Raw genomic sequence first — 72,089 nt, 5'->3', positions numbered from 1 at the left:
ACTGATTCTTGTTTGTATTAATATTAGCTGTCCACATAATCCTGATTGTCCAATGGTCTCAACATTCCCCTTCTATCTTTTTTCTCTGCTTCTCGGACCATCTGCTCATGGAAATGGTTTATCCTATTTAGCTCAACTGCGTTAGATACAATTCTAACTTAGATACTGCCTCTTTCATGTCTCCTCTCAAAATTCTTTGACCAATGTGACCGATCTCAGCAATTTTGATCTACCCTAGAACCAAAATCCCTCATCCTTCCTCTGGTAAGTATTCTTTGCACCCATTTAGGACTTTCACATTCTTACTCAAGTTAATTTTCCAGAATTTGACACAATCCTCAAATGGTGCTTCGGTTGGCAAGTTATACATGTTCAACGTGATATCCATTTTTGTAATCTGGGCATCATTGAATGATTCCCAAATTCCTACGTTCAGCATCCCTAAAATCCCATAACCTTTACTAACTGCTGCCTCCTATTCCTGTCACTCTCAAAGATATACCCAGGCCTTTCAGATTCCTGAGTATCCTTTAAAATCATTTTTTAAGCCCTGCTGAAGTATCCAAAAGAGCTTTAGATAGCTTTAATTTTCCTCTTTATGGTGTGTCCCATTAACCATCCGTCTTCTGTATTTGATATGCATTAAATATTTTATTCAGCTGCCAATTTACTAGATTTTTGAACAACATAGAGCCCGGAAATCTATTCTCATATCCCCTTGAAGACTTTACTGAAACATCTGGAGCTAAATTGCAACAGTATCTCTTTGGCTTCCTCCGGATTAATTTTGCTGTGATTAACAGTGGTGAGGGGAAAAACTGCACAAACTAGTCAATTAAATACTTCCACGAGTCCAAACGCTGCCCAGATTCACCTCATAAAACTAACGATGTACTACCAACGGGTCCCTTACTACTAATCTTCCCTCCAACCAATTTATACTTCCAGTAATAATCAAAGGAACAGAACTTTATGAAAGCCTCACAATTGCCTGAGTGAGGCCACATGCAAACTGGCAGAACAGCACCTCATACTACCTAACGGCATGAAACATTGAATACTCCAATTAGCTATTTAACCCCCCTCTCTCTCTCTCTCCCCTACCCCATCCCATCCAAGTGTGAACATCTTTCTCCCACTATCTCCCACCATCTGAGTCACCCTGCTCCCTTCCCTTCCTCTGTGTATGATCATCGTGGCATCAGAAAAAGGGAGAGACTTCTGCCTTATGGTAAACTCTTCATGGTGCTCAGACAAGTCCTGTCCACCCCCTGCTCACCGCACCTAGAACAACTGGCATTCAAGTGCTGTCCCTTCTATCTCCCGAGGGAATTCATTTCCATCATCCTGACCACGGTCTAATCCCACCCCAGGCAGATGTTTCTCTAGCATTGGGGGAACTGCACGCTATGATCAACAAACCCCAGATGGCATACCTCGACGCCTTTCCTATCATAGCCAGGGATTTCAGCAAGGCTAGTTTGAAGAAGTCACTTCCTGGCCAGTTTGAAGAAGTCACTTCCAAACGACCACAAGCACGAGTTCTGCAGCACCAGTGCATATAACAATTAAACACTCTTTACTCCATATCCCATATTTCCCTTTTATCCTCCCTCTACCCCTCCTCCTGCCACCTATATCACTTCTGGTGGCTTTACATTTCACTTCTCCTCTTCTTTCCTTATGTGACAACCTTTTGACACTTTTTCACCTGTAATGTTTGGCACTTACCCCACCCATCTGCACTCACCTGTATCTATCTATCACTTGCCAGGCTTTGACTAATCCCTACTCTTTTCCAACTTTCTGCCCCCCCCCCCCCACAACTCAATCAGTTTGGAAGGGTCCCAACCCGAATCATCGTTTATCCATTCCTTCCACAGATAAGGCCTGACTCACTGAGTACCTTCAGCACTTTGTTTTTTTGTTTAAGAATCCAGCATTTGCAGTTACACTGCAAGTAGTTGTAAACTTAATTGATTCACAAATGTTAGTATAAAAATCAAGTTATGCTTTATTTTTAGATGGATCCTTAAAAGAGGAACAATGATGTGCTGACATCAACCCATGCTCTGATTAACTTTAAAATATCTACTGCAACGATATAGGGCCATGGTGAGAATGGTCTCATTGAAACTTTCAAAATTCATAGGGGCTAGAGTATGGATGCAGGGATGGTGTTTCTCTGGTTGGGATGTCAAGAACCAAAGTTCACAATCTTAGAATAAGGATTCAGCTATTTAGAACTGAGATAAGAATGCACTTCTTATGTTCTTCTTATGGTGAGAAGATGGTGGTGCTGTGGAATTTTTCTGCAAAGAGGACAGTGGAGGTTCAACTATAGGGTATATGCAAAGCAAAGTTGAGAGATCTTTGGTTATTAAAGAATCAAGGGGCATGGGCTCAGTACAAGAAAGTTGTTCCGAAGTAAAAGATATACCATCTACTTATTGAATGACTGAAAAAGCCAGGTTGTGTATTCCTACTTCTATTTACTTATGACAATTTGTTAAGGTCATAAGGTCATAAGGAATACGAGTAGAATTAGGTCATTCGGCCCATCAAGTCTACTCCGCCATTTAATTATGGCTCATCTATCTTTCCCTCCTAACCCCATTCTCCTGCCTTCTCGCCATAACCTCTGACACCTGCACTAATCAAAGTACAATACTAACCTGTACTAGCTCATCTGTGGCAGTACTTGATAAAAATCAGTAAACTTTTGATTAGTGGAGGGATATATTGTTCTTAAATTATGATGTTATATTAAAATTCAAAATGATTTAATATCACTTTCACTGTTGCCAGACCAAATCACACCTCAATAGCAAAACCTTAATTGAATCAAATAAAAATAACGCACATTAAAATTGAATTATGTAATTAATCTGGTAAACTGAATATACTATTGTAGGATTTATATAGGAGAAGGAATTCTATTTTTAGTTACAAATTGTTAAGTGCAGTTTATTTACAACTAGCTCATCTGCAGCAGTACTTGATAAAAATCAGTAAACATTTGATTGGTGGAGGGATATAAAGATGCTATTAATGTATAATTAAAATGACTAAGCTAATAAGAGTCACCAGTATTTCCAACATTCATAATCATTACATATTTTGGAAGCAGAATTTTAGGGGTTCTACCTAACCTTGATGTTTGAACAATTGCTCTTCAGCTTCTCTAGCTAAATATTTTTTGTTACATAAGCAGAAGTTGACTTTCACATCCAAAATCTGGATACAAGGATGTCAGACAAATTGAATGCTGCTTCTAAAATATGTCTCTTGCAGATATCTTCTGCCCTCTAGAGGTAACAAAAGAAGTCGACAGAATTTCCACAACTATGGAAACAAGCTATTGAGCATGTTTGTAATTCATCCACCTAGAAGGACACAAAAGTCTTCATATTGAGAAGTTTAATTGATCTTTAATTGAGTCAAATTCTTGCAACATCTTTATACAGTGTCAACATCCGTTCCAAATATTGATCATTCTATTTTTTGTGGAAAATTTCCATTTGGTCTACAAAACAAAAGTATCAATCCTCAAACAATGCTGTTTTTGACATTGTCCTCAGCAAGACTGTGCGCATAATCAATGATGAGTCTCTCCCTAGTCACTCCCTCTTCACCCCTCTCCCATCGTGTAAGTACAGAAGTGTGAAAACGGATAGCTCCAGATTCAGAGACAGCTTCTTCCCAGCTGTTGGCAGGCAACTGAACCATCCTACCAACAACTAGAGTAAGGTCCTGAGCTACTATCTACCTCATTGAACACCCTCTGACTATCTTTAATTGGACTTTACTGGACTTTAACTTGCACTAAACATTATTCCCTTTATCATGCATCTAGACACTGTGGATGACTCGATTGTAATCATATATAGTCTTTCTGTTGACTGGTTAGCACACAACAAAAAGCTTTTCCTCTGTGCCTCATTACATGTGACAATGAACTAAACTAAACTAAACATCAGATCATCCCTTAGCCTTTGAGAGCCCAGTAAACACAACTGGGGATCTACAGGAAGGACTGACTCAAAAAGACAGCTAATATCATCAAAGACCCATACCACCCTGGTCAAGTTCTCAACTCACTGCTATTATTGGGAGAAAGGTAAAGGAGCCTGACAACCATGACCTCCAGGTTCATGAACAGCTTCTTCTCACCCACCATTAGGCCTTTGAACCATAATGCACAATACCAACCACAACCCTACCTCAACAATGATGTATTATGGATTCTGTACAGGTTGCACTACATACTTTGGTTTGCACTATTATGATTTGGGTACCGAGTATTAATGATAATTTATTGTATTATTGATTATTGTATATTTATTTGTTGTCTTATTGCATTAATGTGCCTGATAAACTAAGTAAGAATGTCACTTTTTCGTACCTGATGTATTTCACGTTTAAACATTCTTGACCTACTCTTTCATGCAAATCATGGAAATACCACAAATAACTGAGGTCTCAGCAGAATCTTGTGGAACACTACTAGTCACAGTCATCCAGTCAGAAAAGCACCCCTCTACCACTACTTTTTCTATGACAAAGCCAAAGTTGAATCCAATTATCCAACTTAACATGGATCCCATGTGATTCAATCTTCTCAACCAGCCTACCATTGAATTAACCTCCACAGTCACTGTGCAGCAGGTAAGAAACCATAAAAATATGTTTGTGTAAATGTTTGCAAATTCTCAGGCGGCTGTTTTCCATTCTGCAGCAATCTACCTTCCCAAACAGCTGTGCCTGGAAGCAGATTTTCTGGCTAATTGCTCAGAGACAAGATATCCACACATCATGGATGCCAGCTGGTGCCTCTCTAAACCTAAGCAGTGAGGTACAGAAGAAATCCAATGAATATCACATGACCACCAGTCCTGTCACTCAGCTGGCCTTCGGCACGTTTTAGGTCCAATTCAGATGCTTGGTGTATCTGCAAATGTTCTTCAAAAGTCAAGAGTGTTTTATTGTCACATCCTGAAACGGAACAATGAAACTCTTACTTGCAGCAGCATAACAGGTATGTAAACATAGTACTCAGTAGATAACCATGATAAACAACACAAAGAAGTTCAATAAATATGAAAAAACAATCTAGTGCAAAAACAAAAACAAAGCCCAAAGTCCCTAGTGCATTCAAGGCAGTTCGTACTTTGGAGTTCAGTTGGAGTTCTTAGTGTTCAATGGCCTAATGGATGTTAGGAAGAAGCTGTTCCTGAGCCTGGGCATTACAATTTTCAGGCTCCTATACCTTCTTCTAATGGCAGGAGTAAAAAGAGAGCGTGGCCAGGGTGGTGTGGGTCTCTGATAATGCTGACTGTCTTTTTTAAGCAGCATCTCCTACAGATCCCTTTGATGGTGGGGAGATCAGTACCTGTGATGGACTGGGCAGGGTTCACCACTCATTATTAGTAGTAATGAGAGGTTGAAGATGTTTGCAAAAACTCTAGCCAGTTGATCCGCGGTGTTTTGAGAACGCGACCATGTATACCATTAGGTCCGGACTCTTTCCGAGGGTTCATTCCCCTAAAAGATTTTTTGATGTCTGCCTCTGTGACTGAGATTGTAATACTATCAGGGCTGTGGGGGCCGGGTAGGCTCATCAGCATTCTCCCTATTGAAAGGTGCATAGAATGCATTGAGCTGTCTGGGAGTGATGCCTTGCTGTCGCTTGGGCTGACCCCTAGTTTTGCCTAGTAGGAAGTGATGGTGTGCAAGCCCTGCCACAATTGCTGAACATTGAGCGAATATCCCTTTTAGCCTTTTTGATGGGCTTATCGAGGATGTATCTGGACTTCTTATGTGAATCTGCTTCGTCAGACTTGAATGCCTGAGATCATAAGGTCATAAGTGATAGGAGTAGAAATAGGTCATTCAGCCCATCAAGCCTACTCTGACATTCAATCATGGCTGATCTATCTCTCCCTCCTAACCCCATTCTCCTGCCTACTCCCCATAACCTCTGACACCTGTACTAATCAAGAATCTATCTATCTCTGCCTTTAAAATATCCACTGATTTGGCCTCCACAGCCTTCTGTGGCAAAGAATTCTACAGATTCACCACCCTCTGACCAAAGAAGCACCAGGCAAACATCTCCACCTCTCCCTTTCCCTGATACCTCCTCAGTCCATGTGATGAACGGAGAAACCTTCGGGCTGGACGGCTGAGTCTGGGGATCTGGGGATGAGCCGTGTCTCTGTGAAACCGAACACACAGCATTCCCTCATCTCTTTTTGATAAAGCAGCCTTGCCCATAAGTCCTCAACTTTATTTTCTAGGGACTGTACATCGGCCAGTGGAATAGTATAGTGGGAGGGGGGTCATAGTACCCTGCACTTCAGTCTTACTTGTAAACCGTCCCATCAACATGTTTACGGACACAATGGAGGCCCCCCTGATGTTTCCTGGCACTGTATTGGGTGTCATCAATGTGATCCTTTACTGGTTCTGGGATTTCCCTGCTGTGGGGGATTCCCTCACTATGTGTAACCCTGTTGGGACATTGCAATAGTGCTAATCCATTTAAATGGATGAGCAGCTTGTCAGTCACTGCATTGATTTGTGCTGTTTCTATTTTCCAAATAAGTTCATAACTGCTATATTTCATTCTTTGCTTTTGAACTGCTTGCAAAATGTTGCCACAGAATGGCGCACCACCAACTGCTCCCCACAGTGGGCATCGCTTGCTTGACAGTGAAATTGGACCTGCAGGAATGATGATGCACAGGCTCCCCTCAGAACATGACGGATGACAGGGAGGTTACTTGGAGGGTGGGGGAATCTGCAAGAATCCCGGGTTCCATCCTGACCTCGGGTGCTGTCTGAGTGGAATTTGCATGTTCTCCCTGTGACCACCTTGGTTTCCTTCATCCCAAAGATGTGCGAGTTTGTCAGTTAATTGGCCTTTGTGAATAACATAGAATTAGTGTAAACAGGTGATTAGTTGTTGGCATGGACTCTGGGCCGAAGGGCTTATTTCTCTAAACCAGTACAATGAGCAAAGCAGAAAATCTCTTGAATTTCTATTGGTGTTTGGTAGGCAGCATATTGACCGGTTGTAACATGGCCTAATATTAAAAAAGGCAGACAATATTACCAAAGACCGACATCGCCCTGACCATGCTCTCAATTATCTCCTACTGGCGGTCAGAAGGCATAGGAGTCAGCAAACTGTGACCACCAGCTTTTAGAATAGTTTCTTCCCAACAACCATCAAGCTCTTGAACACTATGCAGCAAGAGTCAAGAGTGTTTTATTGTCATATCTCATAATAAACAAAAAAAAAGAAGTTCAGTATATAAAAAACAACCAATAGTGCAGTCAAAAACAATGCCCCCAAGATTATGGAGTTTGGAGCTAATTTAGTTTGTGGTGTTTAGTAGCCTGATAGTTCAACTATGAACTTCTATGGACTTTTTGGTTGGGCTTTGGGTTTTTTGCACTACCTTGTGATTATTAACCTATTGTTTTTTTGATTATATATTAACTATCTCTGTTGTGTTTACAGGCCTGTTATTCTGCTGCGTAATAATTTCATTGTTCCGTTGTTGATACAATATGTGTGACAATTGAAAACTTGATTGTCTTGACTCTACTCTCTTGAAATAGTGATTTCGGCACAGAATATTGGAACCTGAGGTCAAGGATAATAAATATATAATTTGTTTGAAGACCTTAGAGAAAGAAAGAAAGAAATTTGAAAAGTGAAATTAATTAACAAATATTTGAAGAATTGTCTTTCTGCGGTGTAGAATGATGATGATTTAAATTTTGAAAGACAGGACAATAAACACTTTAAATTTGATGGCAGGCATGAAATAAACAGGTGGTGACAGGGATTATTGAGGCGAGGGCAAAAGTGGATTTTATGGAACAAACTAGATTAAACATGATAAAGAAGATAAGAAAGAGAAACAAAATTGTGATAGGGGATTATAAATACGTTGAGGTTAAAAGGACATCGGGGGCCCTTTGACAGGCCAGAACTTTAGTTTGCATTAACATAAATCTCCCATTTGTTCTAATTAATCCCTTCATTTTTGATAAATTATAGAGCTATAATTCCCCTGTTATGCGAAGGAATTTGGTATAATTCCTTTCCTTTTAACAGGCTGCGTTCCACCTGAATGGAAAAGTGGAACACTTAATCGGAGGCAGTGTAATATGATAGTTTGGCATTTTGTTGTGTGCATAATAGTGGTTCATATTTCTTTGGTCACCTGGTATGTTCTTGAATTTAGACTTGACAACATAAGGATGCAATGTACAGAGGCTGGATTTTTCTCCGCAGATATGGAGCAAACAAAAGGTGATACTCTTCATTGCCATCTGGTGTTCAAATATGGAAGACACACTGTTAGGTACTGGATGCAAGATTAAATGAGAATTGTGTAGGAAGGAACAGCAGATGCTTGTTTAAACCGAAGATAGACATAAAAAGCTGGAGTAACTCAGCGGGCTAGGCAGCATCTCCAGAGAGGATTGCAAGAGGATTTGAGTTTAGGAGCAAGGAGGTCCTACTGCAGTGTACAGGGCCCTGGTGAGACCGCACCTGGAGTATTGTGTACAATTTTGGTCTCCTCATTTGAGGAAGGACATTATTGCTATTGAGGGAGTGCAGAGAAGGTTCACCAGGTTAATTCCCGGGATGGCGGGACTGACATATGATGAAAGAATGGGTCGACTGGGCTTATATTCACTGGAATTTAGAAGGATGAGAGGGGATCTTATAGAAACATATAAAATTCTTAAAGAATTGGACAGGTTAGATGCAGGAAAAATGTTCCTGATGTTGGGGGAGTCCAGAACCAGGGGTCATAGTTTAAGAATAAGGGGTAGGCCATTTAGGACTGAAATGAGGAAAAAGTTTTTCACCCAGAGTTGTGAATCTGTGGAATTCTCTGCCACAGAAGTCAATGGAGGCCAATTTGCTGAATGTTTTCAAGAGAGAGTTAGATTTAGCTCTTAGGGCTAAAGGAATTAAGGGAAATGGGGAAAAAGCAGGAACGGGGTACTGATTTTAGATGATCATCCATGATCATATTGAATGGCTGTGCTGGCTTGAAGGGCCAAATGGCCTACTCCTGCACCTATTTTTCTATGTTTCTATGTAAGGAATTGGTGACATTTCGGGTCAGGACCCATCTTCAGACTCAAATTGAGAATTTCCGGATTACTCAATCATTTATTGACTATTCCATTTCCAAACTTTTTCTAACTGAGTTAATATCTTCACTATGTAAGCAGTGTAAGTGCTTAAACTGATCACAAAATCTAGGTAGAGTGGAGGGGGGCAGGTGGTCATGGGGAGGGGAGCACAGATACGAGTGTTGATTGCTTTTTATGATGTCTATTGAACAAAGTGCAAGGAGAATTCCAGTTCACATGTTGGATCTTACAGAGGTACTATTGTTGGTGCCTTTAGTTGAGATGTTCCTAGTTAGTCATCCAGACTTGTAGGAAGGGTGACTGGCCTTATGTAGGTCACTGTCAGTGAAAAAAACATCGTGGCACTTCCCACACTTACACCGGTGCTAAGTCACAACATTAAACTTTGAGAGTTGTCAGAAGTGCTCATTAATCTGCCTCCTGATGCCATTATGTGGTGGGTTAAATGCCAGGCAGGAAGCAGTTTATAGAGTACTTTAGTCTATTCCAAGTTGAGCGAAAATCATAGGCGAAAATAAATTTGTGAAAATTAGGCTATTATGAACGTGCAGAAGGAAGATGCCAAAGCACACTAAAGATTAATGTTGGATGCCTTGCTGACTTGTTTTTGTATGGAGATGATGGAGATCAAAGAGCTGTCTATTCGATCTGCCTTGTTTGTTAATTTCAGTGGAGAGGTCTATAGTGAGAGCATTAACTGTTGGAAGGATGCAGATAGGGCAATAGCACAATAATTCTTAACCTTACTTGTGGATGACGAATGGCTTGAGGACTTACAGTGAACAGCATTGCCATCTGATTGTGAAAAAGCCTTATGCCCTTAATAAATTTTCAAAGGCACCTAAACATGGCCAGGAACTTCGATCAAATTTCACAATTGTTGGAGTCTCTGTCAAATCAATGGAGGCTTGCTAAAGATCTGAGCTTTGTTCCACATACTGTATCTGGATTTGGCAGACCACAACATAATGTAATTGTCCAAAATGATGGTCTGAAACTGCATTGAGATTCCAACAGCATGGGCAAACGAAGGTAATCAGTTCTTCGAGTTTCTCCTCTTGCATAGAGCAAGGCAATTTCTCAATAATTTCCACCCTCTGATTTATTTCCTTTCCTAAAGATTGTAAAATGGCGGCATTTCTCAAGCCCTCTGGACATGTGTGGATTGGGGAGATGTGTGGAGCATCTTACCCATTCATCATCAGAGATCCTGTGGTAGTCAGAACAAATGCTGCAAAGACGCGTTGAAATAGTGGCACAAGGAAATAGGCGTAAGCATTACAAGCTGGGATGAGCAAGCATCAATTTACCTCAATGGTGCCCATTCTAAATTGCACAATGGACAACTTCAAAGATAAGTGTTTTTTTGCAAGCTGAAAGGGGAAAGAATGCTGGCAGTAGATAGAAGAACTCCAAAGAAAATCTAGACAGACACAAAATGCTGGAGTAACTCAGCGGGACAGGCGGAATCTCTGGATAGAAGGACTGGGTGATATTTCAGGTTGAGACCCTTCTTCAGACTGAGTCAGGGGAGGGAGACACAGAATAATGAAGTGTAAGGCATGAAAATGAGACATCAAAGGGGGAGGAGATCAAGGAAAATGTAGAATAGTTCATGGTTAGCTGGAAGGTGACAATGAAGCATACAGAGATAAAATGTAATCAGGGGGACAGTCAGACTGGTCAGGAACTAAAAAGGAGGAGGGATGGAGAGCAAGGGAAAGCAAGGGTTACTTGATGTTAGAGAAGTCAATATTCATACCACTGGCGTGTAAGCTGCCGAAGCAAATTATGAGGTGCTGTTCCTCCAATTTGCGCTGGGCTCACTCTAACAGTGGAGGAGGCCCAGGACAGAAAGGTCAGTATGGGAATCGGAGGGGGAGTTGAAGTGTTTGGCAACTGGGAGATCAGGTAGGTTTAGGCGGATTGAACAGAGGTGTTCAATGAAATGATCACCGAGCCTGCACTTGGTCTCACCAATATATCGAAGCCCACACCTGGAACAGCGGATACAGTAGATGAGGTTGGAGGAGGTGCAAGTGAACCTCTGCCTCACCTGAAAAGACCGTCGGCATCCTTGGACGGAGTTAAGGGAGGAGGTATAGGGACAGGTGTTGCATCTTCTGCTGTTGCAAGGGAAAGTACCAGGGGAGGGGGTGGTTTGGGTGGGAAGCGACGATCATGGATCCGGGAGTTGCGGAGGGAACGGTCTCTGCGGAAAGCGGTGGAGATGGGAAGATGTGGCTAGTGGTGGGATCCCCGTTGGAGGTGGCGAAAATGTCGGAGGATTATGTGCTGCATGCGATAGGTGATGGGGTGGAAGGTGAGGACTAGGGTGACTCTGTCCCTGTTGCGACTGCGGGGAGGGGGAGCAAGAGTGGAGCTGCAGAATATCATGGAGACCCTTGTGAGGGTCTCATCTATGATGGAAGAGGGGAACCCCTGTTCCCTAAAGAATGAGGACATCCCAGATGTCCTGGTATGGAACACCTCATCTTGGGCATAGATGTGGTGTAGACAGAGGAATTGGGAGTAGGGGATAGAGTATTTGCAGAAGGTAGGGTTGGAAGAAGTGTAGTCTAGATAGCTGTGGGAATCAGAAGGTTTATGTCAGTCGATAGTCTATCTGTACTTTCTGTGAATGTGCTTGTGGTTCCAGGAATGGATCCCTGAATTATCTCAGAAACCAACAATAAATCTGTGGTAGACGTCATTCTCCAAATGACGGACAGCTGATGATGATTGAAAGAAGTGCATGGGAGCATGACGTCTACACTGTGCTAAATACGTTAAAATCTACCGTGGTCATCATTGGCTACCATTCTTCTACTATGTTTTTTATACCCATTAGCTTATTTCTGGAAAACAATTTTTAATTTAATTTCATCCCCAACCTCTCCTTCTCTACCCCACTTTTTCCCCTTTCTCTTTCCACTGTATCATATGCTTGTTCTTTCTTAATACTGCCTTACTCTTATACACAATCCCAACATGCAAAACACTGCTAGAAATCCAAAATAAAAATGGAAAATGCTGTGTTCAGCATCCTCCGACATTTCCATCACCTCCAACGTGATGCCAACACTAGTCACATCTGCCCATCCCCACCCCTTTCCATCTTCCGCAGATACCGCTCCCTGCACAACTCCTTGGTTCACTCATCCCTTCCCACTCAAACTACCCCTCTCCAGATACTTTCCCCTGCAACCACAGGAGTTGTAACTCTTGTCCATATACCTCCTCTCTCTATGGACCCAGCAGCCCTTCCAGGTGAGACAGAGGTTCATATGCATCACCTCTAACCTCAGCTCCTGCATCTGGTGTTCCTGATGTGGTCTCCTGTACATTGGCGAGACCAAGCATAGACTTGGCAACCATTTTGCCAAACACGTGCTGGTCTGCCAAGGCCTACTAAATCTTCCGGTTACTAACCATTTTAGCTTCCCCTCTTCCCATTCCCATATTGACCTTTCTGGCCTGGGTCTCCTCCATTCCCAGAGGCCACACATAAACTGGAGGAACAGCACCTCATATTCCACTTGGATAGCTTACAACCCAACGATATGAACATTGAATTCTCCAATTTTAGGTATCAAACCCTCCCGCTCTCTCTTCCCTGTGGCCCATCTGATCTCCTACCTATTTCTCCCCTCCCCTTCTAGCTACATTCCTTCCTCCAGCTTCACAATTTGTAAGTCGTCATTCCTTTTGTCTCACACCTCCTGTCCTTTCAACTCTGGTCTTTATCCAACCATCTGCCTATAAAAAGACCCTCCTCACCTTTATCAACCTATTCCCTGCCAGGCTTTGTCCTGCCCCTCCCTTCTTCCAGCTTTCTTTCCCTGCCCCTTCCAATCAGTCTGAAGAAGGGCCCTGACCCAAAATGTCACCGATCCATGTTCTCCAGAGATTCTGCCTGACCCTCTGAGTTACTCCGGAATTTTGTGTCTTATAAGTTTGAGAAGGTTTGTTTTAAATGAACGTACAACCATACTGTAATTTAAGACTTTAAGTTTTAAATTGGGTAACAAAGTGTCTATTGTAGATTGCAAGAACAATGAAATTATGGAACGTGCAGCAATGCTCAATGAAATTGTATTTACATTGAAACATCAGTGTTGAAACACATTATTAATCTCATCTACTTTAAATACATAAATAGATTCTCTTGATGTCCCTTCCCATCTCCAATCACACTGCAGCGTCTGAGATCCTGTTCTTACATCTGGTTTTCGGCCAGATCACTACTATAGGTGAGCTTGGACTGAAGAAAGTATACAATGTTCTCCTCAACATCATTAGTTGTCCCTCACTTGGAAGGCGATGTGTACCATAGATTTACTTTGAGTTTCTGAGATTGTTCAGGAGACCGATCCAGGAACTGGTTGATAAGATAAATGGTTCCCAGTAAATGAACACCATGGCATCAGTCTAATTGCATACCAATATCCAAAATAAACCTGTTGACAATGAATTGCTTGAGTTTTAGTATCATACTATCTATTAGGATTAAATTAAAATGCATGTTGCTGGGCGTAACTTCACTTTAGCCTAACAGAAGCATGCATAATTAAAATAAATAACACCTTCAAACTGCCATTTTCCTTCCAATGTATAGTACTTTATGCATGTTTGCTCTAAATTTTAACAGCCATTTGTTTGTTTACATGCAAGTTTTGACATAAACCATCATTTCTTATTTAATTCTTCTAATTTCACCAACTTTTCTGGTTTTGTAAACTTAATACTCAAGTTGAACATAGTTGCATTGAATTTCTGAATATTAGATGCATAAGAAACTGCAGATGCTGGAATCTTGAGCAAAACACAAAGTGGTGGAGGAATGCAGCGGGTCAGACAGCATCTATGATGGGAATGAACAGATGACTTTTCAGGAATTGGGACCCCTTCTTCAAACTTATGGAGTAGCGGAGAGAATGCAAAAGGGAGGTGATAGTGAGACAAAGCCTGGCAAGTCATGTATAGATACAGGTGAGGGATGGGTGATTTGCAGATCAGTGGTGTAAATGACAAATGCTGAAGGTGGAAAAGGAGACAGATGGGTATCAGATATGAAAAGAGGAGTGAAATGTAAAGCTGGAGGGATGTATATGGGGTGGAAGTGGACAGGAGGGAGTGGAAAGAAGGGGGATAAAAGGGAAATGTAGGATTCTGGAATAGATGAGCAAATGAAGGAAGGGAAAGGAGCAGGGCAACTGGAGCATTGGAAGAAGTTGGAAGGGTTTCTCTGGTCCTCACCTTTCACTCCACTAGCCTCCATATCCAACACATTATTCTTCGACACTTCAAAGTGCTCTCTTCTCCAATCACATTTGCACATCTTCACCCCTGAACTACTATCTACCTCATGGGTGACCCTCGGACTATCCTTGTTCAGACTTTGTTGGCTTTACCTTGCACTAAACGTTATTGCCTTATCATGTATCTATACACTGTAAATGTATAAGATTATTAAGGGGTTGGACACGTTAGAGGCAGGAAACATGTTCCCAATGTTGGGGGAGTCCAGAACAAGGGGCCACAGTTTAAGAATAAGGGGTAGGCCATTTAGAACTGAGATGAGGAAAAACTTTTTCAGTCAGAGAGTTGTGAATCTGTGGAATTCTCTGCCTCAGAAGGCAGTGGAGGCCAATTCTCTGAATGCATTCAAGAGAGAGCTGGATAGAGCTCTTAAGGATAGCGGAGTCAGGGGGTATGGGGAGAAGGCAGGAACGGGGTACTGATTGAGAATGATCAGCCATGATCACATTGAATGCTCGAAGGGCCGAATGGCCTCCTCCTGCACCTATTGTCTATTGTCTAAATGGTTCGATTGTAATCATGTAGTCTTTCTGCTGTGTAGATAGCACACAACAAAAGCCTTTCACTGTACCTCAGAACACGTGACAATAAACTAAACTTTCTAGTTTCTGTAAAGACCACTCCCTCCGCAACTCCTTGGTTCACTCAACCCTTCTCGCCCAACCCTCCTTCTCCCCAAACACTCTCTCCTGTATCAACAAGATATGCAACCCCTGTCCCTGCATCTCCTATCTCACATCCAACGCAAGAAGATCAGCAGCTCTTCCAGGTGAGGCAGAGGTTCACATACACCTCTAACAACCTCTTCTGGGCTCCTGATGTGGCTTCCTTTATTTAATGAGACCAATCATAGATTAGGCAACTATTTCACTGAACACTGCCAATTGATCTGCCAAGCCTTGCAAAAATAAATAAGTTATAGGTGGGATTATTAAAATGGAATAATAGGATGATGGGAGGCCATGTTTGTCCCTTTAAGTGATTATAATAGGTGCCATAATATTATCTAAAGATAAGCACATGCTCCTAATAGCCAAGCCTATATTTATTCATCAGCTCTACAAATTACCTCATCTGTTTGTCAAACGAAGTTGAACATAAATAAGCAATGTTTTACCATAGATAGACACAAAAAGCTGGAGTAACTCAGTGGGATAGGCAGTATCTCTGGAGAGAAGGAATGGGTGACATTTTGGGTCGAGACTCTTCTTCAAACTATGTTTTACCATAGTTCCTTCTTTATTCTTGTAAACACTTACTCAGCCGTTATCTGATTTTTCCATACTAAGTGCTACCAGTACATGCATTAAACATCTAGCTTGAGAAATTCTATTGCATGGTGCAATGTTTGTGTACTGTACAAAGCAGGTACAGCTTCTATAAAAAAGTTAGAAAAGTAAACAAGATCTTTAACACATGTTCTGTTGCCCATGATTTCCCTTTGTGTTCAATGTACATCTGATGCATTCATGCTTTCACGCAGCCGAAACCCTTTCCAGCACACATGAAGCATACCTCAAAGAAGATCTGCCTATGCTGGTTCCAGGTTTAATACCATGGGAGCCTGCTTTATCTCAATCGTGATCTTCACCCATCATGGCTCTGGCACACATCCCTGGGAGTGCAACCCCCATATCTCTCATGCTTTGCTCACTACTTTCATGTTCCAACCTCACCACTCAACCCCATCCCCTCAACTCCAAAATGGTGCCCAAACAAGTGCACCCTTCCCCATCATTCGGATTATTTCACCTGAATCCACATTTCGTCCCTGGTTACCTGCAGATCGAACCTGCAATCTGCCACGTCTTGTGCCTTGTGCAATTTCTTGAGAACAACATTCGTTGGCTCAGTGTGCTTCATTAATTTTATGTGCCGTTTCGGGCCCAAATAATTTCTAGGTTGCAATCTATAACAATCAATCATGAAGGTAAATGCTGAAGAAGTCTTCTATCTGAAACATTCATGCTGTTTCTCTGCCAATAGCTTGACTTGATAAAAAAAGAAACAATGCGTTGTACACACCCCAGTCAGCATCAATGGTGCTGAAGTGGAGATGATCGCAAGCTTCAGCTTTCCAAGATGTAAATATCACCAACAATTTGTCCTGGACCAATCACGTTGAAAAAACAGTCAGGAAAGCACACCGATGACTTTACTTCATCACTATCATTTGACTGGATATCAAGCAAACAATTTTTTTTCACTGTATCTCGATACATGTGAAAACAAATCAATATCAATATTTCCATATTAGATTTTTTTAAATGTTGTGCTTCAGACTGATTAGCACAAAAATCTGTCCAGTTTCTATGCAGCAGGGAATTATTTATGTTCAGTTTAAAATTCAGAATGATGGAAGCCAGTTCCAGTGAATTTCCCTTTACTTATTTAATATATTTTTACAAATTCAATTTACAATGCAACTTTGCACTTTTTAACCTCATGACCTTAGAATAAAACTGCCCTATAATTTGTTTTGTGATATGAAATTCTGTTTTCTATATTAATGGAGATAATAATGTAACAACAGATAGCCCCCGAGCAACATACTCTATCACATCAATCTGAGTACACTGCTTGCTTAAAATGCAAGTGCCGATCCAAGCTTTAACTGTAGATTTTCCCCAATCTTGGGTGCAGTTTATGACTTCTCTGGGATCCTCGTAGGAACCAGAATTTTGGGTATATTTGCTGATCGTACATTTCCTATGAGGAACTATGATGGAAGGGAGAGCAGAATCAGTGCTGTTATCTAATCCACATTCTCTTTGTGTGTGGCCTCCGGCTGATTGTGCAGTACCCATGAATTTACCCATTGTTTATTTCCTTTCATGACTGCGAACATGGAGGCTAGGCTTTTTCCAGCTGCTGTGAACTCACCACTGAAAAAAAAATACATTGATCTACTTTCACCAAATATATGTTCGTGTCTCCTGTTACACTGTGAAAAAAGTGATTTAGCCATACTTTACAAATAAATCACTCCTGTCATTAACACGAATGGGAATGAGCACTCGATTATAAATCCAGTTAGTTATTCGAATCTTGCACAGAAAAATTGTACAATTTCCCCCCACTATGTGAGGCCAAGGTTTCAAGGAAAAGTGACAGGTAAAGCCTAGCTATCTGACCAAAGACCCGACAGACCTGGATTATGCGTGTTTGGTTCTGATCAGATGTGAGAAAAAAAACTTCCTTAGGTTGCCTTTTAATTTTACATCCTTGTAGATGCCCATGATAATATTAGGGTACAGGGATTCTAAAATGTTATCATTAAAATTGTTGCTCCTGAAAGAAAAACTGAAGACTTATAATTCAGAAACGAGCTAACCATTTGTTCTACTAGTATGTGTAAATATAGATGATGCCATTGATGATATATATTATTGTACACGGGCTGTCGGTGAAAACACTTTCATAAACTACACCACTCACTTTATCAGAGCTCGTCTTGTCCACATAAGAACATTAAAAAAAATTAGGAGTCGGTCACCTGGCCTCTCAAAGCTCCTCTGCCATTTCATAAGGTTGTGGTTGATCTAATGTCGGAGGTAGCTCCATTTGCCTCCTTATTTTCCATAGACCTCTAGTCTCTGAGAGACTACGAATCTGTCAATCTTCGCGCTGACTACCTTGAGCCTCCCCCACTTCCCCGGGGCAGAGAAACATTCACAACAATCTGAGAGAAGATATTCCTCCTTATTTCTGTCTTAAATGGGTAATGTTTAAACCAAAACATCATCTTCCAATTTTAGTGATTGCAAGCACCCTCTGGGCAGCTCTCTTGTCAAACCATCTCAGAATCTTTTACATTTAATTTCTTACTCTTCTAAACCTCAAAGACTATTTGCCTAGCCTGCTCCATTTTTCTCCACATGGAAATCTTTTCATCCCAGTCAGCCTCTGTGAATTGCCTCCAATGCAAATATATACCTTCTTAAATAAGGAGTACAATACTGTGCAGTGCTCTGGGCATGGTCATAAGTGATACGAGCAGAATTCGGCCATTTGGCCCATCAAGTCTACTCCGCCAATCACGGCTGATCTACCTCTCACTCCTAACCCTATTCTCCTGCCTTCTCCCCCATAACCCTTGACACCCATACCAAGGTGTGCCCTAAAGATATCCATTGACTTGGCCTCCCCAGCCTTCTATGGCAAAGAATTCCACAGATTCACCACCCTCTGATTAAAGACTAAAACTTGGTCCCATCAAGGTTTTGTGCAGTTGTAGCAAAGACAACCCTGTTTTATACTTCATCCCTTGCAATAAAAAGGTCAACATTCCTAACTATTTGTTGTACGTGCATGCTAAATTCATTTAATGCACAAGGCTACCCAAATTGCTCTCTAGAGCATTTGCATTCACTTTTCATGTAAATATTATCCTTTTCTATTTTCCTATTGAAGTGAGGAACTTGCATTTCCTCACATTCTTGTCCACCTGCCAAATTTTTACCCAAACACTTGACCTATCCTATATTCCTCTATAGACTCTTTGCATTCACTTCACAATTTTCTTTTCCACCTTTGAATCATTGCAAATTTGATTACAATATATACTAATTTAAATTATTAATATGGTGGTAAATAGTTGATGCTCCACAATTGATTCTACTCGTAACAACTTGTAACAAGTTGAGTATAGGAGCAAAGAGGTCCTTCTACAGTTGTACCGGGCCCTGGTGAGACCGCACCTGGAGTACTGTGTGCAGTTTTGGTCTCCAAATTTGAGGAAGGATATTCTTGCTATGGAGGGCGTGCAGCGTAGGTTCACTAGGTTAATTCCCGGAATGGCGGGACTGTCGTATGTTGAAAGGCTGGAGCGACTGGGCTTGTATACACTGGAATTTAGAAGGATGAAGGGGGATCTTATTGAAACATATAAGATAATTAGGGGATTGGACACATTAGAGGCAGGAAACATGTTCCCAATGTTGGGGGAGTCCAGAACAAGGGGCCACAGTTTAAGAATAAGGGGTAGGCCATTTAGAACGGAGATGAGGAAGAACTTTTTCAGTCAGAGAGTGGTGAAGGTGTGGAATTCTCTGCCTCAGAAGGCAGTGGAGGCCAGTTCGTTGGATGCTTTCAAGAGAGAGCTGGATAGAGCTCTTAAGGATAGCGGAGTGAGGGGGTATGGGGAGAAGGCAGGAACGGGGTACTGATTGAGAGTGATCAGCCATGATCGCATTGAATGGCGGTGCTGGCTCGAAGGGCTGAATGGCCTACTCCTGCACCTATTGTCTATTGTCTATTGTCTAAAAACGAAAATTACATTTAACCTGACACTTTTTCTGTTAGTTAGCCTGTGTCTATCCATGCAAAAACATACCCCCAATGGCACATGTTCTTACCTTCTATGTGGCATCTTATTGAATGCCTTCTGGAAATCTAAATAAGCTACTTCTTCTTTATCAACCATGCTTGTTACATCCTCAATGAAGACATACATTTATCAAACAGAATTTCCCTTTTATAAAACCATTGTGAGTTTACTTGGCTGTCTTCTGATTTTCCAAATGTCCTGCCACTATTTCTTTAGGTAGCGGGGGTTCCCCTCTCCCATCATAGATGAGGGCCTCACTTGTGTCTCCTCAGTACCCCGCAGCTCAGCCCTTGCTCCCCCTCCCCCTTGTCGCAACAGAGACCGAGTCCCCCTAGCTCTCATCTTTCACCCCTTCAGCCGTCGCATACAACATATAATCCTCAAATTTTTTTGCCACCTTCAATGGGATCCCAACAGTAGTCACATCTTCCCATCTCCACCCCTTTCTGCCTTCCACAGAGACTGTTCCCTCCACAACTCCCTGGTTAACTCCTCCCTTCCCACCCAAACCACCCCCTTCCCATGTACCTTCCCCTGCAACTGTAGAAGATGCAACACCTGTCCCTATTCCTCCTCTGCTGACTCTGTCCAGGGACCATGAAAGTCCTTTCAGGTTAGGCAGAGGTTCACTTGCACCTCATCTACTGTATCCGTTGTTCAAGATGTGAACGCTTATACATCGGCGAGACCAAACGTAAACTGGACGATTGTTTCGCTGGGCACCTTCGCTCAGTCCGCCTGAACCTACTTGATCTCCCGGTTGCTAAACACTTTAATTCTCCATCCCATTCCCACACAGACCTTTCTGTCCTAGGTCTCCTCCATTGTCAAAGTGAGGCTAAACACAAATTGGAGGAACAGCATCTCATATTTCGCTTTGGGAGCTAACAGCCCATTGGTATGAATATCGATTTCTCTAACTTCAGGTTCCCTCTCTCTCTATCCCTCCCCCACGCAAGTCACACTAGCTTCTCATTTTTACCCAACAGACAGCTGACAATGGGCTGTTTCCTTTATCATCGTTACTTTTTTGCATATCTTTTATTCACTGTTCTTTATCTCTCTACATCATCTTCTATATCTCTTGTTTCCCTAATCCCTAACCAGTCTGACCTAAAACGTCACCCATTTCTTCTCTCCAGAGATGCTGTGTGTCCCGCTGAGTTACTTCAGCTTTTTGTGGCTATCTTCAGTTTAAACCAGCATCTGCAGTGCCTTCCAACACACTACTTCTTCAATGATGGATTCTAGAATTTACCCCAAAACAGATGGCAAAACATGTTGTGAGGGTGTCAAGCTAAATGGCCTGTAGTTCACAAACACTGATCAATAGATCACAAACACTTGATCCACCATTACTGCAGCCACCCTTTCATATCCGAGGATGCAGATAATCAGGTCCAGGAGACTTGTTTGCCTTTAGTCCCACTAGTTTGCCTATTACCGTTTCTGTAGTGAAGGAGTATAATGGAGAACTCATTTCCCATGGATGCTTTCAGTGCCTTCTAATGTGAAAATATTCAAAATACTTGTTCAATATCTGTTTTTTTATTCATTTCCATTGTTAATTCCCTGATTTAATTCTGAAAGGGATCAGCTCTCTCTTTTCCTGCATATACTTGCAAAAGCTCTTATTAATGTTTTTTTTGTATTCCTTACTAACTCACTATAATCTATTATCTTACCCTTTTTTTAGGTAATTCTTCACTGGTTTCTAAAGTTTTCCCTATCAGATAATATTCCACTAATGTGAAGTGCTAGGAAGAAGTGCAGAGGAAATTCACCAGGATGTTGCCTGGGATGCAGTTATGAGGAGAGGCTAGGTCTGGGTTTTTTTCTGGAGAGGAGGTTACGATGGGACTTAATTGAGATATGTAAAATTATGAGAGTCCTTACCAGAGGTGCATAAAACTAGTGGTAAGAGTGTAGAGGGGAAACATTGTCACCCTGACTGTGCTTAGCACTTGGAATGCACTGCTAGAGTGAGCAGTGGAAACAGTGATAGCATTTAAGGAGTGATGAGACAAGCACTTAAATTGCCTTAGCTTAGAAGACTATTGGCCAAATGCCAAAAAAGGGTTTAATGCGCACTGTTCTGTGCATGTAGACTAAGTGGCCTGTTTCCATGTGTATGAAGGAACTGCAGATGATGGTTTAAACCAAAGATAGACACAAAATGCTGAAGTAACTCAGCGGGTCAGGCAACATCTCTGGAGAGAAAGAAGGGGAACGTTTCGGGTCGAACCCTTCTCGACCTGAAACGTCACCCATTCCTTCTCTCCAGAGGGGCTACCTGTCCCAATGAGTTACTCCAGCATTTTATGGCTATAGCCTGTTTCCATGCTGCATAATTCTATGGCTCTAACTTCAGATATTAAAAAATATATGAATGTTGTAATGTGTGCTGTATGGCTGGAAGTGATAAGTATTTGACACTGGCAAATTCAACTTTGAAAAAGGAGGCAGTTAAAAGACGAAGTGCTCCTCAGGTGGGAGCTTATTTATCCCTCCTCCAGAATTACTGTTGAGTATTCATTCGCCACCAGCACTGCATCCTGCCTTACTCAATCTGTCTTGATGCACATCTATTGGAGACTTCTGGTTTTCTTCCCTCCACTCTCCCCCCCTTTTCTATGTAACTTTTTTTTAGTTTTAAGGAAGTCCATTGGCCTGAAACTTTCATCTTGGTTCCCCTTCCACAGATGGTGTTCGATCTGCTAAATATTGCCAACATTTATCAGTTCAGATTCCAATATTTATTTTGCTTTTGAGTATTTTCCATAGATTGATTTATGTGTTCGAAGGATTATGTGTACACCTAAAATACCCATTTTAACAACCCCCCCCCCCGCCTAAATGAAATCCTATTAAATCACACAATTTTATTTTTGCAGGATCACGAACTGACGAGAAAAACGGCTTAAATGACCCAGAAGCAGTTACATTATTACCTTTACCCTATGACCTATGGAGGACGTGGACGGGAACGGCAGCTGCAAAAGCGAGTGGGGTTGGTAACTGACTGACTGGCGGTGGCAGCAGCACTAGCAGCGCCCAGGGCTGCGAAGGGCAGGAGCTGCAGACAGCGGTGCCTGGAGCTCGCGCTCCGGGACCCGGGCCCGGGACGACAAGACTCTGCGCCGCGAGCCACGGTCATCAGCAGCAGCTGCAGCATCAGCAGCTACAGTAGCTACAGCAGCTACAGTAGCTACAGCAGCAGCCACTGCAAGCTCACCGGGTGCTTTGTCTGCACCACAGCACAGCGGCTGGTTGACGGCCATGGCTCCGATGGGCATTCGGCTGTCTCCGCTTGGCGTGGCCGTGTTCGCCTTGCTCACCGTCGGGGTGCTCTATCACTTCTACTCGGGTTTTCTGGCTGGCAAGATCGCGATCTTCAGAAAGATGCCCGGCTCGGACAGGGTCGACCTGAGAGAGCTGCTGGCGTTGTCGGTGGAAGCCGCCGTCCGAGGAGGGGAAGAAGTGAAGCGGGTGATGGAAGAGGGCGAGCTCCACGGCAAAACCAAAGGGAAGACTAAGGAAGGGGCCGATGAGATGCTCACCAGCGGAGACCTGCTGTCACATCAAAAGATGTATAATTTAATTAAAAACACATTTCCATCCATACAGGTGAGCTCGGGCCTCAGGGGCGCCAGCAAAGCAATGCAACGGTGGGTTTTTTTTGGGGGTGCGGTGAACCTTTCAATTGGATTTCACGTTGAAACCTTGATGTATCGAGTGATGCAGGAGTTTTCCAGATTAAGGTGTAAACATTATATTCTTTTTCCCCCCATGGCGGATATGAATAAGTATGATCGGGATAATTTAAAGCGTTTACATTGTTCTCAGAAATGCCAATCACGGTTGGGGTGCAATTTATAACTCCTATATTTCATATGACATTTCTAATGTAAGCAAGCGTCGCCCTAAACAAGTTGGATAGTGTTGAAAAGGGTGGCTTGTTCTTTCGGGTAGACTCTTAAAATTGCACAGATGGCTTTTGTGGAAATTTTTACTTGGTGTTTCCTAGTTTCATGTTTGGCTTATTCAGTACATCCCAGATCGCACATCATTGGTCTTGCATACTAATTAGGAATAGGAGTGGCTCACTCAGTCCCTCAAAGCTTCTCTGTCATTTAACATAATCAATGCTGATCTGTTTGTAAATTCAACATTTCCATCTGTTGGTGGTAACCTTTCAACCATCCCCACAGCCCCTTATCGATCAAATATCTGTCCAAGAGTTTAAAGATTCATAAACCTTGGAGAGAAACTGAACCATCCTACCAACAACTAGAGATCAGTCCTGAGCTACTATCTACCTCATTGGAGGCCCTTGGACTATCTTTCATTGGACTTTACTGTACTGTACATTATCTTGCACTAAGCATTATTCACTTTATCATGTATTTGTACACTGGTTGGCTTGATTGTAATCATTGTCACATCTCCGCCTCGGATGTGGAATAATGATGCAGACACAATCGGTATAAGTTACATAACTTAGTTTCTATGTTTATTGTCTCCTGACTGCAACCTCTGGCCTTGCAGTATTCAGCACACACCCCTTCCAACTCTCCAATCACCTGATACACAGGTCACATATTTGCATATCATCATCATGACTTATCTCATGACACTCGTGTATTGTCTTTCCGCATACAACAAAAGCATTTCACTGTACCTCAGTATACGTGGCAATCAACTAAACTGAACTAATCTAAACTAAACTAAAAAGAGCTTATCCTCGTATCCACTTTAAAGGGAGCAACGCCACAGTTTAATCAGTAGTTCCAGATTCTCCTGCACACAACCTCAAAGCATATAATCATGTTAAGGCTCCCTCAGGATCTTTTGTTTTTCTTTCAAATCTTTCCTTGTAGTGTACTTCTAAACTCCACCAGGTACAATCAGGCACTCACTTGTTACATCTTCCCACAGTAAACAGTAAAGACTGGTTTCCTCCCATTCCTTTCCTTGTGAGCTGATCAATTTTCTGATAACCAATATGTTATCAGCTTCCCCATAATCTTTTATTCTCCACAATGAACCTTTGAAGCAGCACCTTTTCAAAGCTTTCTGAAAATCACTGGTTCTCCAATATTTACAGCTCATGTTACTTCAAAGAACAATAAATTCACGGACTATGGTTTCCCTTTCTCAAACTATGCTGGCTTAGTCTGATTAACATGATTTTTTTTCCAAGCCTTACATCAGTGATAGGAAAATTGTTGAAGATTTTTAGGGGACAGTTTTTTTTTGGGATTTGGGAAAGCATGGAAATTAGGGATAGCCTGCATGGCTTTGTGTGGGAGAACTTCAGTCCATCAAATTTCTTTTTGACGTAGTGACAAGAATGCAGGTGGTCTGCATAGACTTGCATTTGATGAAGGTCATGCATTTGATGAAGGTCTTCTTAGTTGGCTGGATAAAGGATCCATGATGAGTTGGTAAAGTTGGATACAAAAGGAGCTTGGTCATAGAAGGCAGGGGAATGTTTTCTGACTGGAAGTCTGTGACCAATGGTGTAGACAAATAATTTTAAATGAAAATGTACCTGGTCTAATCAATAAGTTTGCAGATGACACAGAAATGAGTAGAGCTGTAGATAATGTTAACATTTTGGCAGAGAAATGGCAAATCTGCATAAGTTTGAGGTGACACATTTTTTTAGGTCAAATGTAAGAGGAAAGTTATGTGTAGGAAGGAACTGCAGATGCTGGTTTAAAACAAAGATAGACACAAAGCTGGAGTAACTCAACGGGACAGGCAGCATCCCTGGAGAGAAGGAATGGGTGACGTTTCGGGTTGAGACCCTTCTTCAGACTGGTTAGGGATAAGGGAAACGAGATATAGACGATGATGTAGAGAGATAAAGAGCAATGAATAAAAGATATGCAAAAAAAGTAACAAAGATAAAGGAAACAGGCCATTATTAGCTGTTTGTTGGGTGAAAACGAGAAGCTAGTGCGACTTGGGTGGGGAAGGGATAGAGAGAGAGAGAGAGAGGGAATGCTGGGGCTACCTGAAGTGAGAGAAATCAATATGCGTTTGGCCTCACTCTGACAATGGAGGAGATTTAGGACAGAAAGGTCTGTGTGGGAATGGGAAGGAGAATTAAAGTGTTTAGCAACCGGGAGATCAGGTAGGTTCCGATGGGTCGAGTGAAGGTGTTCGTTAATTAGTTTAGTTCATTGTCACATGTACCGAGGTACAGTGAAAAGCTTTTGTTGCGTGCTAACCAGTCAGTGCAAAGACAATACCTGATTACAATCAAGCCATTCACAGTGTAAAGATATGCGACAAAGGGAATAACGTTTAGTGCAAGATAAAGCCAGTAAAGTCTGATCAATGATCATCTGAGGAACTCCAAAGAGGTAGATAGTAGTTCAGGACTGCTCTCTACTTGTGATAGGATGGTTCAGTTGCCTGATAACAGCTGGGAAGAAACTGTTCCTGAATCTGCAGGTGTCCATAGTATACGATAAATGACAGGACCTTTAGGAGCATTGATATACAGAAGGATCTTGGGTTGCAAGTTCATAGTTTTCTGAAAGTGGCAACACAAGTGGAAAAGGTTGTAAAGAGGCCTCTGCGGTAACCGAGTTACTCCAGCATTTTGGGTCTATCTTCGGTGTAAAAAGCATCTGCAGTTCCTTCCTACATATTTTGTCTGGTCCACTGTGAAATCTCCACAAGGTATACCTACTAAGTTCTCCTCCTCTCTCTGATGGGAATTCTGCAACATCCTCTCTCATTGCTTCCCCTCTTTGATTCCTCCAGCTCTCTGTAGCTTTTTATACCTCTAGTTGCCCTGTCCCCTGACTCAGTCTGAAGAAGAGTCTTGACCTGAAACCTGAAACAAGTCTCACTTGTCCAACACCGCCTTCAATCATTGACCGCCGCTCCACCTTATTCATCCTTTTCTGTTTGTTTATTTATTTATCTTTGTTAGATCTAATATGTAAAGCGTCTTTGGGTTTCTAGAAAAGCGCTATATAAATGTAATGCATTATTATTATTATTAAACATCACCTAATCCTTTTCTCCAGAGATGCTGCCTGATCCGCTGAGTTACTCCAGCATTTTGTTTATCTTTGATGCAAATTATCTGCTTAATTCTTCTGCTAACTCCTTGTTTTCTGGTATCTTCAAACTCATTTTCAATTTTTTGCTTTCTTATTAATCTTTTAGTCATTCTTTACTGTTTTTTGTAATCTGTCTGCTATTCTAGTCTGCCACCTGTCATATAATTATGTGCTTTTTTTTTACCTTTGATGTTATCTTTAACTTTCTCTGGTTAACCATGGATTTTGAGACCCCCTTTGGAATTTTCCTTTTTCAAACAAACATATCTATTCTTTGTACCCTGAGAAAGATCTCCTTAAATGTTCGTCACAGCATCTTGACTGACTGATCCCTTGACCTACTTTGACAGTTCACCTTTGCTAATTCAGCTTTTCTGTACTCGTAGTCTCCCCAATTTATGTTTCAAATACAAGATGTAGTTTCATTCTTGTCCCTGTGCCTTTCATTTTATTGAAAATCTAAAAAAAAAATATGGATGCTGGAAAGTTGAAATAAAACAAAAAACGCTGGAAACATGTAGGTCAGCTGCATCTGTGGGAAGAGAAACTGAGATATGGTTTCGGGTCACAGATCCTTCGCCAGAACTGTTGTAACCAGGAGTATCCGATCTAAAACATTAGCTCTGTTTTTCTCATCACAGTTCCAATCTGACCTGAGTGTTTCCAGCATGCTCTGTTATTTTCTAAAGTCACCCTTATTATTTGGAGGAACAGCACCCCATATTTCGCTTGGGCAGCTTACACCCCAGCGGTATGAACATTGACTTCTCTAACATCCTTGCTTTCCCTCTCTCTCCACCCCTCCCCCTTCCCAGTTCTCGGACCAGTTTTACTGTCTCCAACTACATTTTATCTCTGTTTGCTTTGTTGTTACCTTCTCCCAGCTAACAATGATCTATTCTACATTTTCCTTGATCTCTATTCCTTTTGTCCTATTTTCACACCTTACACTTCCTTATCTATATATCCCTCTCCCCTGACATCAGTCTGAAGAAGGGTCTTGACCTGAAACATCACCTATTCCTTCTCTCCAAAGATGCTGCCTGTCCCGCTGAGTTACTCCAGCATTTTGTGTCTCTGTCCATAACACTGCCGGTAGGTGTGAACCTTCCAGTTCTTGTGGAGATGATACAATGGTTGTGTTGCACAACACAATGGAAGGTGTCCATGTTGACAGCAAGGATATGCTCAATCTCACTGTGCAACACCAATATTTGACTATACTGGATGAATTCAAAATGATTCCGTTGTTGAAAACTGGGTGTAGCAGTAGCATAATCGTATTCCATCACAATGTGTAACTCTCATTTTCCTTGTATCAAGCCAGAGTTCCAGTGAGTAGAAGAACAGGTGTTCTTCTACATTACAGCAGGTGTACATTAAAAATGAAGTGTCAACGGGAGTTAAAAAAACATGCACAGAACAATGTATGCTCTCCCAACCTTTTTCTAATGTTAAGTGGAATGAATCAAATTTGTTAAAGGCTGCCTTCTGGGATGGGGGAGGTTAAAATTGACTATCCACCTAACTATTTTGACCCTGATGGGCTGCAAATTCTTTGTTCATCATTTGTTTTCACATAATTGGTTCACCACCCTTGAGGCTGGGATGTTCACATAACCTCCTCCACATTTCATCAGTTGTTTAATGGTGCACTAATATTCGCAACATGACGTGGCATCAATGCGGAACTTTGACCTTATCTCCAGGCATTTCACAATGGCTCTGTACACTTGACGTTAGGAGCACTGGATGTAGCAAAGGCTATGGAACTTGTTTCTGAAAATCAATTGCCTCATCCCAGAATACCACTTCCTACGGCAGTGTGCTGGATTTAACCATTTTCAGAAACCTAATTTTCCAATACAAGGGAAGAACATGAGATATTTGATGATGATTACACAATGTTGAGAAGGTAGACACAAAAAGCTGGAGTAACTCAGCGGGACAGGCAGCATCTCTGGATGATGTAATGGGCGACGTTTTGGGTCGAGACCCTTCTTCAGAAGAAGGGTCTCGACTTGAAACGTCAACCATTGCTTCTCTCTAGAGATGCTGCCTGTTCCACTCAGTTACTCTGGCTTTTTGTGTCTACCTTTGGTTTAAACCAGCATCTGCAGTTGCTTCCCGCACATTACACAGTTTAACTCCATTCACTGTTCCTTGGGTAATAAAGTTGTCTGTCTAGTTGTCTGTCGTTTGGATGCGAATTGAGAGTAGCCAGCAATAATTGCGTCATAAATGTCACTGAACATCTCCAGTAAAGGGTTATCTCACTGCCTCCCTTTGATATTCAATGTGATGTCATTGTTAAATCCTCCACTATCAACATATTTTTGATAATTATTGACAGTGCTTTAATAAAATGGGTTTCAAATGCTATTGCTTTAAGAACAGATCAGCTTCATATCACACAAAAAACGATTTCTCCAAAGCCTTTCTGTTTTCCACAACTGTGACAGGTGTGTGATGGCTTTATCTCCACTTGCCCGGATAAGGTATCCAGCCATAATCCAGTCTGAAGAAGGGTCTCGACCCGAAACGTCACCCATTCCTTCTCTCCCGAGATGCTGCCTGACCTGCTGAGTTACTCCAGCACTTTGTGAATAAATCGATAAGGTATCCAGCCATCTGTATTCTGGTATTACTAAGCATCTAAGCATTTTGGGTCATTAGCTAAATTTAAAGCCCAGGCTATTATTATCAATACAGAGTAAACATGTGATCTTGTTAACTTTCTGGCAATTAACAAAAAAGCAACATTATAATAAACAGGAAAAAATTGAATAACAGCAATGATTGACTTTCCATTGTAATCACACACAGCAGTGAGTTCACACAGCACAGTCCCACAGAAAGCTTCATGTTAACGACTGGATCTTGTGTGTTTATTGACAAAGATACATATTGGTCAAAATATGGAGGATGTCATCCAAGCCTTGGAAATGTTACTCAAGATCTTTTATATCAAGCTGAGAAGGCATAGAGGGCATAGTTTTAACACCTCATCCAAGCGATGGCATCTCAACATTGCACATGTCTTCAGTCGAGTCACACAGCACGGACATGGGCCTTCGTTGTTGCTGACCCAGATGCCTATCTACGCTAGACCCTTTTGTCCGTGTTTGATCCATATACCTTTAAACCTTTTCTATCCATGAACCTGTCCAAATGTCCCTCAAAAGTTGTTATTGTGCCTGCCTCAACCTCGTTCTCTGGCAGCTCATGTGTTCCACATGTGTCCCGCCCTCTTTGTGAAAAAGCAGCCTCTCGGGTTCCTGTAAAATCTTTTCCCTCTCACTTGAAACATTTCTCCCCTCCAGTTCTTGATTTTCCCAACCCTGGGAAAAGGCTGCTTGCGTTCACCCTATCTATGCCCTTCATGATTTGACACAACTCTGTAAGATCACCCCTCAGTCTCCCAGGAGAAAAGTTCAATTTTAGAAATTGCCTCGCATCTAAATTTCCAATCCCTTTCATAATGCTTGTAAATGACTTTGGCAATTATGCCTACAATGTTGTGATAACTGTCATATGCCCTTGCATTATTGATTGGTGTAAGGTGTTGTGGCAAGATGTACATTTTTTTCCATTTATTTCAAACATTAATTTCACAGATATTTAAATTTAAAGCTCTACGATTAATTTACCATCAACATATTGTGCTATTCAAAATATGACATTTGGAGGAAAGAGAATGTACATGGAAGGAATGGACAATTTAAAGTGTTCTATTTGCAGCAAGGCAAATGTTTCAATTATGGTGCAAAAACCCCCCAAAAGCATGGTTAGATTAAACACTTGTTGAATATATCTGTGAGCTGCAATTAGATAAATACAAAAGGTTCACACCATCCTACTTGCCCCCTATTCCTTCTCCAGTCCCCACCTAAAGTCCAAATTAAAAGTCATAGGAAAATGAATTCATGGTGTGGTATTGTTTGGGAAGGCATATTTCTTGGTTATTCCAATGGTACAATTAAATATTCGTTTGTAAATTAGGCGACTACCTTCGACAGTGATAGCACGATGTATAGAAGGATCTTGGAGTTCAAGTCCATAGCTGTCGTGAAAGTGGCAATGCAATTACTAGTGGTAACGAAAGCATATGGTATGGTCAGGGGCATTGTCTACAGCAGTCAGGAAGTCATTTTGTGGCTTTATAAGACTTTGGTTAGGCCACATTTGCAGTATTTTGTGCAGTTCTGGTCATCCCTTTACAGGAAGGCTTTGGAAAGGGTTCAGAAGAGGTCTATCCATGCTGCCTGGATAGAGGACATCAGCTACAGGAAGAGGTTGGACAGACTTGGATTGTTTTCTCTGGAACATTGAAGTTGAGGGGAGACCTGATATGTTTATTGAATTATGAAAAACATAGATAGCGTAAACAGTCAGAACCTATTTACCAGGGTGGAAATGTCAAAGACCGAAAGGCATAGCTGAGAGGCGCAAAGCTTATAGGAGATGCGTGGATAAAGTTTTTTATACAGAAGTGATGGATGCCTGAACCCACTGCCAAGGGTGGTGGTTGAGGCATGTATGATAGTGTCATTTAAGAAGCTTTTAGATAGGTGCAGGGAATGGAGAGAGATGGATCACATGCAGGTAGAGGAGATTAGTTTAATTTGGCATCATGTTCTGCATGGACATAGTGGGCTGTGAGGCCTATTCCTGTGCTGTACTGTTCAGTGATGTAGAGGTTAGTGATAGAGGGGTATTTTTCTGACTGAAGTCTGTAATAAATGGTGTATCACAGAGATTGATGCTGGCACCTTTGTTGTTTGTAATGTATATAAAAGACTTGGATGTGAATATAATTGGTCTAATTAGTAAGTTTGAAAACTGCATGAAAATTGGAATTGTAGATAATAAAGAAGATTAAGGATACAACGGGACCAGGATCAGCTGAAATTTGTGCAGAGCAATAGCCGATGGAATTTAAGCCAGGCAAGTGTGAGGTAATGCACTTTGGGATGTCAAATTCTGGCAGGACATCAGTAAATGACAGGGATCTGGGGAACATTGGTATGCAGAGGGACTTTGGGGTGCAAGTCCATAGTTCCCTGAACATGCAGCACAAGTGGATACAGTAGTGAAGAAGGCACTTAGTGTGCTTATCTTCACAGGCTGAGGCATTGGTTATAAGAGTTGGGATGTTATGTTGCAGCCGTTGGACTGAATTTGGAGTGTTATGTACAGTTCTGGTCTATAACTGCAGGAGGGAAGTGGTAGCAATAAAGAGAGCGTAGGAAAACTCCTATGAGATGTTGCCTGGAACTATTTAAAAGGTTAGGTTGGCTAGGCTGGGTTTATTCTAACTGGAGCACAGGAGATTGGGGGGGGAATCTTACAGCAGTTTATAAAATTACGAGAGGAATAGATAGGAGTAGGTGGTAAAGAAAGGTAGGGAGGGAGGGGGTGAGGAACGGAGCAGATGAGAGAAGGAATGGTGTTTAGGGATGAGGGAAGGAAGGGGATTTAGGGACGAGGTAAGGAAAGAGGATGAAGTAAGGGAGGGGAGGGAGTGAGTAGGAAGGAAGTGGGGATGAGAGAAGTGATAAGCTGAGGAAAGGAAGAGGGCAGGCGAGGGAGAAGGTGAGGGTAGAGAAGGACATGAGAGGTGAGGGGAGAGGATGTGAGGGGAAGGAAGAAAGACATAAGGAGAAGGATGGGGAGCGGGGCCTTCAGGTGAGATGATGGACAGACCATCTTTCACCATGCCAGGTATCGGTTGTTTGGCTGTTCACCACCCGGCCAGCCCATTGTGGGCAAAACATAAACACTGTAGGAAGACTATAATTCAGGGGAACGGAATTGGGCCATTTAGCCCATCAAGTCTACTTTGCCATTCAACCATGGCTGATCTATTTTCTCTCTCAACCACATTCCATTGTCTTCTTTCTCCCTATAAGCTAATCAAGACCTATTAATCTCTGCCTCAAAAATACCCAATATCTTGACCGCTGTCTGTAGCAATGAATTCCACAGATTCACCACCCATTCCTCCTCATCTCCATTTTGAATGTATGACCTTTTATTCTGATGCTGTGACCTCTGGTTGTTGACTCTCCTATTACTGGAAACATTATTTCCACATCCACTCCATCTAGGGCCTAGATACCAATCATAAAAGCAATGCTTACTAGGCAAATTTCTTCATAAGAAACGAAATTCGTAAAGTGAAACACTTTGTAGTTATAGCAGAGACTGACACTTGAGAGCAGGTTGAAAAAACGAAGGCAACGAAAGCTGTGGGAGCACGGGCGCGGTGTTCGCCTGCGCACAACTGATGCGGCCCGCGTGAAGTCGCATTTTGCCCATTCCGGCCCGTGACCTAAAATGAGTTTGACACCCCTGGCTTGGAGTATATGCGATCCAAGTGTGATAAAAGACGAGTGATAGATGTCCATATTGAAAATGTGGAAGGAACTTGGAATATTTTTTGGACCTATTTTCTCTGTTTCTATGTAATAGTGTATCTTTACAGATAAACCTTTACCTCCCTTTTGGTGCTCTTGGTACCTGCATTATTTTTGTTTGCGTTGTCCTCGTCCTCTTTAATAAACAAATGAAAACGAATGCCAGTCCTGTTGCACTCCTGTATAAAGGCAGGAGAGATTATTAGCACATGTAAATATGTTTTTTTTTAATTGAGTCTCCGCAGAAATTACAATGACACTCAGGAGTAACCTTTCTTGTAACATTGATGTGCGCATCTCCACATTTTATTTTTGTTGGGTGCTTTTCCATTTTTTAAATTAAATTTGACATTTACACTTTTATATCTTTTTAGTTACCAGAAATGGAAAAGGGAGAAAGTTGCAGTAAAAATTCTTGTATTCTTCCCTTCATCATAGACATTCAGTTGCATTATACTTTTTTCCAGTATTTTGCAATTGAAAATAGACTTTCTTTTCCCTTCCCTTTACTTGACTGTTTCAATGGTATGACCCCATGAATCACATTTTTCTGACTCGATTTCCATATCAGGGGCACATAGAATCTTATTATCCCTGTACCTGGACCACACTTTCCTGGAATGAGTATGCCCTATTTCCCTTATTATTTTAATTGTACTAATCATCCACAGACTACAATTCATTCCATCACTCCATGATCTGTTGAGATTCACTATGAAACCTTTGAACATCACATTGCCTGCTCCCTCACCGCTTGCCTCATTCATGGCTGTGATTCTGGGCATCCTTCGGCCAATTATTCAATTTTTCATTACTCTTCCACCCACCCATTGCCCAAAATCTGTCCCCCCCCCCCCCCCCCCCCACCCCACCCCACCCCACCCCTCAACAGCAGTACAATTGCCCCATTGTCACCTGCAAAGCCAGTTCCTCCTATCAGGGCCTTGGGGCAGACAAGAACCATTAGCATCCTCCTGCAGTGTCCATCCAGTGTCCTCAAATGGTAGCAAGAGTATTTCTAGGTGTTATGAGTGTAGCTGATATCACAGTCCATTTATTCTGCTGGTTAATTTTCACTATTTACAAACCTTGGACCTATTTTCATGTCTTTGCATTCCTCTGACGTCGATGCAACCCATGTTTCTACAGATTGTTGCTTGTATTTGAATTTCTGAATATTATTAAATCCTTTTCAAATATTTTCCCTTCTTGCTCAAGTTTTTTCTATTTCCTCCCTGAAGCTGCTGCATCACGCTGATTGCAATTTGTGGCAATGCACCACAATTCAAGCAGCTGTTCTTCAAGCGATAATCTAGTTGGATTATTAAGAGACACGAGTTAGTTAGAACCTAATTATGATTCCATCTATATGCAGAATCATAAAAGTGTGTAGCACAGAAGGGAGTCACTTGGCTCTGATCATGACAGGCAGGTGCAACAACTGGGAATGGAGCATCGATCAGTAAACATGGCCTTCCTGTAGAATGCACCTGCTCTGTCTTATTTCTGTAAATTGTCTGCTTAGAAATTAGTCTGATTGCCAGGGAGTATTTCATAGTAAACTGGATTAGAAAATAATGGGTCAGCAACTGTTGCTGGGGGTGTCACAGAAGCGAATCGGAATATCGACTTTGAAGCTAGGAATGTGTAGACCAAGTCTGATGTCTCTATATAGGAGGGCGTTCTGAAGCACTGATATATAGGAGAGAGCTGTTTGCAAGTTAGGTGCTGTGCCGTTGGCTTAAAAACTCCCACTCAACCAGGCCTCGAGTTTTAAAAGACATTTGCTTCTCTTGCTTTACAATTGACTCATTCCTTCACTCTTGTAGCCCCATCCACCCACTGTTTCTGTATGATTATTAACTGCATGCATTTTGCTGCCTGATATCCTCACTCTTACTTCCTTTTAGCCTTTCCAATTATCCTGATCTTCTCCCTGCCACTCCCTCATTGTCATTAAAATGTTAACTATAATTTTACTTGCTGTTGTATTTGCTTTTAATCCCCCTCGCCATCCACAATACACATTTGATATTTGTCTACTTCTGGTGCGGCACAATTATTTTGCATTTAATTCCATTCTCAGTTTTTTCATTGATAACAAACCTGTTTATTTATCCAATGATTTTAAATCTGATCTTTCTGTTAATCTCACTGACCTTTGCCTTTATTTGTCCAGCACTTTTTAATCCATGGTTCTTCATTATCTGTTCTCGGTTCTACTAATCTCATCAGTTCCTTGTCCAACTCGGTTAAATGACATTTTTTTCCCTTGCTAAACTAGAAACGTTTATGGATCTTGTAACCTAATCTTTAAATATTTGTCAATTTGATCAATTGCATAACTTTATTCCAGTCCTTTCTCAAAAATTTCTCACGACTATTGATCCGTTGTTAGGTCATAGGGAATAGGAGAATTAGGCGTTTCGGCCCATCAAGTCTACTCCGCCATTCAATCATGGCTGATCTATCTCTCCTTCCCATTCTCCTGCCTTCTCCCCATAACCTTGGACACCTGTACAAATCAAGAATCGATCTATCTGCTTTAAAAATATCCACTTGTTCTTTTATATCCCTTTGATTAGCCAGCAAGTCATCTCCCTCCAAGTCCTATCTACCGGCCAGTAAAAAGAATTCCTATTTCTTTGGTTTTAAAATGTATTCCTATGGTGGGAAGGCTAGTGATTATTGCTCATCCCAATTTACCGTGAGAAACACGTAGTGGACCTGTTCTTGGCAGTTTGATACAACTGAGTGGCTTACTAATTTGCATTGTGGTGTTTTGAGAATCAGCCACATTGTTGTGGGAACCAATTTGCTTATGGACCAGAACACTTAAGGGGCACATGTTTGCCTATAGAGAATCAATTGGATTTTACAGCAATTCAACAGCCTCCTAATAAGTAGGGTGGCGCAGTGGCGCAACGGTAGAGTTCCTGTCTTTAGCGCTGGAGATCCGGGTTGGATCCTAACTACAGGTGCTGTCTGTAAGGAGTTTGTACGTTCTCTCCGTGACTGTGTGGGTTTTCTCCGGGTGTTCCAGTTTCCTCCCATGTTCAAAAGACATGCAGGTTTATAGGTTAATTGGCTTCTGTAAATTGCCCCTAGTGTGTAGTATCGAACTCGAGTCCGGGCGATTGTTGGTTGCCTGGGACTCAGTGAGTCGAAGGGCCTGTTCCCACACTATATCTCTAAACTAAAGCTAAACTTTTTAACCAACATTGTACTTTCAGCTGTATTCAAATTCTCCAGCTGCCATTAGGCAATCTGAACTAATTCCCTTGATTTATAAGTTTAGGCCTTCAGGATATTGACCCACTAACATTAATTTCTTGAAACAAATTCATTGATACAGGTATACAAACTTTTGAGAAATGTTCTTCAAATTCCAGAATTGTAACTGACATAAAGTCATAGAGTCATAGAGTGATACAGTGTGGAAACAGGCCCTTTGGCCCAACTTGCCCACACCGGCCAACAATGTCCCAGCTACACAAGTCCCACTTGCTTATGCTTGGTCCATATCTCTCCCAATCTGTCCTATCCATCCTATCCATGTGCCTATCTAACTGTTTCTTAAACGCTGGGATAGTCCCAGCCTCAACTATCTCCTCTGGCAGCCTGTTCCACACACCCACCACCCTTCGTGTGAAAATGTTACCCCTCAGATTCCTATTAAATCTTTTCCCCTTCACTTTGAACCTATTTCCTCTGGTCCTCGATTCCCCTACACTGGGCAAGAGACCCTGTGCATCTACCCGTTCTATTCCCCTCATGATTTTGTACACCTCTCTTTACAAATGTCCTGCATATGCCTACCCCACTCATGTCCCTTGCTACATTGAGGATTTCCGAATGTAAATTCACTGTTCAAACTTGACCAACATATTTGTTACTATTATTATATCACATCTCTCCCTATTAATCCATTGTTCCAGCTCTTCAGCTTTAATACTTAAGACAAGTGATTGAATTCAGAGTCCAAACTTTTGGAACTTAAACTAATTGTAGTTAATTGCTGTTCAGCACAGAAATGGCGGCATGGTGGCGCAGCGGTAGAGTTGCTGCCTTACTGCGCTTGCTGCGCTGGAGACTCGGGTTCGATCCCGATGGGTGCTGTCTGTACGGAGTTTGTACGTTCTCCCCGTGACCATATGGTTTTTTTCTGAGATCTTCGGTTTCCTCCCACACTCCAAAGATGTACAGGTATGTAGGTATGTAGGTAAATTGGCCAGGTAAATGTAAAATTTGTCCCTAATGTGTGTAAGGTAGTGTTAATATGCGGGGATCGCTGGTTGGTGTGGACCCGGTGGGCCGAAAGGCCTGTTTCCGCGCTGTATCTCTAAACTAAATTAAATCCTTTATTCAGAGATTGAAATTTACTGAACCAAGTATAAATGTTAAATATGTACCAATATGCATAACATTGAGCTTGCATATTGGTACGTATATAAAAATTATGAATTCCTTGCATTGGTGTTCCTCTATAAAAATGAAGACAACTTAAGTCTGCGCCAGCACGAGACCCTCATGAAACAAAGTCATTTTCAGGACTTTGTGTAATGACTGATGAGAAAAACAAATCCAAAACAAGCAGGCATTTATGTTGAAATCCTGCCTTGTTTAAAGTACAACTTTTCTTGTGTTCCTGGAGGAGTATCTCATGGTCCAAAATAGTTTACTTTCAGCAGTAAACAAGGGCAGTGTTTATAGAAGGCAAACTTGATAGATTCCTCTAACTACATTATCTTTGTGGAATGGGTCTTTGTTTTGCTGAGCAAAATAGGCAGATTCTGTACCAGGATACTTAATAATAAATTGTACAAGGCATGTGAAATTGACTGTGGGATTAACCTGATCGAAGTTCCCTTTGCACTAGGTGTACTCTGAAGAACACGATACCAGTGCTGTACCAGAAATTGCTCCATGGGATCATGTAATTCCAAAGGAAATCCTGGACAAAATGACCACAACTGAAGAAGTCTTCTCTGACAGCATTACAGTATGGATTGATCCCCTAGATGCCACCCAGGAATATACAGGTGTGACATCTATCATTGAGTTTTTTTATATTTGAAATCAGGAAGTGAAGTAAAATTATTAAATTGTAACTTTTGATTATAATTATTTATGGTCATTGTCTGTGAGAAAATCAATTCTTACCATGTGCAATTTAAATGATAATTTTGCGTTTAGACTGGTGCACTGTTTGTGACATTGATCAAAAGTCAAAGGATATGTTCTGGTACTTTGATATCGTGATATTGTATTTTTCTGTGTGCACGTGTGTTTGTCTCCACCTCTCCCTCTTTCCCCACATCTGTACAATTTTTCTTCCATTGTAGTTTTCTGCCTTTCTGTTTATTTTACACTATTCTATAGATGCCTTATGTTGTCCTTTTAAAGGTGGAAGATGTAGAGGTGCAGTTAGTGTGTAGTTTTGCCTTAGCTCCAGCAATTCAGGTTGGACCCTGACCTTGAGTACTACATGTGTAGAGTTTGCATATTTAACTTATGACTATGTGAGTTTTCCATGGGTGCCCTGACATGTTGGTAAATGCAAGTTAACCTTTTATATATGTGAATATAGAATCTGGAGGGAGTTGACAGAAAAGGTAAGGAAAATAGGTTAAGGTTTGTGAAGCAACTGGATTGCTCTGAGAGCCATCGTAGACTCGATGGGCCAAAATGGCCACCTATGTGGTCAAGAAAGAGGACATTTTGATTATAGGATATTGGGTTTGTTTGATGGCAATTTATGCTGGAAGATTGCATGTGGGTAGGAAAGAATACAGTATGGATATTTCGTTAAAAAAGTATGAAATGATGGTTGAAAGTAGAATCCATTAGAGGTAAGATTTGAGAATGCAGATGAAAATTAGTAAACAAGAAATAGTGAGGGATTGGAAGATGGAAGAAGAGTGAGTTTTTGGGGTATTGTGTCATTTCTGGGATAGAATCTAGTGAATCTGGTGACCAAAGACTGATATTGTTACAGACAACACTTCACATGCAAATGTAAACATAGAAAATAGGTGCAGGAGTAGGCCATTTGGCCCTTCGAGCCAGCACTGCCATTCAATATGATCATGGCTGATCATCCTATATCAGTACTCCATTTCTGCTTTCTCCCCATATCCCTTGATTCCATTAACCCTGAGAGCTATATCTTATTTTCTCTTGAAAACATCCAGTGAAATTGCCTCCACTGCCTTCTGTGTCAGAGAATTCCACAGATCCACAACTCTGGGTGAAAAAGATTTTCATCGTCTCAATCCTAAATGGCCTCCCCCTTATTCTTAAACTGTGACACTATTTTTGCATTATGGGGATGAATTTAAATTCCTGGTCTCGTATAGTGCCTTTCATGTAAATTAAAAGATGTACTGATTTAAAATAATCTGAATTTTGAGAACAATTTTATTAATAGTTCCTTTCAGCTTGTTTTATAATCAGAATGGGTAGTTTAAAAGTAGAGAAAAAAATCACATGAAAGTCATTGGAGAAAAGGCTTATTAAAAATGAAAGAAAGATTAAGGGAAAAGAAATCAGAATTGAGGCTATTTAACCAGTGTGATTTTGTACTCCATAACTGATTTCCTACACAGAATATAAAATATATTTTGCCTGTAAATTTGTCATTTTGCTGAACTAGATCAGTATTAGACTGCGACCTGCTGTGTATAATTTATCATCCCTAGCTTTTTATCATGTTTGTAATTCCTGCCATGTGTGCTTTTACTGCATTTCATCCCTCTTTGCTGGTAGTTTGTCAAGGGGCAGCTTATAAATGTGAAGTAAAAGCTCATTAGATTAAAAGTTATAGGCCAAGCAGAGGAGGAGGAGAAGGATTTTGGTTACTTATTGGCTGGTTCAGAACAGGACTAATTGAGCAGGACCGTAGTGGATGTGTGTAGGAGAATGGTAAAGTGGCCAGTTGTTAAAATGCTGTAGTCATCATAAAAGGGCATGAAGGGTTAAGGTGCCTTTACCTCAATGACATTAAACACTGTTGCTGATTTTGATCAGAGCTATTTTGGGAGGCCTCAATAACTCCAAAGCCTTTTGAGAAGAATATGAGATTAACAAGAGTGATCATTTGAAATGGAGGAGGGTTTTGAGGGGGATAATGATTTGAAGTAGAGGAGAATAAATTTGAGGAAAGCAGCTTTTTACAACATCTACTGATGGCATTGAGCAATTTAGTGGAAATGGAATTGAGGAAGGAGGAGCTGGAATTTTTGAATGCATTCAGTTAACAGACAGTAGGGGGAAAGGTGAAGAAAAACTTGACTTTGGAACAAGGACTGTGGAAGCACTAGACATTTGGTTTAAATGAGAAGAAGGGATGCCAGAGGTGGGACATTGGAACTGTTTGCAGTTGTTAGTGGAGAACACAAGATTGAAGGCCAGAACAGCTACAAGCAATAGCGGTTTAAGTCAAGTCAAGTCAAGTCAATTTTATTTGTATAGCACATTTAAAAACAACCCACGTTGACCAAAGTGCTGTACATCTGATTAGGTACTAAGGGAAAAAAAAAGAAACATACAGTTGCACGCAAACAGTTCACAGCGCCTCCTCAATGAGCCTCAAACGCTAGGGAGTAGAAATAGGTTTTGAGCCTGGACTTAAAGGAGTCGATGGAGGGGGCAGTTCTGATGGGGAGAGGGATGCTGTTCCACAGTCTAGGAGCTGCAACCGCAAAAGCGTGGTCACCCCTGAGCTTAAGCCTAGACCGCGGGATAGTGAGTAGTCCCAAGTCGGCCGACCTGAGGGACCTGGAGTTAGAGAGGGGGGTTAGAAGATTTTTGATGTAGGGGGGGGAATGTCCATTTAGGGCTTTATACGTGAATAGGAGGAGCTTGAAGTTGATTCTGTACCGTACAGGGAGCCAGTGGAGAGAGGCCAGAATCGGGGTGATGTGGTCCCTTTTACGGGTACCCGTCAGGAGTCTCGCTGCGGCGTTTTGGACCAGTTGCAGGCGGGACAGGGAAGATTGGCTGATCCCAGTGTATAGGGAGTTGCAGTAGTCTAGGCGGGAGGAAATGAAAGCGTGAATGATTTTTTCTGTGTCGTCGAATTGGAGGAAAGGTTTGATTTTAACTATGGTTCGAAGTTGGAAGAAGCTGGCTTTTACCACAGCGTTGACTTGCTTATCAAATTTTAATGCAGAGTCAAATATCATGCCGAGGTTTTTGACATGCGGTTTGACTAGGCAGGATAGACTTCCAAGACTGCCTGTTATCGATTTGATGGAGTCGGGGGGGCCGAATAGGATGACCTCAGACTTGCTCTCATTTAATTGGAGGAAGTTCTGTGCCATCCAACATTTTCTGTCCTCAAGGCAGTGTAAGAGGCTGTTTAAATTTGACTGGTTGTTGGGTTTCAGGGGGAGGTAAAGCTGAGTGTCATCGGCATAGCAGTGGAAAGAAATGCCGTGCCTTTGAATGATTTGGCCAAAGGGGAGCATGTATAGAGAGAAGAGAATGGGGCCTAGGATGGAGCCTTGTGGAACTCCGCAGGAGAGGCTAGCTGGAGCAGAGGAATAACTGCCTATGTTGATGGCGAAACTCCTATCTTTGAGGTACGAAGCGAACCAGCTCAGGGCAGTGCCATCAATGCCAACCGCGTACCGGAGACGGTCAATAAGGATGGTGTGGTCCACTGTATCAAACGCTGCGCTGAGGTCGAGAAGGAGCAGGATTGCACAGTCGCCGGTGTCGATGGCGAGAAGCAGGTCGTTGTGTACCTTCAACAAGGCAGACTCTGTGCTGTGGTGGGCTCTGAAACCTGACTGGAAACTTTCCAGGATGGTGTATTGGTGCAGGTAGGGCACTAATTGGTTTAGAATTGCCTTTTCAAGGACTTTTGACAGGAATGGCAGTTTGGAAATGGGTCTGTAGTTGCTAGGCAAGGTGGGGTCTAGGTTAGGTTTTTTCAGTAGGGGCTGGACCACCGCGTGCTTGAAACTGGTTGGAACAGTGCCAGTGGCCAGAGAACTGTTGATAATAGAGAGGATGCTGGGACCGGCTATTGCAATGACATCCTTCAGAAGGGCAGTGGGGGCAGGATCAAGGGGGCAGTTTGCAGGTTTCATAGCGGAGACAAGCTTTGCAAGGGAGGATAGAGTGACGGGTTGGAAGCAGTCCAATTTAGATGAACAGACTAGTGAGACAGCTAGGTCACGGGTGGGAGGGGAAATGTTCATTCTAATGTTCTCAACTTTGGTGGTGAAAAATTTAGCGAATTCTTCGCACTTAGCAGGGGACCCAACTAAGCTGGTACTGGGGGCGGGACATATGACAGAGGTAATTGTTCTAAATAGGACCTTGGAGTTATGAGTTTTTGGAAATAAGGTCGGAGAAGTATTGTGCTCTAGCAGACTTTACTGCTTCCTGGTATTTGAGAAGATTGTTTCTCAGAATTTCGAAGGAAATATGAAGCTTGTCACATTTCCACCTCCTTTCTGATTTTCTGCACTCCCTTCTTAGGGCTTTGGTGGTGTCATTGAGCCACGGCCGACCTTTGGGCTTAGGCTTTTTCATTTTAAGGGGAGCGATAGAATCCAGGATGGAAGAGCAAGTGATATTAAATAAAGAGGCGAGATCTTCAGTGCTGAGATGGGGGGGAGAGGCCTCAATAGTGCAGATGTTGTGGGCAGCTGTGAGAGCCTCGGAGAATTTACTGGCAGTCAATGAATTTATGTCGCGGGAGTAGCGGAGGGAGATGAGATTTTGTGGGAGATAAAGGCAGAGATGCGTCAAAAATGATAGCGCTATGGTCCGATAGACAGGCTTCAGTAGTTTCAATGTTGTTGATTGGGAATCCGGACGATAACAATAGGTCGAGAGTATGGCCTAACTTGTGAGTGGGTCCCGTGGTGTGAAGAGTCAGATTGAAGGACTCAACCAGGTGCATAAATTCACTCACAAGAGGCTTAGTGGGACAGCAAACATGAATATTAAAGTCACCAAGAATCATGATCCGGTCAGTGGTATCACAGTAAGTGGTTTAGTCAGATCTGACTCCAGCCTCTGTTCTGCAGAACATCTAATTAAGTTCCTGAAACAAAATATCTGTCCTCCCCTTTGAATGGTTTTCACAGTTGAACACAATATCACAGCCTAACCCCACCTGAATCTGCTAATGAAATATGATTTTCAGTCTGCTGATACCTGAATAAGTCAATTGTTTCCATTCTCTCAAAACGCTACCGTGTAAGAACAATAGTCAATAGTCAAACTATTTGTCACATACACATAAATGTGCAGTGAAATGAAAAATTACCCGCAGTTCAACAATAAGACCAATAAAAATAAGCAATAAAAATGCAATAACACATACAATCATAAACCAACACCAAACAAAAGAAACATCCATCACAGTGAGTCTCCTCCAGTCACCTCCTCTGTGTGATGGAAGGCCAGAATATCTTTTCTCTTCCCCTGCCGTCTTCTCCCGCGGTCAGGCTGTTGGAGTTGCCACATCGGGGCGGTCGGGGCTCCCGACATTGAAGCGCCGCGCCGGACGGTGAAAGGTCCACGGCGGGCCGACCCAAGCCCCGCGATCCGGGGCGGGCGAAGACGCTGCCGCTGCCGGAGCTCCCGATGTCGGCCCCCATCCAGGGGCCTGTGGGCTTCCGACGTCCAGGTGGCCCGCGCCGAAGCCTCCGGAGACGAGTCGCAGCCGCTCCCGCCGGATCCGAAGGCAGCCAGCGCCGCAGGTGGTGAGTCCGGTCCGCGGGCTCTGCGAACCAGAGCCCAGGTGGTCCCAGCTGGAGCCCGCCAGCTCCAGGTGCATGGCCGATGGTAGGCTGCAGCGGGAACGGAGACACGACACAGAAAACAAAGGTCGGGTCTCTGTTCGGGAGAGACACTTTTACAGTCTCCCCCCCCCCCCCCCCACATAACACACAACTGCAAACACTACATCGTATTTAAACTACAATTAAGACAAAAACAACAAAAAACACAAAAGACAAACGGACTGCAGGCAAGCCGCAGCTGCGAGGGCAGCGCTGGCTCCTCCTAACTAACAGGTCGGCCATTTGTCACTTCATTTGGGTATGTCCAGGGTTGCCTTAAAAAGAAATCTGTAATTAAAACAAGTAATTGCGTACCATTGCAGAACAAAATGGGAATACAACATTTTAATGTTCCAGCAAATGCATATGAATAAATTACCTATTGTTTTCACCTTTATGTAGAAAAGCTGTTGCAATACGTTACCACAATGGTGTGTGTAGCCGTGAATGGGAAACCAATTATTGGTGTAATACATATGCCATTTGCTGATTTTACAGGTATGGAAAGCAATTGCATTTCAAAATTCAGTTTAATAAAGTTTGTACCTTGTTATTTACCATCCTTCTTACCAGCTTTCTTAATGTATATATATTTTTTCTAATATTTCCATTTTTGTTTACAGTTCACAGTAATATAAAATGTTTGTAATTAATTTGGTAAAGCAATCTAGGAATATAACCTTTATCTGAATTAGATTGTCTCTATTTTTTCCTTATGCTCAATTTACTATGGATTGTTTTTTAATTTTTAATTTTAATCCCTTCATATTTGTAGAGTTCCCCCTTGCCTTAAACCTATGCCCTCTGGTTCTTGATTCCCCTACTCTGGGCAAGAGGCTCCTGTGTAACTACCTGGTCTATTCCTCCCATGATTTTGCATACAATGCAATTGTGACCATTTAAAAAAAGTATTTTAAATATTTAAAATGCATTCTGCACAAACTGGATCTACTTGTTTGTCTAAATGATAATTCTCTCTCTGGCAGCATGGGCAATGGTACATGGAGGATCAAACGTGAGCGTGCGCAAATCGTACAATGAGAATAATCCCAAAGTTATAATTTCCCGATCACATACAGGCACTGGTAAAGCATTTGCTCAGAAAGCATTTGGCAATGACACTGAAATTAGAGAAGCTGGAGGGGCAGGTAAGATTGGATGAAAAATACAGCATTTTAAGATGTTTTTATTTTTCACATTTTACTGAGTTCAGAAAAGTGGTCTGAAATTTAAGCTAATTCATCTTGTGGAAACTCAATGAGACCGGTAGAAGGTGATTTTGCATGATCAGATAAAGTAGTGTTGAAATCAACAAACTGAACAAACTCGGTGGAAGTGGTAAGTTCAGTATTGTCACTGTGCAGTCTGTCCATTAGCAGTGATCATCAGGAGTCTTTAACAGTCAAATGGTCGAACTGATGCCTCACATCGGCTGACATTGGAAAAGATGAATTTCAAACTGCAGAGGGTGCTGCTTCTCTGAGGGCAGTGTTCCTGAAGAACTGCTGTTTTAGGATTGGTTCCAATTCTAGAGCAAAGCTGATGGCAGGGATCTAGAACATAGAAACATAGAAAACAGGTTCTTTTGGCCCTTCGAGCCAGCGCCGCCATTCATTGTGATCATGGCTGATCATCCACAATCAGTAACCTGTGCCTACCTTCTCCCCATATCCCTTGATTCCGCTAGCCCCTGGGGCTCTATCCAACTCACTTTTAAATTCATCCAGTGAATTGGCCTCTACTGCCCTCTGTGACAGAGAATTCCACAAATTCACAACTCTCTGGGTGAATTTTTTTTTTTTCTCATCTCAGTTTTAAATGGCCTCCCCTTTATTCTTAGACAGTGGCCCCTGGTTCTGGACTCCCCCAACATTGGGAACATTTTTCCTGCATCTAGATGTGTCCAGTCCTTTTATAATTTTTATATGTTTCTATGAGGTCCCCTCTCATGCTTCTAAATTCCAGTGAATACAAGCCCAGTCTTTCCAATCTTTCCTCATATGACAGTCCCGCCATCCTGAGGATTAACCTCGTGATCCTACGCTGCACTGCCTCAATAGCAAGGATGTCCTTCCTCAAATTACGAGACCAAAACTGCACACAATACTCCAGATGTGGTCTCACCAGGGCCCTGTACAACTGCAGAAGGTCCTCTTTACTCCAAAACTCAAATCAATAAGACAATAGGTGCATGAGTAGGCCATTCAGCCCTTCGAGCCAGCACCAGCACCGCCATTCAATGTGATCATGGCTGATCATTCACAATCAGTACCCCGTTCCTGCCTTCTCTCCATACCCTCTGACTTCACTATATTTAAGAGCTCTATCTAGCTCTCTCTTGAAAGCATCCAGAGAATTGGGCTCCACTGCCTTCTGAGGCAGAGAATTCCACAGATTTACAACTCTCTGACTGAAAAAGTTTTTCCTCATCTCTGTTCTAAATGTTCTACCCCTTATTCTTAAACTGTGGCCCCTGATTCTGGACTCCCCCAACATTGGGAACATGTTTCCTGCCTTTAACGTGTCCAATCCCTTAATCTTATATGTTTCAATAAGATCCCCTCTCATCCTTCTAAATTCCAGCGTATACAAGCCTAGTTGCTCCAGTCTTTCAACATACAGCAGTCCCGCCATTCCGGGAATTAACCTAGTGCACGCCCTCAATAACAAGAATATCCTTCCTCAAATTTGGAGACCAAAACTGCACACAGTACTCCAGGTGCGGTCTCACTAGGGCCCTGTACAACTGCAGAAGGACCTCTTTGCTCCGATACTCAACTCCTCTTGTCATAAAGGCCAACATGCATTTGCGTTCTTCACTGCCTGCTGTACCTGCATGCTAACTTTAAATGACAAGGACACCCAGATCTCTTTGTACTTCCCCATTTCCTATCTTGACCCCATTCAGATAATAATCTGCCTTCCTGTTCTTACCACCAAAGTGGATAACCTCCTATTTATCCATATTAAACTTCATCTGCCATGGTCTTGTTATGAAACTCTTATACTCAAATCCTCTCGTTATGGAGAACATAGAGAAAATGATCAAAAATACTTAAGATAGACACAAAATGCAGGAGTAACTCAGCGGGACAGGCAGCATTTCTGGATAGAAGGAATGGGTGACGATTTGGGGATTGAGACCCTTCTTCAGACTAAATACTTGTCTGATTTAAAATAAAATAATCCAAAATGTGGAGATTTGGGATCTTTGTTAGATTTATTTCAAGTTTGAGTTTATTGTCATATGCACGAGTATGGCAAGGCACAAGTACAATGAAATATCTTGCTTGCAGCAGCGTCACGGGCACATAATCTCAGAAAAATGCACATAAATAAATTATACATAAATTATACAAGATTTAAAGAGACGGAAGACTGTATGGGAAAACATGGCAACAATGCAAAAACATAATTGGAAAAGGAAAAAAACCCAAGTTCATAGCAGTGCAAGTGTTGGGCCATAGCGTTCCATTCCTGAGGTAGAGTTCGGGTTGTGTAGAATCTGATAGTTGTAGAAAGTAGGGATAAGGGAAATGAGAGATGTCTCGTCACCCATTCCTTCTCTCCAGAGATGCTGCCTGTCCTGCTGAGTTACTCCAGCTTTTTGTGTCTATCTTTGGTTTAAACCAGCATCTGCAGTTCCTTCCTACACAGTTGCAGAAAGTAGTTGTTTCTGAAACTGGTGGTGTCGAGGTTTAGGCGCCTGTATTTCCTGGCTGATGGTAATGGAGAAAAGAGTGGATGGTAGGAATTATTAATTATAGATGCCTTCTTGAGGTAGTGCCTTGTGGGGATGCTATAAATGGAGGGGAGGGCGGTACCCATGATGGAGCGGACTGAGTCCACTACTCTGTGCAGCCTCTTGTGTTCCTGTGCATTGGAATTGCCATACAAGGTCACGGAGCAATTAATCGGGAAACTTTGTATGAAAAGATACGATAGAACTTTATTTATCCCAGGAAGGAAATTGATCTGCCAACAGTCACAAAAACCCCCCAACATGAAACATGAAATTAAAGTGACGAGTGGAAAGGGGTGGGGATGTGCAAAGATTGGGGAGGGGGTGGGGGTGGGGGGAGGGGAATCAGTCTCAGTCTACCCCATGACAGAAGGGGGAGGAGTTGTGCAGTTTGATAGCCACAGGGAAGAAGGATCTCCTGTGGCGTTCTGACCTGCATCTTGGTACAACCAGTCAGCTGCTGAAGGTACTCCTCGGGTTGACCAGTGTGTCATGGAGGAGGTGAGCTGTGTTGTCCAGTATGCTCTACAGTTTAAGGAGCATCCTCCCCTCCAAGACCACCTCCCATGAATCCAACTCCACCTCCAGAACGGAGCCAGCCTTCCTGATGAGTTTGTTCATCCTATTGGCGTCCGCGGCCTTCACCCTGCTGCCCCAGCACACGGCAGTGAAGAAGCTGGCACTGGCTACCACCGATTGGTAGAACAGCTGCAGCATCTTACTGCAGACGTTGAAGGAGCAGAGCCTCCTCAAAAGGTACAGCCGGCTTTGTCCCTTGTATGGGGCCTCAGCATTCCTGGACTAGTCCAGTTTACTGACTAGTCTATGTACAGTACATCTGTAAAGCATTGTTAGAGAATTCAGAGACTTACTGAATCTCTTTAAACTTGAAAGTCGAGGTGCCGGTGACCCGCTTCTGATTACATCTGTATTCTGGGCCCAGGACAAGTCATCTATGGTATTAATGCCCAGGAATTTGAGGCTGCTAACTTTCTAGACCACTGATCCTCCAATAAAAAACTGGTGCACGATCTCCTGGCTTCCCCTTTCTGAAGTCAACAATCAGTCTGAAGAAGGGTCTCGACCCGAAATGTCACCCATTCCTTCTCTCCCGAGATGCTGCCCGACCTGCTGAGTTACTCCAGCACTTTGTGAATAAATACCTTTGATTTGTACCAACATCTGCAGTTATTTTCTTATACAATCAGTTCCTTGGTCTTGTTGACATTGAGCATGAGGTTTTTGTTGAGGCAACACTCAATCAGATGATCTTTCTCTCACCTGTAGTCTAAAGGGCCTAAAGGGAATATCGCGATGTTTCCGAAGACAGTGTAATCTCTTAGCCAGGTGCTAGTTTCACAAAAAAAGTAACTTGTATCAACCTGACTCGGCATTGTCGTGGTTATTGTCGTAGGGTAAAAGAAAATTTTGGCGATGTGCTACAACTTTTGACAGTCACCTTAAAAATTGTGTAACTGGGACAGGCCCTTAACTCATCAGCAATGGTGATTCGGCCAACCACAGTGATGTCAGTAAATTTGTAGGTGGCATTAAAGCTGAAATTAGCTACACAGGCTTGGTTGTAAAGAGAGTAGAACAAGGGGGAATTCTTGACTGAATTTAAATGTTTGTTAGTGAATAGTTACTAACATCTTACAATTTTCTATAGGTTATAAAGTCCTGTCCCTGCTGAATATTCCTGATGATAAACAACCAGACCATGCTGACGTGTATCTACATGTAACCAATATCAAGAAGTGGGACATCTGTGCTGGCAATGCTGTTTTGGACGCACTTGGTGGTCAAATGACCACTCTCCAAGGAAACCCGATTGACTATACTGATAGTGAGTTGAATGAAGGTGGAATTTTGGCCAGCATTGGTGTCTCTCACAAAATATTGCTTGAAAAATTGCCAGATTTGAAATCTGTTAAAACACAGTAGAACTTTCCAACTAGTTATTGGAATGTAAAAGCAAAAATAAATGCTTATAATTGGTCCGATTTAATCTTTATCATGCGCTTGGAATCATTGAACAGATTTATATGTGTGAAGATGAGAATTTAGATGTGGGTGGAATTGCAGAGCAAGAAATGGGTTTCAGTAGGACCAATTCTGATTTAAAAATTGCAAATTTGGGCAGGTGAGCAGTTTTGTATAAACAGTAGCCAAATTTAATGTATTCATGTGAATGTCTTTTTTTGTTAAGTTAAGTTATGGGTGTAGAATGATGAAACTTGTAATTCCAGTTCTATTATATTCAATTTATGGTTTAAACTATGGATGAAGTGTACTGTTAAAGAAGACTGAATTTTTTTAATAACCTTCACAAAAACAGGAATTGAAAGTATCCACATCAAGAAAATGTTTTCTTTTGTGGCTTTCCAAGATCCTGAACCTATAGTAAACGAGTTAAAACTAGTGTAATCATTCTATTGTATTCTAAGGTCATATTTGAATTGAACCTGGTTTATGTATTTTGACACAATGTCTTTATTTAAATGATTACTGCGAAATAGGTTGCCAATAATGAATGATTAGACGTGCAAGACTACATTAAGTGGGAAGATCTTAACGCACTGGAATCTTTGTTTTTTTTGCATCCTATCTCTTCATATTTCTCCCAAAGTCACTGCCTTATGTGTTTAGAATTGATCCTGGGTACCATGAATAAAGAACCAATCGCTGATAGTGAGTGATGGTAATTTGGCTTTTCCAGCAGGCTCCACTGCTTTGTGATTAGGAACTGGAATACTGTTAGAAACTAGTCAGAGAATCACCCTTTGCTGTTCCACTGAAATTGACCACCCCAGCACAGAGTGAGGTTTGAAACTTGTGTACCCAGGTAACATTCATACAGCTGGTTACTGTTTTATTACCAATTCAGCAATCAATGGCAGCTGCCAGAATTCTGCTTTATCGAATTTTAATTTTTTTAATATTAAAACGATCCAATATACATATACCTTGCAGTTCCAGCACAGTCCGATTTTACATTTTGAAGGTAAACTTTAAGGAACCAATTACAAAAACGTGCTGTGAGAATCAAATTTGTCCAAAATATCTTGGCTTTTGTTTCAGAAATGAAGATTGTTACTCTTTCCACAATTGAATAGCCCCAGCTAAATGGTGCAAATCTTGTGTTTTGATTTGCTGGGATTCCTTCTTATCCGTACTTACTCTAAACATCTTTCTGTCCAAATGCCATTTGTATTTTCAGACAAAGCTTCATAGTTACTCAGTGGTTTAACTCTCTATGTAAATAGAAGTATTTGTGGAACTAAAGTAGTTTTTTTGTGTGCTATTATTGTAAAGTATAATCCAAAGGTGATTGTTATTTTTCAGATTTTGTAATTTATTGATTTTAGACAGCTTTGGATTTGCATTCTTACTCGGCTTGAGATCTCGATTAGAAAGTATTTTAATTTTCAGCTTTCCTATTGCAGTGGTTACATTATCTTATTTTTGTTAATGAATAGGTTGCCTACACTTTGAAAATAATGCTTCTGCTTTAGATTACATTACAGAGTTTAATATTATGGTTTTATGTGTGTCTTGATAAAAATTGTCCATTTACAAATCTCTTGGAGGACTCAACATTTATTCAATGTGATACTTCAGAAATCCCAGGTTTGTTCCCTCGGGTTTTCTGAAATAAGGGGATGGATTTTGTCGAGGCGTTGCAATTAGCATCAGTAGCTCTACTTGGGAAGAGATGTTGTTTGGTTTCCTGCTTCCCCATCATCATCTTTTGTCCACTTCTAGAATTGTGCTTTTTTGATACTTGTGAAGCTCTTCTGTCAAGCACCATTTCTGCCTTTGGACACTATAAAGGCAACTGTGACTAAGAAGCCATTCGAGGAAGAAACTGTGGAATTATAATCAACCGAGAATGCAACACCAGAATGATGTGGGATGGAAATAAAAGTGTAATGAAGTTGGAGAAGAGGTGGTTATCCCCTCTGCCAAAGTAGCAACTTTGTAAGTGTAAAACCTAAAACATTAATAACCGTGTAATATAGACTATCTCCATTCTGAGTGCAAGTACACTGATCCTGATTGTCTCTGTCCTGCAGAGCACTTATCTGTTACAACTTTCTTGGTCCTGGGAAAAATATTTTTACAAAAAAAACATTATAAAACAAAATAAAAGAATAAAATTATCAAAACTTACTGGGTTGTGGAATGTGTCCAGAGCGTTTGCTGAGTGTGGCCAAGTTGTTCATGTTTATTCTGCTGATGAGTGTACCCATTTAATGAGGCCCCATTTAGCGCTCGCAAATTTGGCATTCTTGTTTCTGGGAAAGCATTCTGAGTGCTGAGTGAAATACGAGCATGTGCAACTGAAAGGACTTGTTGAATTTTGTCAACTCTAAAGAATCTATTGCAAGTATAAATGTGTTTTTGTTTATGCTGCTGAGAAATTCAGGAAACTTATTCATCAATGCGAGTTATTGTTTTGAAAGGATATTATGTGCATTAACCCACTAAAGAAACACGTATGTAAACAGATTATTTTTAACCTGGCCAGGGCATGTCTACCACTTCCCCTCAGCCAACATTACAGAAATGGCTTGTATGGTCATTATTACTGATACTGGTGGAATCTTACTGTGTCCAAATTTTCTGTCATTCTCCATTCATTGCAATATTGACTGCACTTCAAAATTAATTAGGTGGTGTTAAATCAGTTGGGAATATCTGAAAAATAGTTGGGAGGGGGGGTTGCTGTTGGTGAATAACCCTAAATAAATCATTTTAAAATTTCAGTGTTAAAAATACTATGGCTTGATTAGACATGCCCTTATATTTGCTAGTGCCCGACTGTCTGATATCAGTCTCTTTATTACTTTGAAGATTACCTTTATTGTTAATGCCTGGTCATAATATTACTACAGGAATGCTATGCAATGCAAATTGAATAATATTATCTCGTGTGGTCCTAAATAAATATCTATGTGTAGAAAGTTGTACTGATTGACGCCATTGAGAAACCCTTGTTGGGTCCTTTGAGGAACTGCCTGGAATTTAAATCTGCTCCTGCTGATGGCCTCCATTTGCTTAATGATGCCATATTTGAACTGCTGGATCAGTTTCAGTCCCATTTATTATAATTGTTGTGCCACACACTCCCATCAACCTTATCCTTAGTGTGAGGATGGGGTTCACATGATATGTGCACTGGTCTTGCCAATTAATGTAGGTCTTTCTTGCCAATTAATGTAATGTGCCAACATTGGTCATGAATGATTCTGGGCAATTGAATGGATGTTATGACCTTGTAAGGATTTATTTAGCACATGGGTCAGTTGTCTCAACTTTAGCACATTTGCAGGTGTTAGTTGGGAGGATTTAGTTGGAGTATTTGGGCTGAATTTGTCTTGCATCCGATGCCTAAATCAGTGGCAAGTGTTTGGAAAATTGCAAATATCACCCCACTGTATAAGAAGGAAACAAAGCAGAAGAGCGGAAACTATGGGCTGTATAAGCCTGACCGGTGGTTGGTAAGATTTTAGAGTAAATTATAAAGGATGAGGTTAAGCAGTATTTAGAAGTTTATGACAAAATAGGCCAGAGTCAGCATGGTTTTGTGAAGAGAAGATCTTGCCTGACGAATCTGCTGGAGTTCTTTTGCGAAGATAATAGCAGGACAGACAGAGGGGAGGCTGTAGATGTTGTTTACCTCCTCGATTGTCAGAAGGCCTTCGATTAAGGTGTCGTACATCAGGCTGCTAAGGAAGATGAGAGCCCATGTTACTAAAGGGAAGTGGGTTGGCTGGATGGCAGAAGGTAGTTGCAATAAAAGGCGCTTTTTCAGGTTAGCTGCCAGTGACTAGTGGAGTTCTGCAAGGGTAGGTGCTGGGACTGCTTCTCGTCACGTATGTTAATGATTTGGTTAAGATTGAAGGCTATGTGGCCAAGTTTGCAGATGATACTATAGGTGGAAGGGCAGGCAGTGTAGAGGAAGCAAGGACGCTACGTAAGGACTTGGACAGGTTAGGAGAGTGGGCAGTGAAATGGCAGATGAAATTCAGTATAGCAAAGTGCTGAGTCATACATTTTGGTAATAAGAATAAAGGTGTAGATTATTTTCTAAATGGAGAGGGAGTCCAGAAATTGGAGAAGCAAAGGGACTTGGGAGTGCTGGTGCAGGACTCCCAAAAAATTAATTTGCAAGTCGAATCAGTAGTAAGGAAGGCATATTCAATGCTAGCATTTATATCAAGAGGACTGGAATACAAAAACAGATGTAATGCTGAGGCGTTACAAGGAGCTTGTCAGGCCTCATTGAAACTTACAGAATAATGAAAGGCATAGATAGGGTGGATGTGGAAAGGATGTTTCTACTGGTGGGCAAGTCTCGGACCAGAGGTCATAGCCTCAGAATTAAAGGACGCTCTTTTAGAAAGGAGACGAGGAGGAACTTTAGTCAGAGAGTAGGTAATCTGTGGAACTCATTGCCTCAGAGGGCTGTGGAGGCCAAGTCAGTGGATATTTTTATGGCGGAGCTAGACAAATTGATTAGAATGGGTGTCAAGGGTTATGGGGAGAAGGCAGGAAAATGGGATTAGGAGGCAGAGATCAGTCATGATTGAATGGCGTGGTAGACTAAATGGGCCGAATGGCTTCATTCTATTCCTATAACTTGTGAAGTGGTTTCTCTGTTGTATTTGTCTTTGGATATAGCATGTTGCAACCACTGAGAAGTTTGCTAAGCTATCTATATGTGAAATAAGAGTTTAACATGTTGCTAATCTGTAGAGGCAAACGAGCTAGACCAGGTGCAGATGACAGATTTCCTTCCTAAAATTCACCAGTGAAGTAGGTAGGTTGGAATGAACTGGTACTCCTCATTTCTAATACGTACTTATTATTCGGGCCTTTACTAATACGTACTTATTATTTGGGCCTTTACTAAATTGATTTAACATTTTTCATTTGACTATGATGAGATTTGGACTTTGTGTTCAGGTGTTTGGGCCCCTGAATTATTAGTCCATAAATGTGATTACACGGTAAAGGTATGATAAATACATTTATGATAAATATCATAACGGCGATAAGCAAACAATGAGGTTACTCTAGATGCGTTGTGCTGTATACTCCCCATGGGGTACCACTGGTGATAACAGGATGCTTCAATTTGCTCTAACATCCCTAATTCCAACCCCTCAACAAATATGTGGAAACAGAACTGCAGAAAAACTATTTTGCTGTTGTTCTTTTGTTCTGTGCTGGGTGTGGGACCAGATTCTAATTACATTTCATAAAAGACTATGAACATAACTCACTAACAAACTTTATGTGTTGATCTGCATTTAGAGGTGATTGTTACCAGAGAAGATGCGACATCTTTTTTTACAAAAGCAGAATTGCATGATTGGGTGCTGTTGTCCAATTCACCTCATTTAATTGCAAAATGATAACTTAGTCAATTTTTTGCAGTTAAACTTTAAAAAAAATTACATTTATCTATCTAAATGTATTAGGTTAAGGATGCTATTTGCATGATATCTCTGGGAGATTTGCAAGCAGGTTTGATACTTAGAAATGTTCAACTCACTGTGAATGAATATACTGATTGGATCTGTTAAAAGCAACAACAACTGTTTTAGAATCAGTTTGTTACAATTGAAGTCACTCGCTACCTGTGGAATGAAATGTTTTTGTAATAAAAATTTATAATAAAAGAGCTAAATAGATTTAAATAGCAATTTTGACTTTTATTGCATATGTGCACCAAATGTTTTAACATGATTTGGAATCTATTGCATTAAATGTGTCTAAATACATTGCAATAGTTATGCAGAATTGATGCATTATGCCTACATTATTTTGATGGCAATACTTTCCACATTGTTTCCATGATGTTTTCCTTTTTTCTTAATTATGGCTTCCCCTCCTTTCTTCTTAACAATGGCTTCCATTCTACCAGAGATGATGGAGCTGTCAAACTGCAGGTTAATGTGACTGTTGTCTAATTGGTGGGAGGGTGGTTCAGTCGCCTGATAACTGCTGGGAAGAAACTGTCCCTGCCAACTCATCAGGCACTTAGGCCAAGGTTTGCGTTTTCAAACTAACTTACCACCTGCCTGATGGGAGAGAGGAGAAGAGGGAGTGACTGGAGTGAGACTGGTTCTTGAATATGCATGATTAAGAACTTGGTAGGAAAATAGCTGTGCGACCTAAGGCTTCTGTATCTCTCGTCTGATGGTAGCAATGAGAAGGGGGCATGGTTTGGTTGTTGCCGATCCTTGAAGATGGATGCTGCAACCTTGATGCAGTGCCTTGTGTAGATGTGTTTGATTGAAAGAAGGGCTAGACCAGGGATAGACTGAGTTGAGTCCACAACTCTTTGCAGAATGCTGCATTATTATGCATTGGAATTGTTATACCAGGTTACGGAGCAACTAGTCAGGATACTTTCTACTGCATCCTGCAGACGCCTGTTAGAGTATTCAGTGACATACCATATCTATTTCTAATAAAGTAGAGGACATGTATGCTGCCTTCATGGTTACACCTATATGCTGGCTCGGGACAGATCATAGAGCTGTACAGCACCAAAACAGACCCTTTGGCCCACCTTGTTCATGCTGACCAAGTTGGCACACTAAACTAGTCCTATTTCCCTGCATTTGGCCCAAAGCCCTCTGAAACCTGACTGTTCATACATTTCTCTTAATTTTTAAAAGTTGTAATTGTGTCTATTCCATGACTTTCTCTGGTAGATTATTCCAGGTACAGACTACCCTCTGAGTGAAAAAAATGCACTCTCATTTAACAAGTTAACACCCAGGGAGTTGAAGGTGCTAGCTCTCTCTGTCATTGACCCACTAATAAAAACTGGCATGTGTTCTATGGAAACAATGACACATCAATGAGCCCATCAATCGGCAAATCTCCCCCTCATATTTGAACAACTGCATTATTACTACGTGGCAGAGCTCACTACAATGTTGTGTTGCCTAATTTGCCCTCCTAATTGGGGTGTTTTATAGTCTGCTCATAGGGGAAAAAAACTATTTGCTCTGTATCTAGTTGTTTAAACATAACCATGCTGCAAATTCATGTTTGTTTTCCTGGCAACAGATGTCCATTGTAAACCCATACCCAAACCAAGCACTGAAAGCCATCACGCATATATTCAACAAAAGGGAAACTATATGCAGTCCAGTAGATAAAACCCATAGCTGATAATAGTGAGGAAAGCAGATGAGCACTACATGACCAAGTCCCTTTGATTATTAGACCATGACATTGAAATTCTGAAGATATGATTCAAGTACAGAAAGTAGTTTGAGTGTGATCTGCAAAATAAAGCTGAGCATCATAATGTGCTGCTGCAAGATCGCAGGTCACTGAGGAGAAACACATTTAGGGCAGGAGAAGGATCGGCCATAGAAGCCACAGTAGTCTAAAGAGAAAGTGAAAGAAAACCATTTTACCATGTGACAGGGTTAAATTCAAGTCCACAAGAAAAGCAAATTTAAATTAAACTAGTGTTTTTACTTCGACTAACCAATGCACAAATCCATGTGAAAATATACACTGCAGGCTAAAGAGAATGGAAACTCTAGCATTTAAATAGTTCCTTGCAATGAAAGGACCTCCAATATGTTTTACAGCTGAAGAAATACTTCAGGAAGCGAGTTACTATTTACACACAGCAGGCTATGTAAGGTTATTGTTGTATCTGTATATTTCCTTTTGTAGATGCTTTTTGGGTTTCCTCTTTTAAGATGGTATTTCATTGAGTGTGGCCAGTATCTTAGCTGTGCAGGTAAAGCGGCCATTATTGTGTGTTGTGCTTATGACAGAGATTGAGTCGGTGGGTCATCATAAATATATGTCTGAAGTGGTATTGTTTATACTGACCATGTGAATGAAGCAGTGGGGAGTGCAATTGCTGTCATTTTGAACATGTGTGAGAATTACCCAAAATAAACATTTTACTGGTGATTTATGATCCAGTATGTAGGATTACTTACGGCTAGTTTGAAACCTGAATTAATTTTTAAACTATCCATATGCCAGGAAGATATTAAATTCATCATTGAAATATATATTTAAATATCCTTCTAAATATTAAAAAAAGCCTAAATCTAAAAAAAACCTGTTCTATGTTCCAAATAAATAGTGAGGCTCAGTATGCTTAAACTGTATTACTCAGATGTACTCAGATTGTAAAGGCCAAGGTTCACTTTAGGCTGTTTGACCTTTATTCTGAGCCAATATTGATTTTGTTTTACTGAGAAAAGTTGCGATGAGCATTGATGACATAAGGAATAAAGCAAAGATAGACTCAAAGTGATGGAGTAACTCAGCGGGTCTGGCAGCATCTCTGGAGGAATAGGATAGGTGATGATTTGGCTTGGGACCTTTCTTCAGACTTTGGTAAAAAGCACTTTGGTAATTAAGAAAGACAAGATACTTATGAACCATTATAATTTATATGTAAGAGTCTGAAGAAGGGTCTCGACCCGAAACGTCACCCATTCCTTCTCTCCTGAGATGCTGCCTGACCTGCTGAGTTACTCCAGCATTTTGTGAATAAATACCTTCAACTTGTACCAGCATCTGCAGTTATTTTCTTATACTATATGTAAGCAGAAATTGACTGCATGTTGTGCTCTAAAATGTGATGGCATGATTTGACTGGATAGCATGCACACAAGCTTGGTGTGTGCAAGAATAAACTAAGCTAAATATGAGGCGACTGTTTAGGTCACACAAAGCAAGAATCAAATTAACCAATTGATCAATATTGTGTGCATCTGAGACAATTGGATCCAAAGTGTGAATTTTCTGATTGTTGGTGAGAATTGAAAACATTATTGAGGTTTGCACTTCAGGCAAAAACAATGCAAGTTCTTGACGAGGGGATCAAACTGCCTGAGTTGCTAGAATTAGCAAGTTCATTGCCACTTTAAGATAAGAGACTCGAGAGATACAGAAATAGCACAAGATACAGTTGCTGCAATTAGAGGGGAAAATAAACAGAAAGGCAGAATTTTTTGTTCAAAATGTAAGCAAAGGACAATTGCAGCATGAATAAGATAAGTAGAACCAAAATAATACTATTTGTTGGTTCCAACCCCAACAAAGCAACATGTTTTACCACAGCACAATGCTTGTGGGAAAACTCAGTGATTAAAGAAAATAAAAAAATCTTACAAAAATCTGAAATGAAAACAAAAAAAATTGTAAACAATCAGTTGGAACGTTATGTTGTGGTTCTACAAGACATTGATGAAGCCATATTTGGATTGTTGTCTTCAGTTTTGCTCACCCTGCTATTGGAAGCATGTCATTAAGCTGCAAAGAATACAGAGGAGAATTATGAGGATGTTGGCAAGATTCAAAGACCTGAGCTGTAGGGAGAAATTGGGCAAGCTAGGACTTTATTTCTTGAATGGCAGAAAGTTCATGGGTGATCTTATAGAGATGCATAAAATCATGAAGGGAATTGATAGGGTGAATGCACAGTCTTTTCCTCAGAGTAGAGGAGTCAAGAACCATGGGATTTAGGTTTAATGTGAGGGAGGAAAGATTTGATAGAAACCTGAGGGGCAAATCTTTCAGCCAGAGGATGGTGGCTGTATGGAATGAACTGCCAGAGGAGGTAGTTAAGGCAGGTACAATAACCGCATTTAAAAGATACTCGGACAGGTACTTGGATAAGAAAGGTTTAGAGGGATATGGGCCAAATGTGGGCAAATGGAACTCGCTTAGCTAGGGCATCTTGGTAGGCAAGGGTCTGTTTCTGTACTATATGACTGTCTCTATTTATGGAAAAAAACATTGCTGATGTTTCGGATCACTGAGGGTCTGTGGCCTGAAATGCAGGGCTCTGTTTCCACAGATGCTTTCTGACCTGCTGTGTGTTTCTTGCATTTTCTGTTTTTATACCGGAAACGGAGGCATTTGTCAAAGGTCTAGTTCAGTCTAGTGCATCATTACATGCAGCAAGTGCTGAAACCTATGCCTTGGTCAAAAATCCTTTGATAATCCTCAATACACATGTGTCATTTACCATGCTCATCCCAGCACCCAGACCAAGGAGAGATCAGAACATTTGCAACGTGAATAAATGTACTGGTTGGCATGGGTGAATTTCTCAAAGTAATGTGAACAAACGTTCAACAATTCTGCTGTTATCCAACTCTAGGTACAAGGAAATGCTAGGAAGTTTCCTAACAATAGCATTACACCATCGACAATGCTAGGTATGATTTAATTTATTCATTCATTTATTTTATTTTTTTAAATGATGTTACACAAGGACAGATAGCATTTATCACCCATTGTAACAACTCTTGAGAAGATAGTTATGAGCTACCTTTCTAATTGACATATGACGAAAGAATGGATCGACTGGGCTGATATTCACTGGAATTTAGAAGGATGAGAGGGGATCTTATAGAAACATATAAAATTCTTAAGGGATTGGACAGGATAGATGCAGGAAAAATGTTCCTGATATTGGAGGAGTCCAGAACCAGGGGTCACAGTTTAAGAATAAGGGGTAGGCAGGCCATTTAGGACTGCGATGAGGAAAAACATTTTCACACAGAGATAGTTCTTAGGTCTAGGAATCAAGGGATATGGGGAGAAAGCAGGAAAGGAGTAGGTACTTATTTAGGATGATCAGCCATGATCATATTGAATGGCGGTGCTGGCTCGAAGGGCCGAATGGCCTACTCCTGCACTTATTTTCTATGTTTCTACGTTGCAGTTCTTCTGGTGAAAGCATATTCATGATCACCTGGGGTTTCCAGGATTTAGACACAGAAAAAACACATGATACATTTTAAAGTCCAGATGGTGTGTGAATTTGAAGGCAACCTGCAAGTGGTGGGATTCCCAAGTGTTACATTGCTGTCGGTTTGAATTTTCATTGCAAATGATGTTTAATTCCAGGAGCATCAACAAAATGTAATTTAATTCCATGAACATTTTAGGCAATCTCAGGTTACTATGACACTCATCACATTCTAGAAATCACATATACAATACTTCTCATAGAATTATACAGCATGGAAACAGGACCAACGTGTCCAAACTGTCCAGCATGTCCCATCTACACTAGTCCCACCTGCCTGCATTTGGCCCATATCTCTCTAAACCTGTCCTATCCATGTATCTGTCTAAATGTTTCTTAAACATTGCAATAGTGCTAGCATCAACTACCTCCTCTGGCAGCTTGTTCCATACACCCTCCACCCTTTGTGTAAAATAAAAAGTTACCCCTTGCGTTCCTACTAAATCTTTCCCCCTTCGCCTTAAATCTATGTCCTCTGGTTCTTGATTCCCCCACTCTGGGCAAGAGACTGTGTGTTTACCCAAAATTGCTGGAGTAACTCAGCAGGACAAGCAGCATCTCTGGAGAGAAGGGATGGGTGACGTTTCGGGTTGAGACCCTTCTTCAGCATTTTGTGTCTACCTTCGATTTAAACCAGCATCTGCAGTTCTTTCCTACACTGTGTGTTTACCCGATCTATTCTTCTCATGATTTTGTACACCTCTATAAGATCAACCCCCATCCTCCTGCACTCCAAGGAATAGAATCCTAGCCTGCTCAACCTCTCCCTATAGCTCAGGCCCTCGAGTCCTGGCAACATCCTCGTAAATCTTCTCTGCGCCCTTTCTAGCTTGTAACAGGCCCTGTTAGTTATAGACTCGTAGAGTCATGCAGTGTGGAAATAGACCCTTCAGCCCATCATTTATATGCTGACCAAGATGCTCCATCTAAACTTGTCCCATTTGCCCGTATTTGGCCCATATCCCTCGAAATCTTTCCTATTCGTGTACCCTTCCAAACATGTACGCCCTCAGGTTCTTATTAAATCTTTTCCCTCACATCTTATTACTAGAAACATAGAAAATAAGTGCAGGAGTAGGCCATTCGGCCCTTCGAACCATCACTGCCGTTCAATATGATCATGGCTGATCATCCAAAAACAGTAACCCTTTGGACAGGTTGTGTGAGTGGGCGGATACATGGCAGATGCAGTTTAATGTAGATAAGTGTGAAGTTATTCACTTTGGAAGTAAGAATAGAAAGGCAGATTATTATCTGAATGGTGTTAAGTTAGGAAGAGGGGATGTTCAACGAGATCAGGGTGTCCTAGTGCATCAGTCACTGAAAGGAAGCATGCAGGTACAGCAGGCAGTGAAGAAAGCCAATGGAATGTTGGCCTTCGTAACAAGAGGAGTTGAGTATCGGAGCAAAGAGGTCCTTCTACAGTTGTACCGGGCCCTGGTGAGACCGCACCTGGAGTACTGTGTGCAGTTTTGGTCTCCAAATTTGAGGAAGGATATTCTTGCTATTGAGGGCGTGCAGCGTAGGTTCACTAGGTTAATTCCCGGAATGGCGGGACTGTTGTATGTTGAAAGGCTGGAGCAATTAGGCTTGTATACACTGGAATTTAGAAGGATGAGGGGGGATCTTATTGAAACATATAAGATAATTAGGGGATTGGACACATTAGAGGCAGGATACATGTTCCCAATGTTGGGGGAGTCCAGAACAAGGGGCCACAGTTTAAGAATAAGGGGTAGGCCATTTAGAACGGAGATGAGGAAGAACTTTTTCAGTCAGAGAGTGGTGAAGGTGTGGAATTCTCTGCCTCAGAAGGCAGTGGAGGCCAGTTCGTTGGATGCTTTCAAGAGAGAGCTGGATAGAGCTCTTAAGGATAGCGGAGTGAGGGGGTATGGGGAGAAGGCAGGAACGGGGTACTGATTGAGAGTGATCAGCCATGATCGCATTGAATGGCGGTGCTGGCTCGAAGGGCTGAATGGCCTACTCCTGCACCTATTGTCTATTGTCTTTCCTGCTTTCTCCCCATATCTCTTGATTCCATTAGCCCTAAGAGCTATATCTAACTGATGGTCTCCATCCCAGAGTACTCAAGGAGGTGCCCCTAGAAATCGTGGATGCATTGGTGATCATTTTCCAATGTTCTATAGACTCTGGATCAGTTCCAGTGGATAGGAGGGTAGCTAATGTAATCCCACTTTTAAGGAAAGGATGGTGAGCAAAAACAGGGAATTATAGACCAGTTAGCCTGACATTGGTAGTGGGGAAGATGCTTGAGTCGATTATTAAAGATGTTATAGCAGCACATTTGGAAAGCAGTGACAGGATCAGTCAAAGTCAGCATGGATTTATGAAAGGGACATCATGCTTGACTAATCTTCTGGAATTTTTTGAGGATGTAATAAGTAGAATGGATAAGGGAGAGCCAATGGATGTGGCGTATCTGGACTTTCAAAAAGTCATTGACAAGGTCTCACACAAGAGATTAGTGTGCAAAATTAGAGCACATGGTATTGGGGGTAGGATATTGATGTGGATAGAAAACTGGTTGGCAGACAGGAAACAAAGAGTAGGAATTAACGGGTCCTTTTTAAGAATGGCAGGCAGTGACTAGTAGGGTGCTGCAAGGCTCAGTGTTGGGACCCCAGTTATTTACATTATATATTAATGATTTAGACGAAGCAATTAAATGTGACATCTCCAAGTTTGCGGATGACACAAAGCTGGGTGGCCAGTGTGAGCTGCGATGACGATGCTATGAGGCTGCAGGGTGACTTGGATAGGTTGGGTGAGTGGGCAGATGCATGGCAGATGCAGTGTAATGTGGATGAATGTGAGGTTATCCACTTTGGTGGCAAGAACAGGAAGGCAGATTATTATCTGAATGGTGTCAGATTAGGAAAAGGGGAGGTGCAACGAGACCTGGGTGTGCTTGTACAAAAGTCTGAAAGTAAGCATGCAGGTAGTGCAGGCAGTGAAGAAAGCTAATGGCATGTTGGCCTTCATAGCGAGAGGATTTGAGTGTAGGAGCAAGGAGGTCCTACTGCAGTTGTACAGGACTCTGGTTAGACCGCACCTGGAGTATTGTGTGCAGTTTTGGTCTCCTAACTTATTGCTATTGAGAGAGTGCAGCGAAGGTTCACCAGGTTAATTCCCAGGATGGCAGGGTTGACATATGAAGAAAAAATGGGCTGACTGGGCTTGTATTCACTGGAATTTAGAAGGTACGAGAGGGGATCTTATAGAAACATATAAAATTCTTAAAGGATTGGACAGGCGAGATGCAGGAAAAATGTTCCCGATGTTGGGGGAGTCCTGAACCAGGGTCACAGTTTAAGAATAAGGGGTAGGCCATTTAGGACTGAGATGAGGAAAAACTTTTTCACCCAGAGAGTTGCGAGTCTGTGGAATTCTCTGTCACAGATGGCAGTGGAGGCCAATTCACTGGATGTATTCAAGAGAGAGTTGGATATAGCTCTTAGGGCTAACGGAATCAAGGGATTTGGCGAGAAAGCAGGAACAGGGTACTGATTCTGAATGATCAGCCATGATCATATTGAATGGCGGTGCTGGCTTGAAATGCCGAATGGCCTACTGTAGTATAAGAAAATAACTGCAGATGCTGGTACAAATCGATTTATTCACAAAATGCTGGAGTAACTCAGCACTGCCTGACCTGCTGAGTTACTCCAGCATTTTGTGAATAAATCGGCCTACTCCTGTACCTATTTTCTATGTAACTCTCTCTTGAATACGTCCAGTGAATTGGCCTCCACTGCCTTCTGTGGCAAAGAATTATCTGGGTGAAAAGGTTTTTCCTCATCACAGTCCTAAATGGCCTACCCCTTATTCTTAAACTGTGACCCCTGGTTCTGGACTCCCCAAACATTGGAACATTTTGTCCAATCCCTAAAGATTAAGATTAAGATCCCTACCTATGCCCTCTAGTTCTTGATTCTCCAGGTTGGGATCCCTGTGAAACCAAATCTGTGCATTCACTCTATCATTCTCCATGATTTTATTCACCTATGTGGTCAAAAAGGCTTTAGGCACATTGGCCTTCATCAGTCAGAGTATTGCGTATAAAAGTTGGGAGGTCATGTTGCAGTTGTATAAGATGTTGGCGAGATCGCATTTAGAATATTGTGTTCAGTTCTTGGCACCATGTTATAGGAAAGATGTTGTCTAGCTGGAAAGGGTACAGAGAAGATTTACGAGGATGTTGCCAGGACTAGAGGACCTGAGCTATAGGGAGAGGTTGAGTAGGCTTGGACTAATGCAGGAGGATGAGGGGTGATCTTATCGATCTGCATAAAATCATGAGAGGAATAGATGGGGTAGATGCACAGAGTCTCTTGGCCTGAGTAGATGAATCGAGGACCGGAGGACTTAGGTTTAAGGTGAAGGGGAAAAGATTTAATAGAAATATGAGGGATAACCTTTTTCACACGAAAGGTGGTGGGTGTTTGGAACAAGCTGCCAGAGGTGGTGGTTGAGACTGGGACTATCCCAATGTTTAAGAAACAGACTGGTACGTGGATAGGACAGATTTGGAGGGATATGGACCAAACGCAGGCAGGTGGGACTAGTGTAGCTGGGACATGTTGGCCGGTGTGGGCAAATTGGGTTTAAGGGCCTGTTTCCAAGCTGTATCATTCCTAAACCATCCTTATCCAAGGAATAAAGGCCTAGCCTTCCAATCTCAGCCTGTAGCTCAGGCCTTCTCGGCCTCGCAATATCCTTGTAAATCTTCTCTGTACCCTAGCCAGCTGAATGGATCTTTCTGAGAGCAGGGCTTTCCAGGAACACAAAACTCCAAGTGTGGCCTTGCCAACATCTCGTACACTGTAACATAACATCACAACTTCCATACTCAATAAAAGCCACAAAGTGTTGGAGTAACTCAGCGGATCAGGCAGCATCTCTGGAGAACATAGATAGGAGATGTCTGTGTCTGGACCCTTCTTCGGAAGGAGATGGGGTGGTGGGAAATGATGGAGAGAAAGCAGGAAGAGAGGAGGTGCAGGATAAAGCGTGGCATGTAATAAATAGGTGGATACAGGTGAGGGGAGTTTCTGATAGACTATTCTCAATATGTGAAACACTGCCTTCACCCCCCCCCCCCCCCCCCCCCCTCTATCCGCCAGCTTATCTTCTTTTAACACCACTGTTAGGGAATATATATTTGTACTCCTAGATCTCTCTGCTCTACAACACTTCTCCAGGGCCTCCCCATTCACTGTTATGTCACTGTTGGACTTCTGGTTTGCCATCTAAAGGCTGATCTTTTACACCTCTGCCACTTGCATGTACAAGCCTCACATCCATTGAATCCCCATATGTCCAGATTTTTATTGATCCCTGTTTTGAATATGCTTAGTGACTGAATCTCCAAGGAAAGATTCACTGTCCTCTGGGTAAATAAATTGCTTCTCTTGTTGGCCCTCTTGTTTAGATCCTAGCTCTAAATATCACAGCCAGAATAAGCAACAGCCGTGAATGTACAATGGCATTCTCACCTTCCACAGCAGCCTGCCATGTGGAACCTTAGCTAAGGCCTTGCAGAAGTCCATATAGACAATATCTAAGGTCTTGACCTCGTCAACCTTTTTGGTTGCCTCTTCCAAAAACACAGTCAAATTCGTAAGACACAAATCTAATATCTAGACAAACGTTTGAATGGCTTATGCAGAGAAAGTTATGGAACAAGTGCTGGTAAATGGGGAAGTCCATATGGGCACATGGTATTCGGCTTGAACATAGAGGGCCAAAGCTCCTTTTTCTGTTCCGGCCGACTCGATAACATTCACGTCTGATATTGAATTTAGATTGTACTTTCATGTTGGTGAATTATATGTATGAGAATGAAAAGCTAAATTTATGTATGGTTCAATAGCTTGAATTGAATAGGATTCCTTTTAAAATTAAATTTCAAATCGATATTCAAGTAGATATTAAATTCAAGTAGAATTCCTATTTAAGTAGGAATACTCACTTTTGAATATACAGTATATGTCAGGTAGCCTACATTGTTGAAATAAGTTTTTTTGAAAATAAAGGTTTGATGAATGGCTTTTGATGGCAAGTAAGAAAAGAATGAGCTTTCTCAGTTTATGTGATCTAAATGTATTTGTTAAATATTTGACCGAAATGACGCACTACTGCAGTTCCAAGTAAAGTCACGGGGAGGCAGCAAACATTGATGAAAAAGAGGTTCGACAAGTCGCCCACACGAAACATTAGATCTTTTGCTCTGTAATTTCCTTGATTGTAGAACTAAATTTATTAAGTTGCCTTTAATAAGTAATTTTCTGTGAATTACATGATCTTTTGAGTTTATTAATTTGGTTTCCTTTAAAAAGTTAAATTGCTAAACTGGCAAACTGGCAACAAATAGAATCATAAAATAACTGGTTAGATATCAATATTCAGGGTGTTGCATTCTCCTCCAATTAATCATAGGAAAACCTAACAATTCTCCAGGAGGGAAGGAACTGCAGATGCTGGTTTGAACCGTAGATAGACACAAAATGCTGGAGTAACTCAGTCCAACAGTCCTTTCAGGTTAGGCAGAGGTTAACTTGCACCTCCTCCAACCTCATCTACTGTATCCGTTCAAGATGTGGATTCTTATACATCGGCGAGACCAAACGTAGAAGGGGCGATCATATCATTGAACACCTTTGCTCAGTCCGCCTGGACCTACCTGATCTCCCAGTTGCCAAACAGTTTAATTCCCTTTCCCTTTCCAACACTGACCTCTGTCCTCGGCCTCCTCCGTTGTCAGAGTGAGGCTAAATGCAAATTGGAGGAACAACATCTCATATTTCGCTTGGGCAGTTTACAAACTAATGGTATGATTTTGATTTCTCTAACCCCTGCATTTCCTCTCTCCATCCCTCCCCCACCCAAGTCACATCAGCTTCTCATTCTCAGCGAGCAAACAGCTAACAATGGCCTGTCTCTTTCATCATCGTTATTTTTTTACATATCTTTTATTCATTTGTTCTATATCTCTCTAGATCGCCATCTATATCTCTCATTTTCCTTTCCCCTGACTCTAGTCTGAAGAAGGGTTTTGACCCAAAATCTCACCCATTCCATCTCTCCAGAGATGCTGTCTGCCCTGCTGAGTTACTCCTGCAATTTTGTATAATTCTCCAGGTATTCTACTTAACACTCCACTTTCCTCCCCAGACATCATCTTGGGCTGAATCAGAGTGCATGCAATCTTATCATCCTAGATGACCTTAAGTTAATTTATTCACCCCATTTAATTTCCATTACAATACTCTCTCTTTCCCCCTCTTAATTTCTCCCTCTTCTTTCTCCGTCACTAATCTGATGCAGAAAATATCATTGATAACGTGGTGACCTTCAATTAAAATACTCTAGTTTTCTTACTTCTGAGGTAATTTGGGGGGGATTTAGGATGAGTTGCTTTTATTCTGCTTCATGTGACAAATGAGATGGTTGAACTAAATGCTGTGCTAACAAGTGCCTGATGAGTTGGCAGGTGTGTGGGAAGCTTGTGAGGCGGTGAGTTCTTTCCACCATTTATGCAGGTATTCTCTGCTTCAATAATGCATGTAATCAATACCATCTGGAAAAGCCGTCTCCAGTTTACGTAGTAACAGGTCAGAGTTTCTCAAGAGTTTGGGCAGATGTTGCAATTTTCAAGAGCTTTGAGTGCTTGAATCTGTTCCTCTTTGCCCATTAATCTCTTCCCATGACAGCACTTCAAACACAGTTTCTGTTTCAGGAGACTGGTGCTGGATGTGTAACAGTATGATCAGAGAAGGTGACTGAATCCAAGGAGGGGGTCTCAATGCAGGTCAAGTTACATCTGTGGAAACGTGTACAGGTCTACCACTGATTTGCCTGTGTCCTTGGTTCCAGAGCCTTTCTGGATTATCCATTGTGCCAGACCAACAGAGGTCATGACAACAGGAACGGTCTGCCTAGGCTGCCAAGGAGCCGAGATAACGGCCCGCACAGTCGGCCTCGGAAGTCGACTATGAGAATGGATTTGCTGGCTCTGGCCGGGCCAGAATTGCAGTGCTCCGGCTGCAGGGGGCAAATTCGACCCGCCTGATTGCCATGGAACTCCCAATGAGGTTAAGATCGGCCACCTCACCTGGCGAGGTGCCATATATGCGGGGGGACTTCTGGAGGGGGGGGGATTTCAATGCACTCTCAATTTTGTCCAGATTAAAGGAGATACCGGACCATCAGTTGCCAGAAGGGCGGTGGTGGACCTGTAGGATAATTTGTCCAACCGCATTAAGGACTGCAGGCAGACCAGAGATGGATAGATTATCTTTCTCACACTCACACGGAGTGTCATTGGTAACCTAGATACAAACTTATTTAGAATTTATTCGCCAGGTACCTGTGTGGAGGGATTCACACAAAAATCTTGGAGCTAAACTCCTCCTCCAATCTCTGAATTGTTTCTACCACTGATGTCCAGTGAGCACTTGCAGATTTGGAGCATCAAGAAAGATGGTGAAGAAGTGGAAGTGAACTAAATAAGTAAACAAGATTCTTCCGCATGATGTTCTTTGAATTTTTAAATTCCTGCAAAAGACCTGGTTTGCAATTCATTTTGCTTGACATATGACAGAATATTTGAATTTATCTGGTAAGAAGAGACATAGAACAACTAGTGTAAATACTCTGTTATGGTTGTCAATATAATCGCACCCATTCTGTACTTTCCACTCAATAACTGAAATCGAAATGATATTATTTCAGAAATCACGATGAAGTCAGTGTTTAGTTGTGCCTAAGGGAGTAGGGAAAACAGACACAGGAACATAAACAAAATTATGTCAGAGTTATGAAATGCAGCAACTCAACAGCTGGTTCATCAATGACATCTTTGAGCACAAGGCCTCGGAGGTTTCTCGTCTAGTGCATTACACCCGCTGCCAGACCATCTCCTCCCAGGATTTCTAGCGTGCTGCCTGCCTCCTGCTGCCCAGGGAACTGGCGAAACATGCCGTCACAGAGAGGGGACGAAAGTGGTCACTGAGCTCCAGGGAAGCTCCAGGCCACACAAGAACAGACCTAACGGCTGAGAGTGAGGACGGACCCAGCGGTCGCTGCGAACAAAGACCAAGTGGCTGCCGAGAGCAAAGACCCAGCGGGCCGCCCCAACGGCCATGGCTCGCGGCCACTTGTGGCGGCAGACCTGGTTCAGGGCCCAGCAGGCCGCTGCCTGGGGGGAAAAGCTCGGAAACCCCGAAGACCACAGTGTCGAGGCGGATCAAGCCTATGGTGACTACGGACTCAAGTAGGAGAGGGACTGTGGTATTGCCTCCAGTGCCTTCAGGGTCGGCTGCAGGAGGCACCCCCGGGACACAGAGGTAGTCAGGTGAGGAGATGAATGTCGGGTCGCAGGTCTGCAGCAGCCTGGGGCTTACCTGGATCAGGGGCACTCGAGTACTTCCAACATGTGGACTTTGGACTTTTGCTCTTTGTAAACGGATCCAAATTATGGCGACTGTGCATTTGTGGGTTGTGCAAAATAATTTCACTGTGCTGCACTTATCTGACAATAAAGAACCATTGCACCATTGAATTATTGAAATGCAGAGCAGGGAGACATACCTGGCAGATGAGAATGGGAAGATTCTCACTCCTAGAGGTCAAAATAGAAAGAAGAACAAACTAGCTGAGCAAGTATTGCAGGATGACTTCTACTGACTGAAGTCAAGTTACTTGACATTGTATTAAGTCCAGAAGACTGCAACATGACCAGATGGAAGATGGGGCACCGTTCTTCAATGTTGCATTAAGCTGCATTATTATAGTACAGGAGGCCACAGAATGATAGATCAAAGTGGTAGTGGGACGAAGAATTAAAGTAGCAGGCAACTGAAACCTGAGGATTGACCGTATGGACTGAATTGTTAGGCTGCAAGAGACATGAACTATTGTTTTAATGACATTATAAAAACATGTCATTCTTTATTGTGAGTTACAAGTGCAGGTTGGCATTAGATTTCTTCTCGGGTTCAATATCAGCTGAACCTACCATATTTTTCAGAATCACGATTATACTTTGAAATGTCCACTAATAGGTTCAACAATGTGTGGTCTGCGATTGTACTATTATTAAATAAATTGGAGACTATAGTTTAACAGTGGTTCAGTATTCATATATGTAATCCTTCAAAAGGAGGAGGGATGAACACTTCAGTGAGGTAGTATTGGTTATAAAAGCACAGTCATACAGTATTCATTTGATTAATGAAAAATTAAGAAAGCAGTGCAATGTTTGCACTGAAATCTAATCTTTTTTTGGAATTATCCTTGCAACATAAAATCAATAAAGCATTGAGTGCTGACACAAAGAACTGCAGATGCTGAAATTTTGCATAGAACACAATGCGTTGCAGCATCTCAGCAGTCACGCAGCATCCCTGGAGGACCTAGATGCATGACATTTCAGGTTCTGATTCAAAACTCCAGCACTGTGTTCTAAATAATAAATCATGCTGCTTTTCCCTTGTTAGTGAGTTAACAAATACAATGATCTGTCTTTGAAACTTGTTTTCACAAAGCTAGCAATATCTTCATTCTTGAAGGTATTTTGGAACAGAATTTCCACTTTGGACATGTTGGGCAGATTGGTTTGAAGGACATTCAGAATTGGACTGAACCCCTGAAAAGAATTTGTAGTTCAATTTTTCTCCAAAATTATTTGGTTAATCAAAAATATTAAATCCTCCATGTACCAACATGACAATAATAGATTAGAATCATTTATATTTTACCTTGTGTTAAATTATTCTTTGATGCATTTAAGAATGTCTTAAGTGATCAAAGCTGTAATAGAAAAGAGTATCACAAAGAATTTTGTAGCAAGAATTTACACAATGAAGGATATCAAAAAAACATACTATTCAATTAAATAGTTCCTGAACACCAGCAAGTTCCTTAAATATTGTATTAAAGTTTGTAAAGTGTGCCAACAGGTCCCCATGCACTTACAGGAACAAGAATCATTTGAAACTCCTCCTTGAACAGTCAGAAAAGCAAACTCACTAATCTAATGTGCCACTTTACAGACTTCTATAGTATTGCATGAAAAATACAGTGCTAGAATAACTCAACGGGTCAGGTCGCAATTCAATGTTTCAGTTCGGGACGCTACCTCAGGCAGATTATGGGCGGCACGGTAGCGCAGCGGTAGAGTTGCTGCTTTACAGCGAATGCAGCGCCGGAGACTCAGGTTCGATCCTGACTACGGGTGCTGCACTGTAAGGAGTTTGTACGTTCTCCCCGTGACCTGCGTGGGTTTTCTCCGAGATCTTCGATTTCCTCCCACACTCCAAAGACGTACAGGTATGTAGGTTAATTGGCTG

The 72,089-nt window shown here is 41.7% G+C and overlaps 1 protein-coding gene across 1 annotated transcript; it reads left to right on the top strand.

The window, feature by feature from the left end:
* The first annotated feature begins 22,796 nt into the window (after window positions 1-22,796).
* Window positions 22,797-51,471, top strand: bpnt2 (3'(2'), 5'-bisphosphate nucleotidase 2). The gene is made up of 5 exons (XM_078397424.1): window positions 22,797-23,467; window positions 38,224-38,386; window positions 44,552-44,647; window positions 45,136-45,297; window positions 49,561-51,471. Exons 1-5 carry the CDS (start codon window positions 23,120-23,122, stop codon window positions 49,833-49,835), a joined length of 1,044 nt encoding a protein of 347 aa, XP_078253550.1. The 5' UTR covers window positions 22,797-23,119; the 3' UTR covers window positions 49,836-51,471.
* The last annotated feature ends 20,618 nt before the right edge of the window (window positions 51,472-72,089 follow it).

This window comes from Rhinoraja longicauda, chromosome 4 (genome assembly GCF_053455715.1).
Source record: "Rhinoraja longicauda isolate Sanriku21f chromosome 4, sRhiLon1.1, whole genome shotgun sequence".
Classification (NCBI taxonomy): Eukaryota; Metazoa; Chordata; class Chondrichthyes; order Rajiformes; family Arhynchobatidae; genus Rhinoraja; species Rhinoraja longicauda.
This window is presented reverse-complemented; position numbering and strand designations above follow the sequence as displayed.

Coding starts and splice junctions, on each gene's coding strand:
- bpnt2 (XM_078397424.1), top strand. CDS start 23,120: ATGGCTCCGATGGGCATTCGGCTGTCTCCGCTTGGCGTGGCCGTGTTC. Junction 23,468..38,223: donor ACACATTTCCATCCATACAG/GTGAGCTCGGGC, acceptor CCTTTGCACTAG/GTGTACTCTGAAGAACACGA. Junction 44,648..45,135: donor GCCATTTGCTGATTTTACAG/GTATGGAAAGCA, acceptor TCTCTCTGGCAG/CATGGGCAATGGTACATGGA.